Source organism: Oncorhynchus mykiss, chromosome 9 (genome assembly GCF_057628025.1).
Source record: "Oncorhynchus mykiss isolate SJ-2025 chromosome 9, ASM5762802v1, whole genome shotgun sequence".
Lineage (NCBI taxonomy): Eukaryota > Metazoa > Chordata > Actinopteri > Salmoniformes > Salmonidae > Oncorhynchus > Oncorhynchus mykiss.
This window is the reverse complement of record NC_143030.1, coordinates 22,307,193-22,368,140: the sequence shown is the minus strand read 5'-3', so window position 1 is coordinate 22,368,140 and position 60,948 is coordinate 22,307,193. Positions and strand designations below refer to the sequence as shown.

The 60,948-nt window shown below is 42.4% G+C and overlaps 3 protein-coding genes and 1 pseudogene across 3 annotated transcripts; all 4 read left to right on the top strand.

Moving 5' to 3' along the window:
• The first annotated feature begins 7,941 nt into the window (after positions 1–7,941).
• LOC110532954 (uncharacterized) lies at positions 7,942–9,047 on the top strand (annotated as a pseudogene).
• A 5,130-nt stretch (positions 9,048–14,177) lies between these two features.
• On the top strand, positions 14,178–20,783 carry LOC110531685 (V-set and immunoglobulin domain-containing protein 1-like). The gene is made up of 7 exons (XM_090185779.1): positions 14,178–14,226; positions 18,986–19,330; positions 19,446–19,787; positions 19,911–20,042; positions 20,214–20,263; positions 20,382–20,501; positions 20,754–20,783. Exons 1-7 carry the CDS (start codon positions 14,178–14,180, stop codon positions 20,781–20,783), a joined length of 1,068 nt encoding a protein of 355 aa, XP_090041905.1.
• A 4,681-nt stretch (positions 20,784–25,464) lies between these two features.
• On the top strand, positions 25,465–27,254 carry LOC110532953 (uncharacterized). The gene is made up of 6 exons (XM_090183737.1): positions 25,465–25,525; positions 25,637–25,978; positions 26,198–26,542; positions 26,692–26,820; positions 26,964–27,013; positions 27,120–27,254. Exons 1-6 carry the CDS (start codon positions 25,465–25,467, stop codon positions 27,252–27,254), a joined length of 1,062 nt encoding a protein of 353 aa, XP_090039863.1.
• A 15,872-nt stretch (positions 27,255–43,126) lies between these two features.
• LOC149980836 (uncharacterized) lies at positions 43,127–45,455 on the top strand. The gene is made up of 2 exons (XM_090185778.1): positions 43,127–43,487; positions 44,847–45,455. The coding sequence occupies exons 1-2, from the start codon at positions 43,127–43,129 to the stop codon at positions 45,203–45,205; spliced, it is 720 nt and encodes a 239-aa protein (XP_090041904.1). The 3' UTR covers positions 45,206–45,455.
• Positions 45,456–60,948: the final 15,493 nt, after the last annotated feature.

The window sequence follows — 60,948 nt, the reverse complement described above, 5'->3', positions numbered from 1 at the left end:
AACTAATGCACTGTGAATATGCATCTATTGACTGGTGTTTTAGTTTGTCTGAAACTCTTATTTAGCTGTTGATAGGTGAGAATTGTCTGTTAATTGAATGACTAGAATATTCCGCCCTGAAACATATAATTGTATGGAATTGATTAGAATGTATAAAATCATAATCAATAAATGTGTAGTCCTAGTCAGAATTAGGGTAAAACAATATGTCTTTATGGTATTTTAAACACAGACTGTCTGAGCTTGGTGCTGACCTGACAAGAGATTTGGGAGAGAATGGGGAGTACGTCTCAAGGACAAGGTCACTATCTCTGTCGGCTGGGTAGTGAGACAGACAGTGTGTGCGTGTGTGTGTGTGTGTGTGTGTGTGTGTGTGTGTGTGTGTGTGTGTGTGTGTGTGTGTGTGTGTGTGTGTGTGTGTGTGTGTGTGTGTGTGTGTGTGTGTGTGTGTGTGTGTGTGTGTGTGAATGTGTGGGCGTGAGAAGTCAGTATAAAATTACTTGTTTTGTATTCTTGACTTTAGAACGTTCCGTGAATAAATCTTCACTCGACCATGATCTTACAAATTCTGGTTTGCAGACAGAGTAATATAATTCAATTGGGTGATGTACCTGGAGAACACAATTCTCTTATCAGCTGTATCCCGAAAACATCTCTATGGTGTTCTGAATACCCTAAATAGATTTAACACTCAGCTCAATTCATCTCTAACCCCCAGCAATGACTGTCAGTCCTCACCACGTGCTCTCCACACACACATCAGTGCATCTAAACCACAAACAACCATGTCACTAAGAGTACAACTCTTCATGAGAAAAACCTGAACTAAAAATACAAATATTATAATTTGAACAGTATATTGTTGAGAGACTGATTTAAGTATGAAGTACACATTGTGATTGGTCCGTCTTCAGAAACTATTGACAAAAATCTTAATTTATAATTCCATTTTGCAGGATTGCAATTCATTTATCTTTCAACAGGGCGCAGTAGTGTTTATGGAAGTCCCCTGTGGCAGCTACACCAGTAGAGTAACAGCAACTTTTAGAAGTCAAGAAATGTTCAAATTGTTCACTACTTTTATGAAGAATCGTTGATAAAACACTTTCCTTTGATAGTTCATGTGTGTAGTCATAATATCTGTCAGCAAAGGCCCAACAAAGACACTGTGTGGCTGTTAAGAATCTATAACAAGGTAATATATACATTTATTACATACATATTACACATCTGTATCATGTTATAAATCCATTTCAGAATCATAGAGTCACATGCATCAAACAGGCTAGGTAGTCATCATCACTGGATGGATCATTACTACTAACATAAACTAAGTTACTATAAAGTGTAGCTTAGTTACCAGAAGGAGCAACACAATCACTCAAAATGAAATTGGCAAAAATGTCTGTATATGACGATGACAATGACTCATGTTGACATGTAATTTTGTATTGACTTCCAGGGAGGAGTTGAATAAGTATGGGAGTCAACCTATTTATTCATGCCATCTCTCCTCTGTAATGTGTTGACCTCGCTTAGTTGTGTTGTTAGCATTTCAATCACACCCACCCCAACACAACAAGTTCACAGGTACTCTGCAGTCTTCTGTAAGCCCAAGACGAGGCCATATCTACGCTTTGGTCAGGTGGGCCTGCTGACTTTGTGCACACAGGACCCTCCTACCTGCTCTCTGTGTCTCTGTGTCTCTATGTGGTTTTCAGCAGGATGTCTATGTGTTGTCACTGTTGTTCTCACTATCTTTACTGGTTGTTCATGTTTCCCATGATAGCTTACAGCCACAACAAAACAGTTATTTATTTAACTGACTATAATACATATTTAGTTGAAATCAGTTACAAACCACAAATAACTACTAATGAACCCTATCTGAACCCTCTGAGTTCAGCACCTCATGTGTCATACAGCACCATCTATTCTAACTTGTGGTCCGGGGGGGAGGGGCCATTTTGTGACGATGTCATGCGAGAACTTTCAGTACATTCTCAAATAGGCATATCTTGTGAAGCACAAAGTCAACTGCAGGTTCCTCGGTCAGAATGAGACCAAAAAAGTAAGATCCTCCTTCTGATAGATTGCTTCCTTTCAGAACCACACTAACCACAGAGTAAAACAGACTAGATACAGTGTGTCACATTAGCTGAGTGGCTGTGGTATCCAATCAGGCATGAACGCTCAGGTGCTACACTAAGTGAATGTTTCTGTGAATAATATTTAAGGAATGGAGGACTGACATGTACTTGTTTCATTGTGTAGGTGTTTACACTTCTCATGTTCACTCTTGTACATACACTATATATACAAATGTATGTGGACAGTATGGTGGAACAACTTCAAAATTATGTTATAATACTTCATTGCATCAAATGGTTGTGTTATGAATAGACTATTCTGTTAACTATTGTGTGTGTGTTCTACTGAGGATGGGCTTCTGGGAGATAACACGGACTGGAGATTTATGATGTTTGATCGTGAATCGTCGACATGCCATGACCAGCCATCATTATCGTAGAGCGATTCACTCTATATGTGTGGGTTGTTTTGACCTGCTCCCTTATTAATAAGTGATTCAAGATTTAGTTTAAGTATAACTCTGACTTGTGTGATAAGTTTGTCTCTCCTCATTTGATAGTAAAGAAATTAACCACCAGAACAGCCCTTCAAATTAATGGATTCGGCTATTTCAGCCACTGAGCCTTACTGAAGGGCTCAGTGACTTCCAACGTGGCACCGATACTGGATGCCACCTTTCCAACAAGTCAGTTAGTCAAATTTATCTCCTGATAGAGTATCCCCGATCAACTAAGTGCTGTTATTGTGAAGTGGAAATATCTAGGAGCAACAATGCTCAGCCGCTGTGTGGAAGGCCACACAAGCTCACAGAATGGGACCGCCAGGTGCTGATGCGCATAGCGCTTAAAAATCGGGAGTCAACCTATTTATTCATGTCATCTCTCCTCTGTAATGTGTTGACCTCGCTTAGTTGTGTTGTTAGCATTTCAATCACACCCACCCCAACACAACAAGTTCACAGGTACTCTGCAGTCTTCTGTAAGCCCAAGACGAGGCCATATCTACGCTTTGGTCAGGTGGGCCTGCTGACTTTGTGCACACAGGACCCTCCTACCTGCTCTCTGTGTCTCTGTGTCTCTATGTAGTTTTCTGCAGGATGTCTATGTGTTGTCACTGTTGTTCTCACTATCTTTACTGGTTGTTCATGTTTCCCATGATAGCTTACAGCCACAACAAAACAGTTATTTATTTAACTGACTGTAATACATATTTAGTTGAAATCAGTTACAAACCACAAATAACTACTAATGAACCCTATCTGAACCCTCTGAGTTCAGCACCTCATGTGTCATACAGCACCATCTATTCTAACTTGTGGTCCGGGGGGGAGGGGCCATTTTGTGACGATGTCATGCGAGAACTTTCAGTACATTCTCAAATAGGCATATCTTGTGAAGCACAAAGTCAACTGCAGGTTCCTCGGTCAGAATGAGACCAAAATAGTAGGATCCTCCTTCTGATAGATTGCTTCCTTTCAGAACCACACTAACCACAGAGTAAAACAGACTAGATACAGTGTGTCACATTAGCTGAGTGGCTGTGGTATCCAATCAGGCATGCACGCTCAGGTGCTACACTAAGTGAATGTTTCTGTGAATAATATACAAGGAATGGAGGACTGACATGTACTTGTTTCATTGTGTAGGTGTTTACACTTCTCATGTTCACTCTTGTACATACACTATATATACAAAAGTATGTGGACAGTATGGTGGAACAACTGCAAGATTATGTTATAATACTTCATTGCATCAAATGGTTGTGTTATGAATAGACTATTCTGTTAACTATTGTGTGTGTGTTTTACTGAGGATGGGCTTCTGGGAGATAACACGGACAGGAGATTTATGATGTTTGATCGTGAATCGTCGACCTGCCATGACCAGCCATGATTATTGTAGAGCGATTCACTCTATATGTGTGGGTTGTTTTGACCTGCTCCCTTATTAATAAGTGATTAAAGATTTAGTTTAAGTATAACTCTGACTTGTGTGATAAGTTTGTCTCTCCTCATTTGATAGTAAAGAAATTAACCACCAGAACAGCCCTTCAAATTAATGGATTCGGCTATTTCAGCCACTGAGCCTTACTGAAGAGCTCAGTGACTTCCAACGTGGCACCGATACTGGATGCCACCTTTCCAACAAGTCAGTTAGTCAAATTTATCTCCTGATAGAGTATCCCCGATCAACTAAGTGCTGTTATTGTGAAGTGGAAATATCTAGGAGCAACAATGCTCAGCCGCTGTGTGGAAGGCCACACAAGCTCACAGAATGGGACCGCCAGGTGCTGATGCGCATAGCGCTTAAAAATTGTCTGTCCTCAGTTGCAACACTCACTAGTTCCAAACTGCCTCTGGAAGTAGTCAGCACCCGACGTCAGCCCAAGAACTGATCGTCAGGAGCCTCATGAAATGGATTTTCATGGATGAGCAGACGTATACAAGCCTAAGATCCCCATGCGCAATGCCACGCGTCGGCTGGAGTTGTGTGAAGCTTGCCGCCATTGGACTCTGGAACAGTGGAAACGAGTTCTCTGTAGTGATTAACCACGCTTCACCATCTGGCATTCCGACGGACTAATCTGCATTTGGCGGATGCCAGGAGAACGCTAAATGCCCCAATTTATAGTGCCAACTGTAAAGTTTGGTGGATGAGGAACAATGGTCCGGGGCTGTTTTTCATGGTTCGGGCTAGGCCCTTTAGTTCCAGGGAAGGGAAATCTTAACGCTACAGCATACAATAACATTCTAGATCATTCAGTGCTTCCAACTTTGTGGCAAGAGTTTGGGGAAGGCCTTTTCCTGTTTCAGCATGGCAATGCCAATGTACACAAAAGAGGTCCATGCAGAAATTGTTTTTCAAGATAGTTGTGTGGAAGAACTTGACTGGCCTGCACAGAGCCCTGATCGCAACCTCATCAAACACCTTTGAGAGGAATTGAAACGTCGACTGCGAGCCAGGTTTAATCGCCCAACATCAGATTACCAAACGTCAATAATGCTCTTGTGGCTGAATGGAAGTAAGTCCCCGCAACAATGTTCCAACATCTAGGGGAGCGCCTTCCCAGAAATGTGGAAGCTGTTATAGCATCAAAGGGATCACCAACTACAAAATAATGGCCATGATTTTGGAATGAGATATTTGACGAACAGGTGTCCACATACTTTTGGCATGGCAGTGCAATTATTGATTTGCGGTATCGTCTACTGCCCATAGCAATATAGTGGAGTGATACAATATACACTGAGTATACCAAATCTTAGGAACACCTTTCTAATATTTAGATGCACCCCCACTCCCCCGCCCCTTTTGTCCTCAGAACAGCCTCAATTGTTCTCTGCGTGGACTCAAGGTGTCGAAGGCCTTCCACAGGGATGCTGGCCCATTAACAAGTGACATCAGTAAGGAATCATAGCTTTCACCTGGTCAGTCTAAGTCATTTAAAGAGCAATTGTATTATTTCATATTGTGACGTTGATCCCCAGATGAGAATCCTGGTCCTTCTCTCCATCATGAGAACTGGAATTATCCTCTGCTGTCTGATCATCTTAATCATTGTCTACACCACCAGGAAATAGATAAAGGTAAGGCTAATAAGTGTTAATAGACTAGAGATGGGTTTTGGAAAAAAGAAGGAGATACTGTATCATCGCTATGCATTACAAATGATGATTAATTGAGATTGCTTAGTTGCTCGTATTGCATTTGAAAAATATTAGCCTGCGACTTCTAATTCAATTGAGCATCATCATGCTTCCTTATGCTGTATGTGTTAATTGATTGAACTGCTCTCCTGAAATCCCTGTGTTCAGAATGTGCCATCTTTTTGCATGAATAAATATCTATTTAAACAACTGACATGGACAGAAATAGACTCCTTCCATCTCTTGGGTGCTGTACATAAAGTGAGTCTATATGAATGTCTGTCCACAGGGCTTGTGCAGAGACAACCTTGAGCTGTGAGCTCAAGACAAGACCGTCTCTTTGCTTTGTATAGGCCTGGTTGACCATTCACTCACTATGTGGTTCTAGAAGGATGTCTATGTGGTGTCAGTCAGTTACTCTCTTCAGTCGTTATTCACCCCCATCACTATTAGAAACACAGATCCACTGACATACTGCATGACATGTAGACTAACACAGTATCTTATCACTTACAATATCATAGGTTTTTATCAATTATTGAACTGTAATCATTAGTTTAGTGTAGAGTAGATGGTGTATCCAGACTACAGCCAAGAGCGCTACCCACCCAGGTACACCTCTGACCTCTGCTAAACTATCAGGTGTTACACTTAATGTTTCTGTGAATGATAGTGAAAGTAGCATAAAATCAGTGGTGTAAAGTACTTAAGTAAAAATACTTTAAAGTACTAATGACTTAATTCGTTTTTTGGGATATCTGCACTTTACTTCCCATTTCATATATTTGAAAACTTTTACTTTTACTTAACTACATTCCTAAAGAAAATATTATACTTTTTACTCCATTAATTTTCCCTGACACCCAAAAGTACTTGTTACATGATGAATGCTTAGTAGGACAGGTAAAATGGTCCAATTCACGCGCATATCAAGAGAACACGTGGTCATCCCTACCGCCTCTCATCTGGCAGATTCACTAAACATAAATGCAGTGTTTGTAAATGATGTCTGAGCGTTGGAGTGCACCCCTGACTATCTGTAAATGGAGTGCACCCCTGACTATCTGTAAATGGAGTGCACCCCTGACTATCCGTAAATGTAAAAAAAAGAAAAAGAATATGGTGCCGTCTGGTTGGCTTAATATAAGGAATTTGAAATGATTTATACTTTTACTTTTACTTATTTACTTTGAAACGTACATATATTTAGAACCAAATACTCTTAGACTTTTACTGAAGTCGTATTTTACTGGGTGACTTTCACTTTTACTTGAGTCATTTTCTATTTAGGTATCTGTACGTTTACTCAAGTATGACAATTGGGTACTTTTCCCACCACTTCTTAAAATAGAGTAGCTTCATCCTGTAGGTGTTTCCCCCTTATACACTCATAATGCTCCAGCCGTGTTCAACCTGTACGTACAGTATCAAGTCAGGTTCTATGTATATCTGTCCCCCTATAGGTCATCAGCGGAAATGTAACTGCTGCATGTGGTGAGGCCAAAGATATTTCATACAACTGATTTTGATACCAAGAGCATAAAGGTACATATAATGTGTGCTTCAAATGCTTTAAAAAAAAGTTAAACCTATGATTGTAATTCAGGTGGTAAAGTATGAGCGGCAGGGTAGCCTAGTGGTTAGAGTGTTGGACTAGTAACCGGAAGGTTGCGAGTTCAAACCCCCGAGCTGACAAGGTACAAATCTGTCGTTCTGCCCCTGAACAGGCAGTTAACCCACTGTTCCCAGGCCGTCATTGAAAATAAGAATTTGTTCTTAACTGACTTGCCTGGTTAAATAAAGGTAAAAAAAAAAAAAAAAAAAATTGTTAATAAGGGAAAAAAGTTGATGATATTTGAATTGTTCTTACACAGACTATCCATCCAGATAAGAGTTTTAACAGAGTATTAGACAGCATTCATCCAGCCAGTTTTGCAAATTACTAGCATTGGTCCACTTTTAGCATTGATTATTTACAGTAAGTGATTCTCAGTTTACCTGTGAAGACCATGGTGGGCTGGATAAGGCATCAACAAAAATGACAGTTCAACCAATCACCAAATAGCCCACTGTAGAAGTGTGGCCTACTTGGGTAGACTTCTCCACTCAAGACACAGTTAGTAAAGAGGATGACATCTTCAAAGATGATCATCACACTGCCTGATATTTCCACTTCTCAGGGAGATGGGTAGGTTCAACTTTTATACTACTGTGCTTAGAGGGGGTACACCTTAAATTTGAAGACACCAAAGAACTTTATTGATGCTATTCATGTTTGTCTTTGTGTGTATTCTAGCTGCGGTACAATCCTCAGCCATGCGCCTAGTGTCAGCCAACAAAGGAGACACAGTGACTTTGCACTGCTTCCATGAAGGCAACTTGACACTACACTTCTTGTGGTTCAAGCAAAGCTTGGGTGACTATCCTCATGACAACTTTTTACAAGTATGACAATAATGCTACATTCTACAATGCATTTAAAGGAAACCCTTGCTTTTCAGTGCAAAGTAGCAAAGGAATAAAACAGCTATGGATCTCAGACATGCAGCTCTCAGATTCATTAACATATCACTGTGGGAATTATATTTCCAACAAGGTGGAATTTTGAAAAGGAACCATTCTAATTGTTAAAGGTACAAAATCTGATTTTAGAGAGAAAATAACTAGAATCTATTTTTCTGCAACTACGTATATTCTTGATAATTTTTGCACTTTCGTTTTGGATATACAATGTCTTCATTAAATGTGAGGTATTCTCAAAATCAGACATTACTGTAGTTTTCAACAAATGTTGAGTTAGGACACAAAAAAGGAAACACATTTACTGACGTGAAAACCTTTTTGTCAGGATCGGCATCCAGAAACACCATCGTTGTACAGCAGCCTGTGTCTGAGTCAGTCCAGCCAGGAGACTCTGACTCTGAACTGTACAATACACACTGAGACCTGTGCAGGAGAACACAGTGTCTATTGGTTCAGACATGGCTTAGGAGAATCCCGTCCAGGAATCCTTTACACCAATAGAGACAGGATTGATCAGTGTGAGAAGAGCCCTGAGGCTGGGTCTCCTACACAGAGCTGTGTCTACAACCTCCCCAAGAGGAACCTCAGCCTCTCTGATGCTGGGACTTACTACTGCGCTGTGGCCTCATGTGGGGAGATACTGTTTGGGAACGGGACCAAGCTGTACATTGAATTTGATGACTATTATCCACAGATGAAAATCCAGGTCCTTCTCTCCATCATAAGAACTGGAGTTCTCCTCTGCTGTCTGACCATCTTCATCATCATCTACCTCATCAGGAAATAGATCAACCTAAAACCATACTTGAGATAGGTTTTGCGGTAACTTCAGGAGATCATCACTTAAGCATTGTATTTTATGATATTTATTGAGATTGCTGAGTTGATCATATTGTGTTTTTAATATTAATGGTCTGTGACCTTGCCTAAAAAGTTTTATGTTAATTGATTGAATTGCTCCCTGTGTATGTACCTTTTTTTATAAATATGAATTTAAACATCTGATACCATCTGAAATTGACTTCTTCCTCCTCTTGTTTTCTGTACATGCAGTATGCCTGTATGAATGCTTGTCAAGAGTGCTTCTGCAGAGACAACCTACTATTACCATGCCAAACACAAGCACTCATCATGCACTAAGCTGTTCACAGGTATCTGGACATTTTGGTCTACTGTCAGCATAAGACGAGAAAATATCTACGCTTAGGACAGGCCTGCTGAACTTCTACACACCCTGTGGTTTTCAGCAGGATGTCTATGTGGTGTCAGTCAGTTACTCTCTTCAGTTGTTGTTCTCCCCCATCACAATTAGAAACACAGACCTACTGACATACTGCATGCCATGTAGTATCTTATCACTTACAAGATCATAGGTTTTATCCATTCTTGAACTGTAATCATTAATTTACAGAGTGTAGAATAGAAGGTGTATCCAGACTACAGCCAAGAGCCCTACCCACCCAGTTACACCTCTGACCCCTACTCAGATGTTACATTTCAGTTAGTGCTTTTTTTCTGTGAATGATAGTGAAAGCAAGACTGACATAAAATACACTTGTTTCATCCTGTAGGTGTTACCCCCTTATACACTCATGATGCTCCACCCCTATTCATCCTGTACGTACAGTATCAAATAACGTTCTATGAATAACAGTCCTCCTATAGGTCATCAGGAGAACTGTAACTGCTGCAAGTGATGGAACCAAAGATATCTAAGGCACACAACTGATATTGATACCAAGAGCATAAAGGTACATATAATGTATGCTTCAAAAAAGAAACAAACTACATGAAAAACACATTTTAAAATGAACCTGTGATGGTAAATTGGTTCTTAAAGTATGATTGCCAAGATGGAAAAAAAGGTTGTTGGATATTTGAATTGTTGTTACACAGACTATCTATCCAGATAAGAGTTATAACAGAGTATTAGACAGCTTTCATCCAGCCATGTGTTGCAAAATGACTAGCATTAGTCCACTTTTAGCATTGATCATATACAGTAAGTGATTTTCAGTTTACCTGTAAAGAGCATGGTGGGCTGTATAAATAAATACAAATAAATACATAAAAAATCCTATGTGATTTTCTGGATTTTTTTCTTCTCATTTTGTCTGTCATAGTTGAAGTGTACCTATGATGAAAATTACAGGCCTCTCTCATCTTTTTAAGTGGGAGAACTTGCACAATTGGTGGCTGACTAAATAGTTTTTTGCCCCACTGTAATTGGTAGATTTGGATAGAAACCACTCTAAAGTTTCCAAAACTGTTAAAATACTGTCTCTGTGTATAACAGAACTCATACGGCAGGCAAAAACCTGAGACAAATTCAACCAGGAAGTGGGAAAGCTGTAGTTGTAGTGATTGCCTATCCAATATCCTGTGTCTGTGGGCTCAGATTGCACTTCCCAAGGCTTCCAGTAGATGTCAACAGTCTTTAGAAGTTGTTTCAGGCTTGTATTGTGAAAGGGGATCGAATAAGAGCTGTTTCAACAAGTGGTCAAGCTGAAAGACATTAGTTTAGTCTCGCGCATGTCCGTGAGCGTGACGCTTGTTCTCTTTCCTTTCTAATTGCAACGGAATTGTCCGGTTGGAATATTATTGAAGATTTATGATAAAAACATCCTAAAGATTGATTATACATTGTTTGACATTTTTCTACTAGCCACTGACCTAACATAATCGCATGGTGTGCTTTCATCGTAAAGCCTTTTTGAAATCGTACATTGTGGCTGGATTAACAATAAGTTTATCTTTAAAATGGTGTATAACACTTGTATGTTTGAAGAATTTTAATTATGAGATTTCTGTTGTTTGAATTGTGTCAATAATGCTACATTCCACAATGAATTTCAAAGGCAACCCTCGCTTTTCAGTGCAAAGTGGCAAAGGAATAAACACCTACGGATCTCAGACATGCAGCTCTCAGATTCAGCAACATGTTACTGTCAGAATCTCAAGGCTCAGGAGAAGACCCAGATGCAGACTTTTTCGGAACAAAAGTTTATAACTCAAACAAGTGGCAGGCAAACAACAGGTCAAGGGCAGGCAGAGGTCAGTATTCCAGGGTGGTAAGGCAAGGTAAAGAATGACAGGCAGGCTCAGGGTTAGGGCAGGCAGAATGGTCAAAACCAGGAAAGCTAGAAAACAGGAACTAGAGACAGACAGGAGCACGGGGGAAAACGCTGGTAGGCTTGACGCCACCTGGTGTCCTACCTGGGCAGATACCTGGTTGACCAGGGTGCCGGCGTTGGAACTCAGCAATGAGGCCTGTGTCCAGGATGTCCCTGGCGGGGACCCAGCACCTCTCCTCCGGGCCATTGCCCTCCCAGTCAACCAGGTACTGGAATGCCCTGCCCCAAGGTTGAATCTTCAGGAGGCACCTCACTGCTCTCGCCGGTTGGCTGTCAATGAGAAGGGGAATAGGGGTGGGCCTAGAAACAGGAGACAAAGGGCTGTGAGATACGAAAAGTAAGATGATTGCGGAGGGTACGGGGCAACAGAAGACGAACAGCAGAGGGGCTAATAATCTTGGAAATAGGGAAAGGGACGATAAAGCGGGGGGAAAGGTTGCGGGACTCTACTCGGTGTGGCAGGTCTCTACTGGACAGCAATACCATCTGCTCGAGACAATGCCGGGGGGCCGGGGTCCGGTGGCGGTCCGCTTGTTGTCAATACCTGGAGGTGGTGCCGAAGAACATGGCTGACGTTTTACATTCTCCCAACGAATTGTGCTATTTTGTAAGGTTTTTAGCTTTTTGTGTAACTTATTTTTTAACTTATTGTGTACATAATGTTGCTGCTATCGTCTCTTATAACCAAAAATAACTTCTGGACATCAGAAAAGCGATTACTCACCGCAGACTGGAAGAAACCTTTTCCTTTAACGAGTCTGACGAGAAGAATATCCTGCTTTCACTGGAACAGGCCCAGATTCATGCCTTTTGCATGAAGAAAAGACGCTGGAAAAGAGGCCACAGATCGGGCACCCTTCTGAGAATTCGGAGACGAAAGAGTAAACTCCCATTGCCTTCCATTATTCTTGGTAACGTGCAATCATTGGAAAATAAAATTGATGTCCTACAATTAAGATTATCCTACCAAAGGGACATTAAATACTGTAACATCTTATGTTTCACAGAGACGTGGCTGAACAAAGATACAGACAATATAGAGCTAGAGGGATTTTCCATGCACCGGCAGAACAGAGACGTTACCTCTGGTAAGACGAGAGGTGGGGGTGTATGTCTTTTTGTCAATGACAGCTGGTGTGCGATGTCTAATATTAAAGAAGTCTTGAGGTGTTGCTCGCCTGAGGTGGAGTACCTTATGATAAGCTGTATACCACACTTTATACCAAGAGAGTTCTCAGCTGTATTATTCGTAGCTGTCTATTTACCACCACAAAGCGAAGCTGGCACTAAGACCGCTCTCAACCAACTCTATAAGGCCATAAGCAAAGAAGAAAATGCTCACCCAGAAGCAGCGCTCCTAGTGGCCGTGGACTTTAATGCAGGCAAACTTAAATAAGTTTTACGACAATTTTACCAGCATGTCACATGTGCAACCAGGGGAAAAAAATCCTAGACCTCCTTTACTCCACACAAGGAGATGCATACAAAGCGATCCCCTGCCCTCCATTTGGAAAATCTGACCATAATTCTATCCTCCTGATTCCTGCTTACAAGCAAAAACTAAAGCAGGAAGTACCAGTGACTCGCTCAGTACGGAAGTGGTCTGATGCTGCACTACAGGACTGTTTTGCTAGCGCAGACTGGAATATGTTCCGGGATTCATCCAATGTCATTGAGGAATACACCACCTCAGTAATCGGCTTCATCAATAAGTACATTGATGATATCATCCCCACAGTGACTGTACGAACATATCCCAACCAGAAGCCATGGATTACAGGCAACATACGCATCGAGCTAAACGCTAGAGCTTCCACTTTCAAGGAGCGGGAGACTAATCCAGACGCTTATAAGGAATCCTGCTATGCCCACAGAGGAACCATCAAACAAGCAAAGCGTCAATACATGCACGAGAGCACCAGCTGTTCTGGATGACTGTGTGATAAAGCTCTCGGTAGCCGATGTGAACAAAACCTTTAAACAGGTCAACATTCACAAAGACGCTGGGCAAGACAAATTACCAGGACGTGTACTCAAAACATGCACGGACCAACTGTCAAATGTCTTCACTGATATTTTCAACCTCTCCCTGACCAAGTCAGTAACACCTGTTTCAAGTAGACCACCATAGTTTCTGTGCCCAAGGAAGTGAAGTTTACCTGCCTAAATGATTACCGCCACGTGGCACTCACGTCAGTAGCCATGAAGTGCTTTGAAAGGATGGTCATGGCTCACATCAACAGCATCCTCCCGGACACCCAAGACCCACTCTTAGTCTCCTCCTGTATTCCCTGTTCACCCAAAACTGCGTGGCCAAACACGACTCCAACACCATCATTAAGTTTGCTGACGACACAACAGTGGTAGGCCTGATCACCGACAACGATGAGACTTCCTATAGGGAGGAGGTCAGAGAACTGGCAGTGTGGTGCCAGGACAACAACCTCTCCCTCAATGTGAGCAAGACTAAGGAGCTGATCGTGGACTACAGGAAAAGGCAGGCATTAACATTACGGGGAAGTAGTGGAGCGGGTCGAGAGTTTCAAGTTCCTTGGTGTCCATATCACCAACGATCTATCATGGTCCAAACATGCCAAGACAGTCGTGAAGAGGTCACAACATAACCTTTTCCCCCTCAGGAGACTGAAAAGATTTGGCATGGGACCCAGATCCTCAAAAGGTTCTACTGCTGCACCATCGAGAGCATCCTGACCGGTTGCATCACTGCCTGGTATGGTAACTGCTCGGCATCTGACCGTAAGGTACTACAGAGGGTTGCGCGAATGACCCAATACCTCACTGGGGCCAAGCCTCCTGCCATCCAGGACCTATGTAATAGGCGTGTCAGATGAAAGCCCATAAAATTGTCAGACTCCAGTCACCCAAGTTATAGACTGTTTTCTCTGCTACCGTACTGCAAGCAGTACCGGAGAGCCAAGTCTAAGACCAAAAGGCTCCCCAACAGCTTCTACCCCCAAGCCATAAAACTGCTGAACAATTCCTAAAATCGCCACCCGACAATTTACATTGACTCCCCCCCCCTCCTACCTTTTGTATGTTGCTGCTACTCGATGTTTGTTTGTTACCTATGCATAGTCACTTCACCCCCACCTACATGTACAGATTACCTCAACTGACTCGGTACCGGTGCCCCCAGAATAGCCTAGATATTGTTTTTCTTATTGTGTTACTTTTTATTATAACTTTTTATTTTAGTCTACTTGGTAAATATGTTCTTCTTCTTGAACTGCGCTGTTGGTTAAGATTTATCTGTGCTGCTTTGCATGGTTTTAAATGCCTATGTGCTTGTCTATGTAAACAGTAACCTTTCTCTCCTTTCTTATTTCACAGGCACTAGTACATGCTACTATTTCGACCTGTTGTGCCGAATAATTTATATGCAATGGCTCAGTGTCAGGCCCCTTTTGTCTCCACTCAGGAACAGTTATCTACCCATTCTGTGTCACTCCTATCTTCTCTCCTCATGCAATTCAAATTCATTCTGCTCTCTCTCTCTCTATCTTGCTCTTTTCCTAGCCCCCCCTCCTTCTCCTCTGCTCCCAAACCATCAAGGTCTCAGCAGTGCGGGGAGGGCTTCTCCGTCTGTCCTTTCTACTATCTGTGTGTCGCTCTGTCTCATAACAGTCAGTATCAAATATGGGGTTTTCCCAAATATTTACTAAATGTCTCACTGTCTGAACTCGTGGATTTTAGATAAATCACCTGTCTTTGGTGACCATCTCTAAAGTAATTTTGCATAGGTTGATTAAGGTTATCTCAATGCTCTCAATAATCCTGAATCCCCACAGATGTCATATATCCCTGTCATGTTGGCTTCGATTAGGTTCTAAATACTTAACATAAGTCTACCATTAATCCAAGGCTATGCCCTTTCTTTCTTCTCATTGGTTCAAATTACAACTATGTCGAAGAACTATAAACTCGTTCATAATTATCAATTACTCAATTTACCTTAAAATCAGTATCACAAATTACCTTATATTCATTAAGCTTCATTAAGCCATTATTAAATGGCCCTCCCATGACGCTGATCAGACCACAAAGGAAAGCCATGATAGAGGTCAAAGGTCATACCACCCTTTTACCTTCGTGTTCCATACTATATTATACAAATTAAAGAAAAAACATCAAACATTTTCTACATGTTGTACCCCAGGTTCCCAGAACATTCCCTTATCAAAATAATTCACGTGTTTAATTAAAACTCATAAAATAAAATGCATAATATTCCATATGTGTGTACCCTTTAAAGATATCGTGTCTCTAGGAAAATGGAAATCTCCTCAAACCAAAAGGCTAAAAACAAACCAAACATTTCCAGGCCTTTTCAATTTTGGTATAAACATGCCTCTACCTCCCTCACTCCCTTCAAGATTACAGCCCCCAGAAAACATTCAAAAAAAAAAAACAATGAAGCACTGTCCCTTTAAAATAAAATGAACTCAACCTGCAATCCACTTTGCGGACCTGTCATTGTTCCACGTAATGGAAACAGATTATAATGTTAGAATACCTTCACTTTCTGTTCAATTTCACTGGTGTTACCTAAACAGTCAAACCAAAAATCAATAACCAGAAAAACTCTTACGATTCAACTATTCAGACCTGAATCCCTTACAACCAAATATAGCCCAGCACGCACAAAAAAACAGCGATGCCCACCTAGCAATCTTGTTGCTAGATTTAGCAAATTTAGCTACATTTAAAAATGTATTTGGAACTTTTAGCAACTTTTGAAAAGTGACTCAAAGCTATAATGCACGCATTTTCCCTCTAAAAGACACAAACCATTTTCCCTGTCACATCCTCAGTCACAACATCATTGCCTGGCTGCAAAAATGCATTGTGAGTGACGTCAGCAGCAGGCGCTCAGCCCGTGCCCAGGCAGCAGCAATTTCAGCGAATTGCAAATCATTGTTGGCTGACTGCAGCAGCAGTAGTAAGGGTTCGACAAGCCAAACCCAATGAATATAGTTGGTCATGAATGTTTGACCTTGAACTTGAACTTTATTCTATCGTAAAAGTAAAACCAAACTTCCCACTTTCTCTTCTACAAAATGTCAAAGTACCATGTACTTCGCTCAGTTTATAACATATGTCAGTCAATCCATAGGAATGAAGAACATTTCGGTGGGCACCACTCTATCGCCATTATCTCTCCGCTATTATTTAGAATTTCTTTAGATTTAGGTAACTGTCTCTTCTATGATTCCGTAATTTAAATACGACTCCATTCTCAATTGGTTGTTCCAGCAGACCATTTAGGCAAGACAACGTATTACATCGAAATCGCCTCGCTATTATTTAGAATTAATTAGTCTTTCAATTTAACCTAAACAAGCTATTAAAACGTTCAGTTTATATCTTAAACAAAAACTAACAACCGTATCTCTCCTGGCAAAACATATCAATACTTGAATTACAATCAGAATACATTTTTGTCTATCGGTGCATAGGCTGCGATACAAACTCGAGTCTCCCACGTTGTAGGCAAGAGTTCTACCCCTGGACCACCAGCACTATTGAAAAGATGGAGACGCAAATAACCCTATTATTATAATTGTCTGTAGTCGTAAACTCCGGCACGTACTACCAAGACAATTCCCAGAAAATAGCCCCGATTTAAAGGTCCAAGCGTTTCCCCAGCGAGGATTCTCCTTTCTCTCTCTCTCTCTCTCTCTCTCTCTCTCTCTCTCTCTCTCTCTCTCTCTCTCTCTCTCTCTCTCTCTCTCTCTCTCTCTCTCTCGTTGTCTCTGCCTTATCTTCTCTTTTCCTTTCCTCTCTTGACTCTTGTCCACTTTTCTCGACTTTCTCCCTTTCTTTTACAAATCTTTCCTGCTGTTTCCCCAAGAGTAGCAATAAATATTCGACTCCTGTCTGTCCGCTCTCTCTCTCTCTGCTCTCTATCTACAGCCCACTGTAAAACCTCCGCTGCCCCCTGACCTGGGGTCACGTCTCCTTTTACAGCCGCCCAATCCTATTTCTGCCTCATCTTCTTCTATGTGTATGTGCTTTTTACCTTCTATGTGTGTTCTTTCTACCGCTATCCAATTACTATAGTTATGTTCTACAGTATATTCTCACAATCTATGTGTCTCACAATTGATGTATATGGCACTACTCCCTATGTGTGTGCTTCTCTCAACACATTCTATGGGTATTTTGCTATCTCGATCTGTGTTTCTCCTTTCTGGAATCCTTATCTATAGAGGTGCATTTATTGAACATTAATAAATCTTACCCGTACAACTATAAGCTATTTCCCAGGGGTCGTAAAATCCCAGTTCACAACCTATTTTCTGTTGTGTCAAAGGACTTTTAAAGTTAATATCTCAACGCTTACTCCGATATATTAGGCTTCCCTTCAATTTCTAAAATCTTTTTCAGCATTGTATTTTGAATTGGTTGGGTTATTGTAACGGTTGTCGTAGGTGGAAGAAGGTGAGGATCAAGGTGCAGCGTGGTACATGTTCATAATTATTTTAATAGAACACTGAAAAATGCAAAAACAACAACATGAACAAACGAAACCGAAACAGTTCTGTCTGGTACAGATACGAAATAGAAAACAACTACCCATACCCATAGTGGGAAAACAGGCTGCCTAAATATGGTTCTCAATCAGAGACAACGATAACCAGCTGCCTCTGATTGCCTCAACATAGAAACACAACACCTAGACATACAACATAGAATACCCACCCACATCACACCCTGACCAAACGAAAACAACTTTGGAAGTATGCTTGGGGTCATTGTCCATTTGGAAGACCCACTTGCGACCAAGCTTTAACTTCCTGACTGATGTCTTGCCTGTGTGATATTTCAATAAACGTGTTTTTTTCCTCTACGTTTAATGACTTGCCCAATTCTTACCACTTATTCGAATTTCTTCCACTTTGACATTGTTTTTTTTGTGTAGATCGTTGACGAAAAATTACAATTAAATCAATTTCAATCCCACTTTGTATCAAAAATGAATACTTAAGTGTTAGTGTAGACTTTCAATTGCCACTGACTTTAAACCACTTGAAGAAAAATAGCACTCCATTGTGGTAGCGTAAGCATTTTAGAGAGAATAGCATCATTGATTCATCTATGAATACATACTGTATGTATGTAAGGTGAGACATTTTTTTGACCTCACTTCCTCTTCAAACAACCAATGGAGCCAACCTAAAAGTTGTGCCTCCTGTGGTGCATGTAGATACATATTTCCGCTGATGCTGTCACTTCACTTTGTCTCTTGACCCTCATCTCAGTTGTTCTGCTACACCAGACCAGAGAGAGAGAAGTTGAAGGATGTTCAGGTTGTGTCTTGTCCTGGTTCTCATCCAAGCCTGTAAGTTCGTCTCATTATATGATCTATGTTATTGCAGTTTAACAACTTAAAATAATTTTGGTAAACCAATGATTCTAATATTTCATACTCCTGAATCAATGTTCAACCATGTTTGATTCACACACAAAGGGAAGCTAAACACTGTACACCACACCCAACCAGGATTTAGGATTAATGTATTTAAAGCAAGTAAATGTTCGAGTAATCTTCTCTGTATTTTATTTATAGTGGACACGGAGGACATTAGCCATCCAAGTCCTCTTCTGCACGCTCATCTTGGAGACAATGTGATTCTGCAATGCTTCTATCCGGACAGAAATTCTTATATCTCATGGTACAAGCTAGCAGTAGGACAGAAGCCTCAACTTGTATCAACAATTTACAAATATGATGGTGGTGCACAATTTCACACTGAGTTTAAAGATAACCCTCGGTTCACAGTGCAAAGTGGAAATGGATTTTTTCATCTACACATCTCCAACACTCAGCCATCTGACTCCGCCACATATGTCTGTGGGGGAATTAATGTTAATGTGATGGAATTCAAAAACGGGATAATACTCATTCTGAAAGGTGGGCTGTTGTTGTATTAACAGTAATATCGTAAAATATATCTTGTATGTTAATTCTTCAAATGTGCTAATCCATCATCTAAAATTAAAAATTAATTCATAACTTTTTATTTCAGGATCAAGCAAAACTGTTGTACAGCAACCTGTGTCTGAGTCAGTCCAGCCAGGAGACTCTGTGACTCTGAACTGTACAATACACACTGAGACCTGTGCAGGAGATCACAGTGTCTATTGGTTCAGACATGGCTCAGGAGAATCACCTCCAGAAATAATTTACACCAATGGAGACAGGAGTGACCAGTGTGAGAAGAGCCCTGAGGCTGGGTCTCATACACAGAGTTGTGTCTACAACCTCCCCAAGAGTAACCTCAGCCTCTCTGATGCTGGGACTTACTACTGTGCTGTGGCCTCATGTGGAGAAATACTATTTGGGAATGGGACCAAACTGGACATTGACCGCAAGTGATATTTCTGACATTTCTGAAAATGTCTAACATTTCTTCATATTGCTATGAATAAATGACATGCCTGGATGAACAAAATGTCCTGAATCTCCTCTATCACTGTCTGTTTTTCTACAGATGGTTGTAAGGAGCACCATGTTCTCTTGGTGTACTGTCTGGGTGTAGCGTTGGCTATTTGTGTCATCCTCATCATTATCCTTGGTTGTGTTTTGTATAAGATGACCAAGAAAACCTCTCTGCTGTGCGGTGGTAAGTTATCATTGTCTACAAAATATGCTAAAGCTGTAGGTGCAGTGTAGATTACAAGTTTTAGTCATGAAACTGGGTAAATTCATTTTATGAAGATGTTTATGATGATGTCGCTGTTGATGATGATGATTATGTTGATGATGATTATACCTCCATGTGTTTGTCTAACAGAAACGCACATTCAGTCAAGTGGTCCGGCAGTCCCCGGTTCTCATAACCAGGTATGCAGACCATAAAGTGATTTTTTTTGTACGAGTTTCATGAACTGTAAACAGATCCTTCTATCAAATTATCAGGTCATTTCATGATGTCTTTGGAATGTATTGCTATTTCTCTTAGGATCGAGAAGATGATGACACACTCACATCGGTCCATTACGCTGCTCTGAATGTCATCCACAAGAAGCCAAAGACCCAGAGACAGAGGAGCACCATGGAGAGAGACACTGTGTACTCTGGGGTGAGATGCCAAAACATGGACTGAAACATCAACTTTTGCTCTTTAATAATAACTCGCACCGATTTTGTGATTTCTACACTGCATGTGTAACTATGGCTTTTCATTGTGTGTTAAAATTGTATTCTGTCAATCTCCTTTTAACAATGATACTGTTGTGCATTTTAGATCCAATAAAACATTAAACTGATTTCATATAGAGATATTGTTTGGTTTGCATTCATATTTTTCTCTGTCCTTATATTTCTACCACAGATTCAGTTTGCAACAACCATATTAGGCTGATGCTCAATGTAACAAAGCTATTTTTGGTTGCATAATGCATCTATTGACTGGTGTTTTAGTTTGTCTCAAACTCTTTTTTTAGCTGTATCCTGAAAACATCTCTGTGGTGTTCTGAATGCTCTAAATAGATTTAACTCTCAGCTAAACTCATCTCTAACCACCAGCAATGACTGTCAGTCCACACCACGTGCACTCTACACACACCTCATTGCATCTAAACCACAAACAGCCATTTCACTAAGAGCATAAACTCACTCTCTTCATGAAAAAAGCCTGAATTAAAATAAACATCTTAGGTGAATATACTTTGAACATAATTTATATTGTTGAGACTGATTTCAGATATGACAATGTACATATTGTGACTGAGCAGTTTTCACAAACCATTGACAAAATTCCTTTATCTGTCGATAGGGAGCAGCAGTGTATATGGAAGTCCCTGTGAATGCTTCACCAGTAGAGTCACAGCAACTTTTAGAAGTTGTGAAAATTTTCAAATTGTTTACAAATTTGTCGAAGAATCATTGAAAATGTACTTTCCAGAGATAGTTCATGTGTGTAGTCATAATATCTGTCAACAATGCCCCAACAAAGACACTGTGTGTCTGTGAAGAATCTATAACAAGGTAATATATACATTTATTACATACATATTACACATCTGTATCATGTTATAAATCCATTTCAGAATCATAGAGTTACTTGCATCCAACAGTCTAGGTAGTCATCATCACTGGATCATTACTAACATTAACTAAGTTACTATAAAGTGTAGCTAAGTTATCAGGAGGAGACACACAATCATTCAAAATAAAATGGGTAGCAGGGTACTCTCTTTTGTATATGATGAAGACAATGACTCGTGTTTGTGTGTAGTTTTGTATTGAGTTCCAGGGAGTAGTTGAATAGGTATGGGAGACAACCTATTTATTCATGTCATCTCTCCTCTGTAATGTGTTGTCCTCTTTAAGTTGTGTCGATAGCATGTCACTCACACCCACCCCCCACACAGTGAACAAATTCACAGGTACTCTGCACTCTTCTGTAAGCACAAGATGAGGTCGTATATAATATGTTGGTGAGAGGGCCTGCTGTCTTTGTGCACACCCTCCTACCTGCTCTCTGTGTCTCTATGTGGTTTTCTGCAGGATGTCTATGTGGTGTCACTGTTGTTCTCACTATCTTTACTGGTTGTTCATGTTTCCCATTATAGCTTAGTCACAGCAAAACAAGTATATATAAAACTGACTGTAATATATATTTTGTTATCTGAAATCAGTTACAAACCACAAATAACTGCTAATGAACCCTATCTGAACCCTCTGAGTTAAGCACGTCATGTGTCATACAGCAGCACCATCTATTCTAACTTGTGGTCCGGGGGGGAGGGGCAATTTTGTGATGATGTCATGTGAGAACGTTCAGTACATTCTCAAACAGACATGTCTTTGAAGCAAAAAGTCAACTGCAGGTTCCTCTGTCAGAATGAGACCAATAGAGGAGGATCCTCCTTCTGATAGATTCCTTTTAGAACCACATTAACCACAGAGTAAAACAGACTAGATAAAGTGTGTCAAATTAGCTGGTTGGCTAAGAGAGCAGAGCCCTGACCTCAACCCCATCAAAAACCTTTGGGATGAATTGGAACACCTACTGCGAACCAGGCCTAATCACCTAACATCAGTGCCCCACATCACTAATGCTCTTGGGGCTGAATGGAAGCAAGACCCCGCGGAAATGTTCCAACATGTAGTGGGAAGCCTTCCCAGAAGAGTAGTGCTGTTATAGCAGCAAAGGGGGGACAAACTCCATATTAACACCCATGATTTGTGAAAGTGATGTTTGACAAGCAGAAGTCCACCCCCCCCCCCCCCCCCTCAGTGAGGTTGGATGGAGAGCATTTGTGAACAGCAGTTTTCAGTTCTTTCCACAGATTCTCGATTGGATTCAGGTCTGGACTTTGACTTGGCCATTCTAACACCTGGATATGTTTATTTTTGAACCATTCCATTGTAGATTTTACTTTATGTTTTGGATCATTGTCTTGTTGGAAGACAAATCTCCGTCCCAGTCTCAGGTCTTTTGCAGACTCCATCAGGTTTTCTTCCAGAATGGTCCTGTATTTGGCTCCATCCATCTTCCCATCAATTTTAACCATCTTCCCTGTCCCTGCTGAAGAAAAGCAGGCCCAAACCATGATGCTGCCACCACCATGTTTGACAGTGGGGATGGTGTGTTCAGCTGTGTTGCTTTTACGCCAAACATAACGTTTTGCATTGTTGCCAAAAAGTTAAATTTTGGTTTCATCTGACCAGAGCACCTTCTTCCACATGTTTGGTGTGTCTCCCAGGTGGCTTGTGGCAAACTTTAAAAGACACTTTTTATGGATAACTTTAAGAAATGGCTTTCTTCTTGCCACTCTTCCATAAAGGCCAGATTTGTGCAATATACGACTGATTGTTGTCCTATGGACAGAGTCTCCCACCTCAGTTGTAGATCTCTGCAGTTCATCCAGAGTGATCATGGGCCTCTTGGCTGCATCTCTGATCAGTCTTCTCCTTGTATGAGCTGAAAGTTTAGAGGGACGGCCAGCTCTTGGTAGATTTGCAGTGGTCTGATACTCCTTCCATTTCAATATTATCGCTTGCACAGTGCTCCTTGGGATGTTTAAAGCTTGGGAAATCTTTTTGTACCCAAATCCGGCTTTAAACTTCTTCACAACAGTATCTCGGACCTGCCTGGTGTGTTCCTTGTTCTTCATGATGCTCTCTGCGCTTTTAACGGACCTCTGAGACTATCACAGTGCAGGTGCATTTATACGGAGACTTGATTACACACAGGTGGATTGTATTTATCATCATTAGTCATTTAGGTCAACATTGGATCATTCAGAGATCCTCACTGGACTTCTGGAGAGTTTGCTGCACTGAAAGTAAAGGGGCTGAATAATTTTGCACGCCCAATTTTTCAGTTTTTGATTTGATAAAAAAGTTTGAAATATCCAATAAATGTCGTTCCACTTCATGATTGTGTCCCACTTGTTGTTGATTCTTCACAAAAAAATACAGTTTTATATCTTTATGTTTGAAGCCTGTAATGTGGCAAAAGGTCGCAAAGTTCAAGGGGGCCGAATACTTTCGCAAGGCACTGTATATATTTAAACAACTGATAGGGACTAAACCAGACTTCTTCCTTCTCTTGTGTTCTGTACATACAGTATGCCTGTATGAATGTTTGTACAGCGGGCTTCTACAGAGACAACCTACTGTTACCATTGTAAGAATATTTTAAGATAAATACACAACGCAGATGACTAGAGGCCAAGAGGACTACAGGTCAAGAGGGCTAGAGAGCAATTGAACTAGTGTTTTTTAGAAATTCCAGTCCGGGACTCATAGCTACATGTGGCAAGTTCTCATTGGTCCAAATTGTCTATACATTGACTCTGAAACGGGATACCTGGTATTTGGTCATTGGCCCAATTTAACTGCAAGGCATTTTAATCGGTCAACCACAGGCTAGGCTTGGGTATTAACATCTGCCATCTACTTTCCAGCATAAGAACTATGATTTGTTATTTTTTAATAAATATATTTTTCTCCCCCTGATTTGCTTTTTGGTCTGTGTTATTGAAGAATAACATCAAGACAAGGCCATCTCTTTGCTTTGGACAGGCCTGGTTGGCCTTTCACTCACTACGTAGTTTCAGCAGGATGTCTATGTGGTGTCAGTGTGTTTTCTCTCATGTTTACATTGTTGATCACGAACATGACAATTAGAAACACAGTCCACTGACATACTTCATGCTATATAGCCTCTATCTATCACATGGGCCAGATTCCCAGACACAGATTATGACTAGTCCTGGACTAAAAAGCATGTTCATGTTCATTCTTGAACTATGATAGTTGATTTACAGTTTAAAGTAGAAGTTGTATTAATGTATACTAGGCTACAGATAAGAGCCCTACCGACCCAGGTGCACCCCTGACCCCTACTAAACTGTCAGGTGTTACACTTCAGATAGATCCTGATTCTGTGAATGATAGGTCATCAGACTGACATTATAAAGACTTGTTTCATCCTGTAAGTGATTCCCCCATATACACTCATGATACTCCTCCACTCTTCCCCCTGATACATATCAAGTTATGTTCTATCTATAACAGACCTCCTATGTCATCAGGAGAACTGTAACTGTTGCATGGGGTGGGGCCAAAGATATCTCAGGCACAAAACTGAGTTTGATACCAAAAGCATATAAAGCTACATACTGCAATGTGTGCTTGAAAATGTATTGCATGCTTACCAGACAACAGTATTACTTTAAACCCATTTTACTGATGGACATTTATATTTCTCGTTCCACACTGCAACCTCAGGATTGGACATCTTTGTCCACTCAGTGCCTGCAAAGTACACAATGTAAAAAAAAATATATATATATATAGATCATCATCAAGACACCCACCCTGCACAAAATATCCAATAAAGTAAGCATTGGTCCACTTTAAACGTTGATTATATGAGTAGTTTTCAGTTATGAAGACCAGGGTTGGCTGAAAAAGGCATTTACGAAAATGATGCACGTGTCCAGAACGACCAATCACCAATAAGCCCATTGTAGAAGTGTTGTCTACATAGTAGACTTTTTCCACTTAAGACACAGTTAGTAAAGAGGATGACAACATCAAAGATGATCATGGCACTGTGTATGATACTTCCACTTTTCAGAGTGATGGGTAAGTCACACATATATATTTCTCTGCTTATAGGATGTACACCTTTATTGATACAATTCATACATATATATTGAGGTATATAATGAAGTTCTGTACTTTTGTGTATTCTAGATGTGGCACAATCCTTAGCCATCCGTCTCATGTCAGCCAATGTTGGAGACACAGTGACTTTGCACTGCTTTCATGAAGGGAATTTGGCAATGCACTTCTTGTGGTACAACCAACCCTTCGGATATAATCCTCAGCTCATGTCAACCTTTTATGAGTATGAAAAGAATGCTATATTTTACCATGACTTTAAGGGTAACCCTCGTGTCTCAGTGGAAAGCGGCAATGGAATAAACCACCTAAAGATCTCAGACGTACAGCTTTCTGATTCAGCAGAATATTATTGTGGAAGTTCCTACTCCAATATGGTGGAATTTGCAGAAGGATACATTCTTATTGTAAAAGGTACAAAATACAAATTTAGAGAGAAAATAACTAGTTACTTATGGACTGCAACTAGGGGAACACCTTGAGCACTTTTTCCACTTTACCGTCTGGATACAATGATACTGAAAACAAAATTATGTATTCCCATAATCAAATATTATTTTATGTATTCAACATATGTTTAGTTAAGACCCAAACATATACTTACTGACATAATAACCTTCTTATCAGGTTCAGGATCCAGAAACACCACCGTTGTACAGCAGCCTGTGTCTGAGTCAGACCAGCCTGGAGACTCTGTGACTCTGAACTGTACAATACACACTGAGACCTGTGCAGGAGAACACAGTGTCTATTGGTTCAGACATGGCTCAGGAGAATCCCGTCCAGGAATCATTTACACCCATGGAGACAGGAGTGATCAGTGTGAGAAGAGCCCTGAGGCTGGGTCTCCTACACAGAGCTGTGTCTACAACCTCCCCAAGAGGAACCTCAGCCTCTCTGATGCTGGGACTTACTACTGTGCTGTGGCCTCATGTGGGGAGATTCTGTTTGGAAATGGGACCAAACTGGACATCAAGGGTAGGTGATACATCTTACATTTTTGTTTATATCTATTGAATAATCTACGGTGTAAAACTGCATACAGTACTAGTTATTTAGAACACATGAGAAAACATGCAATCATCCAAATAGTTACTATTCTTCTAGCACAATATTTATATTCACAGACAATGGCGCAGAACCTCTTCTGTTGGTGTATTGCCTGAGCACATCATTGAGTCTCTCATTTATCCTGATTACTGTCCTTGGCTTCATCATGTACAATATGAACAAGAGAAAGTGTCTGCAGTGTAGAGGTAAGTGAAGTCCATACCTAATAAATGAATGATGTATGTAGCAGGTTAATTCCTTCATAGAAGTTGCTCGTCTTTGATATCAGCAGATGTGTCTGTAATGGAAGAAGGAGTTGTATCATTATCGCTTCTGTGTATCTTTTCAGGACCCGTCTCTCAGACAAGAGGACCAGCAGTCTCTTCTTCAGATGCAGGGGTAAGCAGAATTCCAAATGTTGTATTACAATAAAAATATCAGTTGCTATAAATTACTATATAGCATATGGCAATATTCTCCCACCATTTTACATTGTTCTTCACAGGCCCAAGATGCAGACAGTCTCCATTATGTAGCTCTGAATCTAAAAACAACAAATCTGAGCAACAAGAAGAATAGGTCTAGAAGACAGAGAAGCAACATGGAGGAAGAGACGGTGTACTCTGGGATCAGACAGTAGAACAATAAAAGAGATTCATGAGCGCTAAGTTATTGTATTAGCTTTGTTATTGTAACTGTAGCTACTAATAAATTAAATGTATTGCTTCTCTGCCATGTGATCAGATGAATAAAACATTTAACAATAATCAAGACAAAGGAAGTTGAATGTATTTATTTGGGCCATACTCAGGCATCTTTAAGTTGTAGTGAAGAAAAGTGTTTTCCATTCTCATGCGACTAACACCGCCTCACACACACACAGCAACCTATTCACAGGTACTCTGTGGTGTGTGATGAACACAAGATGAGGAAGTCGCCAAGGCTTTGTTAGGGCCTGCTGATCTATTGTACACAAGACACATGTCTCTCTTTCTCTCTGCTCTTTACTCCCTCTCTCTCTTTTTCTCTCTTTCTGTGGTTTTCAGCCGGATGTCTCAGAACTCTTACTTCTCTCATACTGTAGGCTATACTACCTACACTTCAAGATGACCATTTCAGCAACAGTAAACCAACTGTTTTCATAAGGAAGCTTATCTATACATAGTCGATGGAAATGTATGAAAAAACAAAATTAGCTATATATTAGTAGAGATCAGTAGAGTATTCTCAATCAGTGTGATGTTAGGCCACTAGAACCATGGACCTACTAAATTACAATATCATGGGAGGGCATACTATCCATCTATTTTACTGAGTGTAAATCCTGAATGAGAGATCACTAAAAGAAGACTACTGTATTGTTGTAATGAACACGATGGCGATTGAGAGCTGGTTTCAAGCGCAGAGCGCAGCAGGAGTTTAATGTAAAGGACCACAGGACGAGGCAGGTAGCTGGGTCCAGGGACAGGAAGCAGGTCATACACAGGGCGTCCAAAAGGCAACAGTACAGGCAGGGAACAGGCTAGAAACGTCACCCGAGAGATCAGGCAGTAGGTGAATAACAGGAAATCAGATACAGGCAGGGAATAGGCAAAAGGTGTCGTTAGTGAGGCAGGCAAAAACTATCATACACGGAATGAGTAGATGATGGGAAAAACAGAGCTTCGAAGAGAAGTGTCAAAAACAAACAATACCTCACAAAGATGGGGTGCAAAGAACTGAACTAAATAGTGTGTAATAATGACATACAGGTGTGTGAACAAGTGATCAGAATTCAGGTGATTGGCATCAGGTGTATGAGAGTGTGAATTGGAAGCAGACGTTACAATTGTGTTTGCTATGTTTTCCCGATATACAGTGGGGAGAACAAGTATTTGATAACCTGCAAAATCGGCAGTGTTTCCTACTTACAAAGCATGTAGAGGTCTGTCATTTTTATCATAGGTACACTTCAACTGTGAGAGACGGAATCTAAAACAAAAATCCAGAAAATCACATTGTATGATTTTAAGTAATTAATTTGCATTTTATTGCATGACATAAGTATTTGATATATCAGAAAAGCAGAACTTAATATTTTGTACAGAAACCTTTGTTAGAAATAACAGAGATCATACGTTTCCTGCAGTTCTTGACCAGGTTTGCACACACTGCAGCAGGGTTTTTGGCCCACTCCTCCCTACAGACCTTCTCCAGATCCTTCAGGTTTCGGGGCTGTCGCTGGGCAAAATGGACTTTCACCTCCCTCCAAACATTTTCTATTGGGTTCAGGTCTGGAGACTGGCTCTGCCACTCCAGGACCTTGAGATGCTTCTTACGTAGCCACTCCTTAGTTGCCCTGGCTGTGTATTACGGGTCGTTGTCATGCTGGAAGACCCAGCCACGACCCATCTTCAATGCTCTTACTGAGGGAAGGAGGTTGTTGGCCAAGATCTCGCGATACATGGCCCCATCCATCCTCCCCTCAATACGGTGCAGTCGTCCTGTCCCCTTTGCAGAAAAGCATCCCCAAAGAATGATGTTTCCACCTCCATGCTTCACGGTTGGGATGGTGTTCTTGGGGTTGTACTCATCCTTCTTCTTCCTCCAAACACGGCGAGTGGAGTTTAGACCCACAAGCTCTATTTTTGTATCATCAGACCACATGACCTTCTCCCATTCCTCCTCTGGATCATCCAGATTGTCATTGGCAAACTTCAGACGGGCCTGGACATGCGCTGGCTTGAGCAGGGGGACCTTGCATGCGCTGCAGGATTTTAATCCATGACGGCGTAGTGTGTTACTAATGGTCCTTACACAGGTCTTGGTCATTGTGGAGAGGTTGGAGTCTGTTTGATTGAGTGTGTGGACAGGTGTCTTTTATACAGGTAACGAGTTCAAACAGGTGCAGTTAATACAGGTAATGAGTGGAGAACAGGAGGGCTTCTTAAAGAAAAACTAACAGGTCTGTGAGAGCCGGAATTCTTACTGGTTGGTAGGTGATCAAATACTTATGTAATGCAATAAAATGCAAATTAATTACTTAAAAATCATACAGTGTGATTTTCTGGATTTTTCTTTCCGTATCTCACAGTTGAAGTGTACCAATGATAAAAAATTACAGACCTCTACATGCTTTGTAAGTAGGGAAATCTGCAAAATCGGCAGTGTGTCAAATAATTGTTCTCCCCACTGTATGTTTTTGGTGAGGTGAAGTGACTGTGTGGTGATAGAAGCCCTGTGGAGGACAGTGTCATAGCATTCATGTTCCAAAAAGGCCACAATCTAAGAGTCTCTTAGACAACTGTAGCTGCAGAGATAAAGATTGAGGGAAACCCTGATTAAAACAATTGTGCTGATTTTATACAACTCAAAACGATGAGATTCTGTAGAACAATTCTGTGACGCTGAACTGTGCAAGATACACGTTAAGACCACAATTGTGCCTGAATGAGTCGTCAACAAAAATGACCTGGTCCAGTTTGACCAATCACCTGTAACTCCATTGTTGAAGTGTTGTCTACATGGGTGGACTCTTTCCACTCAAGACCCAAGTTGTGAAGAGCTGACGACTTTAAAGATGATCGCACTGTGTCTGTCACGTTCTGACCTTAGTTCCTTTGTTATGTCTTTGTTTTAGTTTGGTCAGGGCGAGAGCTGGGGTGGGTAGTCTATGTTTGTTTTTCTATGTTAAGTTTATGTGTTTGGCCTGGTATGGTTCTCAATCAGAGGCAGGTGTCGTTTGTTGTCTCTGATTGAGAATCATACTTAGGTAGCCTTTTCCCACCTGTGTTTTATGGGTGATTATTTCCTGTTTAGTGTTTTTTTCATTCGCCTCACGGGACTGTTCGTTTGTCGTTTGTTGTTTTGTTCAGTGTTCAGTTATTTTATAAAAAATATGAACACTTACCACGCTGCTTCTTGGTCTTCTCCTTCTCCCGACAACAGCCGTTACAGAATCACCCACCAACCAAGGACCAAGAAGCGTGGTATCGGGCAGCAGCGATCTCTGGACTCTTGGACGGTAAAGGACCCTGGGCACAGGTTGGGGAACATCGGCGCCCCAAGGCAGAGCTGGAGCAAAAGCTGAGCGGCGGCGATATGAGGAGGCAGCACGGCAGCCCGACAGGCACGAGAGGCAGCCCCAAAAAAACGTTTTTGGGGGGGGCACACTGGGAGTGTGGCAGAGTCAGGTTGGAGACCTGAGCTCGTTCCTCGTGCTTACCAAAAGAAGCGCCGTAATGGTCAGGCACCGTGTTATGCGGTCAAGCGCACGGTGTCGCCAGTACCGGTGGGCTGTAGGCCAGCAAGTGCCAAGCGAGAGTGGGCATCCATTGTGCCAGCCCAGCGTGTTTGGTCTCCGGTACGCCGTTTCGGCCCAGGGTATCCTGCGCCGGCTCTGCGTGCTGTGTCTCCGAGGCGCTGGGAGGGGGCAGTGCGTTCTATGCCTGCGCTCCGCCCGTGCCCGGGCGAATGTGGGTATTGAGCCGAAGGGAGAGGTGCGAGTGGTATGCACCAGGGCTCCAGTGCTCACCCACAGCCCGGTTCAGCCTGTGCCTGCACTCTGGATGGTCCGGGCTAAAGTGGTCATCCAGCCTGGAGGAGTGGTGCCAAGGCTACGCACCAGGGCTCCAGTGTTCCTCCACAGCCCGGTCCATCCGGTGCCTCCTCCAAACACCAGGCCTCCTGTACGTGTCCCCAGCCTGGTGGGTCCTGTGGCAGCCCCACGCACCAGGCTGTCTTTCCGTCTCCTCCCTCCAGGTCTGCCCGTCTGTCCTGAGCTGCCAGTGCCGCCCGTCAGTCAGGAGCAGCCAGTGCCGCCCGTCAGTCAGGAGCAGCCCGAGCCGTCCGTCAGTCAGGAGCTGCCAGGGCCGTCCGTCAGTCAGGAGCTGCCAGGGCCGTCCGTCAGTCAGGAGCTGCCAGGGCCGTCCGTCAGTCAGGAGCTGCCAGAGCCGCCCGTCAGTCAGGAGCTGCCAGAGCCGTCCTTCCCTCCGGTGTTGCCGGAATCTCAACTTACCATGCTGCGCCTTGGTCTTCTCCTTCTCCCGACAACAGCCGTTACAGTGTCTGATATTTCCACCATTTCCATGGTTAAGTATATATTTTATATTTCTCTGCTTATGTGATGATTTGGAGACATAAGGTATCCATTATTGTTCCACAGACACTTTGACAAAACATAGTTGTATTTGAGCTAATATATTTACATGTTCTCTAATTCACGTACTAGCCGAGTTGCCATCCATACGTCGGGATAGTAGTCTCATGTCAGCGAACGTTGAAGACTTTCCGTTGCTTTTATGCAGGAGACATGGACTTACATTTCTCCTGGTACAGCTATTCTCAACTGTGTTTTAAGTTTGACAGGAACAAAACATTATACCAAGAGTTTAAGGATAACCTTCACTTCTCAGTGGAAAATGGCCAAAACAAGAGTCACCTAAGGATCTCAACATGCATCTCTCTGCTTCAGGCACTTGCTGAAATGAGGTGGAGTTTGGAGGAGCCGTTCTCATTGTAAAAGGTAAGGAGACAGATTTTGTTTTGTTTGTGTAAATCAGAATTGACATATATACAGTGTAAATAAGAAAGTATTCTCTTATTGGTCAGATAATTAAGGATTTTTTTAATTTTTTTAATTACGGGAGAATACTTGCTACAGTAATATTCTAGAGATGCAATGTGTTTATTGGCCTTCTTGTCAAAGGATCCAGAAGCATTTCTGTGCATCAACAGCCTGTGTCTGAGTCAGTCCAGCCAGGAGACTCTGACTCTGAACTGTACATTACAGTGTCTAATGGTTCAGACATGGTTCAGGAGAATCCCATCCAGGAATAATTTACACCCATGGAGACAGGAGTGATTGGTATGAGAAGAGTCCAGAGGCTGGGTCTCCTACACAGAGCTGTGCCTCTAACCTCCCCAAGAGGAACCCCAGCTGCTGTGTGTGTGTGTGTGTGTGTCAATGTTTGTGTTGCTTCACAGTCCCCGCTGTTCCATAAGGTGTATTTTATCTGTTTTTTTTTTAAATCTAATTTTACTGCTTGCTTCAGTTACTTGATGTGGAATGTAGTCATGGCTCTGTCGTACTGTGTGACTTCTATAGTCTGTTCTGGACTTGGGGACTGTGAAGAGACCTCTTGTGGCATGTCTTGTGGGGTATGCATGGGTGTCCGACAGCTCGGTGCATTCAACATGTCCTTTCATAAATAAACGTAGTGAGGAAGTCAATGAAGTCAATCTCTCCTCTACTTTCAGCCAGGAGAGATTGATATTATTAATATTAGCTCTCTGTGTACATCCAAGTGCTGCCCTGTTCTGAGCCAATTGCAATTTTCTTAAGTCCTTTTTTGTGGCCCCTGACCACACGTCAGAACAGTAGTCAAGGTGTGACAACTAGGGCCTGTAGGACCTGCCTTGTTTATAATGTTGTTATGAAGGTAGAGCATCGCTTTATTATAGACAGATTTCTCCCTGTCTTAGCTACTACTGCATCAATATGTTTTGACCATGACAGTTTACAATCTAGGGTTACTGCAAGCAGTTTAGTCATCTCAACTTGCTATATTTCCACATTATTTATTACAAGATTTACTTTAGGTTTTAGTGAGTGTTTTGTTCCATATACAATGCTTTTAGTTTTAGACATATTTAGGGCTAACTTATTCCTTGCCACCCACTCTGAAACTAACTGCAGCTCTTTGTTGAGTGTTGCAGTCATTTCAGTCGCTGTAGTAGCTGACTTGTATAGTGTTGAGTCATCCGCATACATAGACACTCTGGCTTTACTCAAAGTCAGTGGCATGTCATTAGTAAAAAATTTAAAAAGCAAGGGGTATCTGACTACCATCATATTCCTGACTCTAACTGGATTATATTTGAGTCTTCCATTAAAGAACACCATCTTTGTTCTGTTAGACAAGTAACTCTTTATCAACATTATAGCAGATGATGTAAAGCCATAACACATACGTTTTTCCAGCAGCAGACTGTGATCGATAATGTCAAAAGATTCACTGAAGTCTAACAAGACAGACCCCACAATCATTTTATCATCAATTTCTCTCAACCAATCATCGGTCATTTGTGTAAATGCTGCGCTTGTTGAGTGTCCTTCCCTATAAACATACTGAAATTATTTTGTCAATTTGTTTATTGTGAAATAGCGTTGTATCTGGTCAAACACAATTTTTTCCAGAAGTTTACTAAGGGATGGTAACAGGCTGATTGGTCGGCTATTTGAGCCAGTAAAGGGGGCTTTACTATTCTTGGGTAGCGGAATGACTTTAGCTTCCCTCCAGGCCTGAGGGCACACACTCTCTAGTAGGCTTAAATTGAAGATGTGGCAAATAGGACTGGCAATATCGCCTGCTATTATCCTCGGTCATTTTCCATCCAGATTGTCAGACCCCGGTGGCTTGTCATTGATGATAGACAACAATACTTTTTTCACCTCTTCCACACTGACTTTACGGAATTCAAAAGTACAATTCTTGTCTTTCATAATTTGGTCCGATACACTTGGATGTGTAGTGTCAGCGTTTGATGCTGGCATGTCATCCCTAAGTTTGCTTATCTTGCCAATGAAAAAGTCATTAAAGAAGATTTCATTATCAGTGGGCTTTGTGATGAACGAGCCATCTGATTCAATGAATGAAGGAGCCGAGTTGGCTTTTTTTCCAAACTTTTCATTTAAATTGCCCCAAAATTGCCTTTGTACTATCATTCTTTATATAATTTATCTTTGTTTCATAGTGTAGTTTATTTGTATTTAGTTTAGTCACAGTCTTAATTTGCAGTATGTTTGCCAATCAGTTGGGCTGCCAGACTTAATTGCCACACTCTTTGCCTCATTCCTCTCAACCATACAATTGTTCAATTCCTCATCAATCCAAGGGGATTGAACAGTTTTTACAGTAATTTTCTTAATGGGTGCGTGCTTATTAGTAACTGGAATAAGTAGTTTCATAAATGCATCAAGTGCAGCGTCTGGTTGTTCCTCATTACACATCACAGACCAGCAAATATTCTTCACATCATCAACATATGATTCACTACAAAACCTCTTAAACCTCTTAAACACTATATTAGGCCCAGCCTTTGGAAATGTGGTTTTCCTAGATATGGCTATTATATTGTGATCACTACATCCTATGGATTTGGATACTGCTTTAAAGCAAATATCTGCAGCATTAGTAAAGATGTGATAAATACATGTTGATGATTCAATACTTGTGTTGTTTGTAAACACCCTGGTAGGTTTACTGACAACCTGATCCAGGTTGCAGGCACTAGTTACAGTTTGACGTTTTTTATTATTGAGTGGGCAGCTTGATGAGAGCCAGTCAATATTTAAATCACCCAGAAAATATACTTCTCTGATTTCACATACATTATAAAGCATTTCACATATATTTTCCAGATACTGACTGTTAGCACTTGGTAGTCTATAGCAGCTTCCCACAAGAAAGGGTTTTAGGTGAGGTAGATGAACCTGTAGCCATATTACTTACCAGTACATATTACAGTATTTAACATTAGATTGTCTCTACGCTTTACAGGAATGTGGTTCTGAATATAGACCGCAACACTGCCTCCGTTGGCATTTCTGTCTTTTCGGTGGATGTTATAACCATGTATCATCAATGGTATTTTCTAAGTGAGTTTCAGAGTCAGAATATGAATGTCATCTGTTACAAGCAGGCTATTGACTTTGTGGACCTTGTTTTACAGGCTACATATGTTAATATGGGTTCTTTTTTAGCACTTCTGTCTTGCTTGAATATTTTTTTATGCTTTACTGGGAAGCTTATCAGAGGTAGACTTACTCATGTTATTTACATTGGAGCTGATAGTGCAGGGTGAGCTGCATAAAGTGGTTTTCCTACTATTGCACACCGCCTCAGTGCTAACAGTGTAACACTGGTTTATAGGCTCATGATTACTGCTTACAATAGCTGTAGGATAAACAGATGTATTCGGTGTAATTAGGGGTACATACATTAAATTACTTACATTACAATATTAATGTTACACTGTATTTCTGATCAATTTTATGTTATTTTAATGGACAAAAAAGTTGCTTTTCTTTCAAAAACAAGGAAATTTCTAAGTGGCCCCAAATGTTTAGAACGGTAGTGTATGTATGTATGTAGCATAATGTATTTACAGTTCTGTAAAGTACTGGTGACAAAATAAGCATTCTGATTATTGCATAGATTGTGATGGACACCTATGATGTGTGTAAAACAATGTTTTATGTTGTACTGACTATAATGAGCTAATGCTAAGCTATTTGCCAGCTATGTGTGGTGCTATGTTTGTTGACATTATCTTCTTGTAACTAGGCGGCAGTATTTTCATTTTTGGAAAAATAACGTTCCCAAAGTAAACGGGCTATTTTGTCAGGACAAGATGCTAGAATATGCATATATTTGACAGCTTAGGATAGAAAACACTAAAGTTTCCAAAACTGTAAAAATATTGTCTGAGTATAACAGAACTGATATTGCAGGCAAAAGCCTGAAAAATCCAATCCGGAAGTGACTCATGTTTTGAAAGCTCTGCGTTCCAATGCGTCCCTATTGAGCAGTGAATGGGCTATCAACCGGATTCCTTTTTCTACGTATTCCCCAAGGTGTCTACAACATTTGACGTAGTTTCATGCCTTTATGTTGAAGAATGAGCGTAAGCGACAACATTGCGTAAGTGGCCACCTGATGGCTCTCAGAGTGATTCTTGCATAAAAAACAGAGGTAGCCATTTTTCCTCTCGGTCCTACTGAAAAGCCAATTGTCCCGGTGGATATATTTTCAAATAGATATTTGAAAAACATTTGAGGATTGATTATAAACAACTTTAGCCATGTTTCTGTCTATTTTGGAGCTAATTTTGAATATTTTTCGGCCAAACGTGAAGAACAAATTTTGCCTACAAAAATAATATTTTTTGAAAAAAGGAACATTTGCTATCTAACTGGGAGTCTCGTGAGTGAAAACATCCGACGCTCATCAAAGGTAAACAATTTAATTTGATTGCTTTTCTGATTTTTGTTGTCTGCTGCTAGCTAGGCATAATGCTATCTATACACAAATGCTTGTCTTGCTTTGGCTGTAAAGCATATTTTCAAAATCTGAGATGACAGGGTGATTAACAAAATGCTAAGCTGTGTTTCAAAATATTTCACTTGTGATTTCATGAATATGAATATTTTCTTGTCATATTTATGTCCGTTGCGTTATGCTAATTAGTGTCAGTCGATGATTACGCTCCCGGATCCGGGATGGGTAGTTACAACAATGCATTCTGGGTGTCACGTAAACGTCTGTCAGACCAAAGATGTTATAATGAGGTGAAGGAATTTTTCACTCATCTTTCAGGTAAAATTCCGGAAGTGAATGAAGGGAAGTTAATGATCGTAGATGACACACCCCCTTCAACATGCATACTATAAACAGATAAAACTCATCTTATCTCCTCTTATTATCATAAACTACCCATCTCGGATTACTTTTGATTTCTAGAAAGTGTTTTACTCAATTATTTAGATCAATGGTGAGCTCACCCAAAACATGATTCATTATTAATAGTAATTGCCATTAGCTAATTCATATTGTAGTTTCGGTCAGCCGAGAGCTATAAAAATATGACCACTTGTGTTATGTCAATCTTTCCTCAGTTAGCGCTAGGACAAATGTAGCCTACATTGTCCTGTTTCGATGATTGTGTTATGCTGTAGCTACTTCTGTGAATGTTTGAACATTGCATCCACAATAAAATGGTCACATTCTGTATATAACTTTGTAAGGACTGTTTGCGCAAAATGTTTCTGTGAAAAAAACAGTGTGGCCAGCTCAAATGCTGATTGTTGCGTCAATCGAAACTGGACGTTCTAAATAATCGTGCTAATCACACTGGTTTAAGCGTACGCTGCTGAGACCACTGTAGAATGATCACACCCATATGTTGGTTTGTTAGTACGTATGAAAAGTGTAACAGCTTCTAACCCCAAGTCATAAGACTGCTGAACAACTAAACTAACCAAATGGCCACCCGGACTATTTACATTGAACCCCCCCCACCAATGAACTCGCTGTTTATAATCTATGCATAGTCACTTTACAAATGACGTCGATTAACCTGTCCCCCCGCACATTGTCATGGTACCCCCTGTATATAGCCTCGTTATTGTTATGTACATTTCTTGTGTTGCCTTGTGAATGATTAGATTTTATTTTACTTTAGTTTATTTAGTAAATATTTTATTAACTCTATTTCTTGAACAGCATTTTTGGTTAAGGGCTTGTATGTAAGTTAGCACTTCACGGTAAGGTTCACAACTGTATTCGGTGCATGTGACAAATAACATTTTGCTTTGATTTATGTACAGTATGCCTGTATGAATGTTTGTCCAGAGGGCTTCTGCAGAGACAACCTACTGTTACCATGCTAAACCCACCCACTCAACATGCATTCAGTGAGCTTTTCACAGTTATCTGAACACTTTGGTCTGCTGTGAGCTCAAGACGAGGCCATATCTACACTTTCTACTGTCACGACTTCTGCCGAAGTCGTTGCCTCCTTGTTCGGGCGGTGCTCGGCGTTCGACGTCACCGGTCTTCTAGCCATCATTGATTATTTTTATTTTTTTCCATTGGTTTTGTCTTGTCTTCCCACACACCTGTTTTCAATCCCATTCATTAACTGTTGTGTATTTAACCCTCTGTTTCCCCTCATGTCTTTGTCAGAGTGTTTTATTGTCAGTGTTGTTTATTTGTTGTATTGGTGCGCGACGGGTCCTCGTACCATGTTTTTTCATGTCTGTACTATTTAGTGTTATGGAGCATGTTCTGTGGACAGTTATTAAAAGACTTCATTTACACTCTATTTCGACTCTCCTGCGCCTGACTTCCTTGCCACCTATACCCACGGCGCTGACACCTACTACACACTCTGTGGTTTTCAGCAGGATGTCTATGTGGTGTCAGTCAGTTGGTCTCATTCTTTGTTGTTCTCCCCCATCACAATTAGAAACACAGCTCTACTGAAGTACTGCATGCCATGTAGCGGAACACAGTATCTTATCACTTACAAGATCATAGGTTTTATACATTGTTGAACAGCAATCATTAGTTTACAGAGTGTAGAGATGAAGGTGTATCCAGGAAACAGCTAAGACCCCTACCCACCAGTGGAGGCTCCTCAGACGAGGAAGGGGAGGACCATCATCAGTGAATTTCATTTTAAAAAAAGTTAAACATTTAAAGTCATCCTTTTTAGATAAAACTATATGAAATATATCCACGTCACCAAATAGTTGATTAAAACACACTGTTTTGAAATGAAGGTCTACAGTAGCTTCAACATCACTCTAAGGTATTGTAGCTCCATAGTGTAGCCGGAGGACAGCTAGCTTCCGTTCTCCTCTGGGTACATTGACTTCAATACAAAACCTAGGAGGGTCATAGTTCTCACCCTCTTCCATAGACTTACACAATAATGACAACATACCTGCATTTTCCAATAGAAACACGTGTTTGCAACTGTTGGACTAATGATTACACCCTATATCAGCTAGATGCAGGCTAGAGTGTGCAAGGCGGTATTGAATGTGTCGCTGTCTGTCCATGCATCACTGTCTAATTTTTCTCTCGACCTGCGTGTCCCTATGTTGTAAACTTTCATTCATGGGCCAGGTTGTAGCAACATGACGGGTATAGGGAAATTTGAGGATCATGTAGTAGCCTAAACACATTGTTACATTGAACTGGGTTAATGGTGTTTAACTTATTATTATTATTTTTTTTTTCATGCCACTAAAATCCCCTGACATACACAGCAATCTATGAACACATGAATATGTGTTCCTGCTTTGTTAGTGCCTCCTGGCCTTTTGCACACACAGGGCACTCTACTCTCGCTTTCTTCCTATCTCTCTGTTTCTCTATTTCTGTGTTTTTTAGCCAGATGTCTAAGAGCTGTTACCTCTCTCATACTGAACTTAGTCTATACTAGACTTGCCCTTCACGTTGACCATTTTTGTAACCAACAGTAAACCAACTCTTTTAATGAGGCAGCTTATCTATACCAAGTCAACTGAAATCGGTGAAAAAACACAATTAGGTTTTTAGTAGGTCAATTGACCTAGGATCAGTAGTTCTTAGTCAAATATCAAACCCTGATTTTAAGTGTGGTGTTAGGCCACTAGAACCATTGTCCTACTCAATAACAATATCATAGGAGGGCATTCTATCCATCTATTCTACTGAGTGTAAATCCTGAATGAGAGATCACTAAAGGAAGACTAATGCATTGTGTTTGCTGTGTTTTTTCTATATGTTTTTGGTGAGGTGAAGTAGCTGTGTGGTGATAGAAGCCCTAGAGGATGAAAATGGCATAGCATGTGTGTGCCTCTAGAAAGTCACACACAACTACGAGTCTCTTAGACCAAAGAAGCTGCAGTGATGAAGAAGGGATGTCGAACTTTAATGATTAGTGATCAATTTGAAAGATCAATCTATAAGGATCAGAATCTACCTATAAAACATATTCTGAGGCAGTCCAGCCAGGAAACTCTGAGACTGAGCTGAACAAGACACATGAGAAGTCCATGAGCGCACCCTGAATGAGGCGTCAACAAAAATTATGCGTCCAGTTCAACCAATCACCAATATCCACATTGTTGAAGTGATGTCTACACGGGTAGACTCTTGCCACCCAAGACACAGTAAGGAAAGAGTATGACAAATTCAAAAATGATCGCACTGTGTCTGATATTTCCACTTATCGTAGAGAGGGGTAAGTCAATCAATCAATCAATCAAATTTATTTTATATAGCCCTTCGTACATCAGCTGATATCTCAAAGTGCTGTACAGAAACCCAGCCTAAAACCCCAAACAGCAAGCAATGCAGGTGAAGAAGCACGGTGGCTAGGAAAAACTCCCTAGAAAGGCCAAAACCTAGGACGAAACCTAGAGAGGAACCAGGCTATGTGGGGTGGCCAGTCCTCTTCTGGCTGTGCCGGGTGGAGATTATAACAAAACATGGTCAAGATGTTCAAATGTTCATAAATGACCAGCATGGTCGAATAATAATAAGGCAGAATAGTTGAAACTGGAGCAGCAGCACAGTCAGGTGGACTGGGGACAGCAAGGAGTCATCATGTCAGGTATTCCTGGGGCATGGTCCTAGGGCTCAGGTCCTCCGAGAGAGAGAAAGAAAGAGAGAATTAGAGAGAGCATATGTGGGATGGCCAGTCCTCTTCTGGCTGTGCCGGGTGGAGATTATAACAGAACATGGCCAAGATGTTCAAATGTTCATAAATGATCAGCATGGTCGAATAATAATAAGGCAGAACAGTTGAAACTGGAGCAGCAGCACAGCCAGGTGGACTGGGGACAGCAAGGAGTCATCATGTCAGGTAGTCCTGGGGCATGGTCCTAGGGCTCAGGTCCTCCGAGAGAGAGAAAGAGAGAAGGAGAGAATTAGAGAACGCACACTTAGATTCACACAGGACACCGAATAGGACAGGAGAAGTACTCCAGATATAACAAACTGACCCTAGCCCCCCGACACATAAACTACTGCAGCATAAATACTGGAGGCTGAGACAGGAGGGGTCAGGAGACACTGTGGCCCACTCCGAGGACACACCCGGACAGGGCCAAACAGGAAGGATATAACCCCACCCACTTTGCCAAAGCACAGCCCCCACACCACTAGAGGGATATCTTCAACCACCAACTTACCATCCTGAGACAAGGCTGAGTATAGCCCACAAAGACCTCCGCCACGGCACAACTTAAGGGGGGGGCGCCAACCCAGACAGGATGACCACATCAGTGACTCAACCCACTCAGGTGACGCACCTCCTCCAGGGACGGCATGAGAGAGCCCCAGTAAAGCCAGTGACTCAGCCCCTGTAATAGGGTTAGAGGCAGAGAATCCCAGTGGAAAGAGGGGAACCGGCCAGGCAGAGACAGCAAGGGTGGTTCGTTGCTCCAGAGCCTTTCCGTTCACCCTCCCACTCCTGGGCCAGACTACACTCAATCATATGACCCACTGAAGAGATGAGTCTTCAGTAGAGACTTAAAGGTTGAGACCGAGTTTGCGTCTCTGACATGGGTAGGCAGACCGTTCCATAAAAATGGAGCTCTATAGGAGAAAGCCCTGCCTCCAGCTGTTTGCTTAAAAATTCTAGGGACAATTAGGAGGCCTGCGTCTTGTGACCGTAGCGTACGTGTAGGTATGTACGGCAGGACCAAATCAGAGAGATAGATAGGAGCAAGCCCATGTAATGCTTTGTAGGTTAGCAGTAAAACCTTGAAATCAGCCCTTGCTTTGACAGGAAGCCAGTGTAGAGAGGCTAGCACTGGAGTAATATGATCAAATTTGTTGGTTCTAGTCAGGATTCTAGCAGCCGTATTTAGCACTAACTGAAGTTTATTTAGTGCTTTATCCGGGTAGCCGGAAAGTAGAGCATTGCAGTAGTCTAACCTGGAAGTGACAAAAGCATGGATTAATTTTTCTGCATCATTTTTGGACAGAAAGTTCCTGATTTTTGCAATGTTACGTAGATGGAAAAAAGCTGTCCTTGAAATGGTCTTGATATGTTCTTCAAAAGAGAGATCAGGGTCCAGAGTAACGCCGAGGTCCTTCACAGTTTTATTTGAGACGACTGTACAACCATTAAGATTAATTGTCAGATTCAACAGAAGATCTCTTTGTTTCTTGGGACCTAGAACAAGCATCTCTGTTTTGTCCGAGTTTAAAAGTAGAAAGTTTGCAGCCATCCACTTCCTTATGTCTGAAACACATTCTTCTAGCAAGGGCAATTTTGGGGCTTCACCATGTTTAATTGAAATGTACAGCTGTGTGTCATCCGCATAGCAGTGAAAGTTAACATTATGTTTTCGAATAACATCCCCAAGAGGTAAAATATATAGTGAAAACAATAGTGGTCCTAAAACGGAACCTTGAGGAACACCGAAATTTACAGTTGATTTGTCAGAGGACAGACCATTCACAGAGACAAACTGATATCTTTCCGACAGATAAGATCTAAACCAGGCCAGAACTTGTCCGTGTAGACCAATTTGGGTTTCCAATCTCTCCAAAAGAATGTGGTGATCGATGGTATCAAAAGCAGCACTAAGGTCTAGGAGCACGAGGACAGATGCAGAGCCTCGGTCCGATGCCATTAAAATGTCATTTACCACCTTCACAAGTGCCGTCTCAGTGCTATGATGGGGTCTAAAACCAGACTGAAGCATTTCGTATACATTGTTTGTCTTCAGGAAGGCAGTGAGTTGTTGCGCAACAGCCTTTTCTAAAATTTTTGAGAGGAATGGAAGATTCGATATAGGCCGATAGTCAATATTTTATATTTCACTGTTTATGTGATGTCCACTCTTGATTTAGAGGCATGAGGCATCCCTTTTTAATGCTTTTGAACAGTTTGACAATCCAAAGTTGTATTTGGGGTTACCTATATTATATAGCAGACAATATACTTTTATGTTCTCTAGTTCATATGGTAGCTGGGATTAAGTCCTCATCCATACGTCAGGAGAATGATCTCATCTCTGCCAACGTTGGAGACACAGTGATTTTGCGTTGCTTCTATGAAGGCGACATGGTAGTAATTTCCTCCTGGTACAAGCAAACCTTAGGAGAAAAACTTCAGCTCTTCTCAACCTTCTATAACAATGAGAGTGATGCTACGTTTCACCATAAGTTTAAGGATAATCCTCGTTTCTCAGTGCGAAGCGGCAAAGAAGTGAATCACCTAAGGATCTCCGACATCGAACTCTCGGATTCAGCAACATACTACTGTGGGAGCACTTATAACAACATCATGGAATTTGGAAAAGGAACCATTGTCATTGTAAAAGGTAAAACATCTGAATTTATAAAGAACATTTGCGTTAACCTCTTGAATGATAATGCAACATTTTGATTTCCGCCTAAAGAGACATACTCAAAAGTAATTATTGTGCATGTTATGGCCATAAACAATAACCAGTGATGTTTAAGAAGTTCTAGAAAGCTCTAGAACTCACCTTTCTGGTAAAAAAAATAGTTACACATTGCTGAGGTGTACTCACTTTTAAGGACACAAGCTCAAGTACATATTACAAATATTATGAATATGTACAAATATTTTTTTTCCTACTCTACAAAACTAGGGGAAAAGAGCTTGAAATCACTGAAATGCTTTCTAAATATAGTAACAATCAAATTATAAATATCTTACTTTAAGATTTCACCTTTCTTATAACTACAAAGTACTATAAATATGATCATATTTAGTGACAGTACAAATTTGGCTCCATTTCACGTGAGAACATTTTCTGCCAAGCCTCCTCTGAGCGGCGAAGAGACACCATTCAAATTGCTGCAGACTCGTTACAACTTCAGCTTTACTCACAAACTGATTTCGTCTTCTGTAACCAAGAGAAAGTGACCGTGTTTCAATCTCATTAAATTATTTAGTATTAGGTTGAGAGCTCTAAATCCGTCTGAGAATATCACCGTGAGATTAAAGCATGATTGCTGAAATCGCTAGACTGTCCAATAATATCTACCTGTGGACTGCAGTAACTACACGCTGCACCCACTACGTTCCTCACTCACTGCAATTGAGGGGACCTTCAACAGTACGATGCAATTAGCATTTTCGGTACATGCCGCGCCCACTAGCATTACGTCACTACAAGTTTAACGTCACTACATGAACACTAGCTAGCTAGTACACATGCCGTATCTGCTGGATCAGACCCTGTTGAACCCAACTCTTGCGTGGCACTACTTGATGGGCACAGTCTGCGGTCCACAGATAGATCCTACTCAGATTGTCCCCTTTCATATAGCAGCTCCATCACTCAGAGGGAGAGCAAATTGATTCTTTGTCTGGATAGGCCAGAAAAAGTGACACATCATTTACCTATGCAAATGTGGGTGGGAAACCTCAAACTTGTAGTCAGCTCCTCTGACAGAGTGGTAGCAGAGAGCAGACAGACTGGGCCATCTGGCACTATAAAGCACTGGACCCTAGGACGTTCACAGAGCGCTTTTTACACCAAAATGTCAACCTGAACCGGCCCACAGCCAATCAATGTCCCCTATATAGGGGACTTAACATCTACTAACAATTTATATCAGGTATTTACATATCAGATATCACTGTACGTATTCAACAAATGTTGAGTTCAAACATTGGAAACAGATTTTCTGACAATCTTTCTTATCAGGTTCAGGTTCTAGAAACACGACTGTGCTCCAGCAATTTATTTCTGGGTCAGTCCAGCCAGGAGACTCTGTGACTCTGAACTGTACAATACACACTGAGACCTGTGCAGGAGAACGCAGTGTCTATTGGTTCAGACATGGCTCAGGAGAATACCATCCAGGAATCATTTACACCCATGGAGACAGGAGTGATCAGTGTGAGAAGAGCCCTGGGGCTGGGTCTCCTACACAGAGCTGTGTCTACAACCTCCCCAAGAGGAACCTCAGCCTCTCTGATGCTGGGACTTACTACTGTGCTGTGGCCTCATGTGGGGAGATAGTGTTTGGCAATGGGACCAAGCTGGACATCAAGGGTAGGTGATACATCTTACATTTTTGTTTATATCTATTGAATAATCTACAGTGTAAAACTGCATACAGTACTAGTTATTTAGAACACATGAGAAAACATGCAATCCTCCATATAGTTACTATGCTTCTAGCACAATATTTATTTTCACAGACAATGGTGCAGAACCTTTTCTGTTGGTGTATTGCCTGAGCTCAGCATTGGGTCTCTCATTTATCCTGATTACTGTCCTTGGCTTCGTCATGTACAATATGAACAAGAGAAAGTGTCTGCAGTGTAGAGGTAAGTGAAGTCCATACCTAATAAATTAATGATGTATGTAGCAGGTTAATTACTTCATAGAAGTTGCTCTTCTTTGATATCACCAGATGTATCTCTTATGGAAAATGGAGTTGTATCTTTTTTTATCTATGTTTCTTTTCAGGACCCGTCTCTCAGACAAGAGGTCCAGCAGTCTCTTCTTCAGATGCAGGGGTAAGCAGAATTCCAAATGTTGTATTACCATGAAATGTTACAAATAACATATAATAACATTCTCCCTCCATTTTATATTGTTCTTCACAGGCTCAAGATGCAGACAGTCTCCATTATGTAGCTCTGAATCTAAAAACAAGAAGAATAGGTCTCGAAGACAGAGAAGCAACATGGTGTCACACCCTGACCTTAGTTTGCTTTGTATGTTCTATGTTTTGTTTGGTCAGGGTGTGATCTGAGTGGGCATTCTATGTTGGATGTCTTGTTTGTCTGTTTCTGTGTTTGGGCCTGATATTGTCCTCAATCAGAGGCAGGTGTTAGTCATTGTCTCTGATTGGGAGCCATATTTAGGTAGCCTGTTTTGTGTTGGGTTTGGCGGGTGATTGTTCCTGTCTTTGTGTTTGTTACACCAGATAGGGCTGTTTTCAGTTTTTCACATTTCTTGTTTTGTATATTGTTCATTTATCATCTTCATTAAAGATGTATCACAATAACCACGCTGCGTTTTGGTCCGCCTCTCCTTCAACAGAAGAATCCCGTGACAGAATCACCAAGCGGCGTGGTAACGGGCAACAGCAACAGCGATGTCAGGATTTCGGGACATGGGAGCAGAATCTGGACTACACAACTTGGGAGGAGATAGACAGATGGGCGGTCGACCCAGGGAGAGTGCCGGAGCCCGCCTGGGATTCGATGGAGCAGTGCGAGGAAGGTTACAGGAGAATGAGGTTGGCGAAGCGAACACGGCTGGCAAGGAAGCCCGAGAGGCAGCCCCAAAAATGTATTGGGGGGGAGCACACAGGAAGTATGGCGAAGCCAGGAGCTAGGAGACCTGAGCCAACTTCCTTTGCTTACCGGAGGGCGAGAGAGACCGGGCAGGCACCGTGTTATGCTGTGGAGCGCACGGTGTCCCCAGTGCCGGTGCCTAGCCCGGTGTGGTACATACCAGCTCATTCCAGAGGCGCCAGAGCTCCTCAGTCCAGCGCTGCCAGAGCCTTCCTCTCCAGCGTCGCCGGAGATACCCGTCTGCCCAGCGCCATCAGAGTCGCCCGTCTGCCCAGCGCCATCAGAGTCGCCCGTCTGCCCAGCGCCATCAGAGTCGCCCGTCTGCCCAGCGCCGCCTGAGCCGCCCGTCTGCCCAGCGCCGCCTGAGCCGCCCGTCTGCCCAGCGCCGCCTGAGCCGCCCGTCTGCCCAGCGCCGCCTGAGCCGCCCGTCTGCCCAGCGCCGCCTGAGCCGCCCGTCTGCCCAGCGCCGCCTGAGCCGCCCGTCTGCCCAGCGCCGCCTGAGCCGCCCGTCTGCCCAGCGCCGCCTGAGCCGCCCGTCTGCCCAGCGCCGCCTGAGCCGCCCGTCTGCCCAGCGCCGCCTGAGCCGCCCGTCTGCCCAGCGCCGCCTGAGCCGCCCGTCTGCCCAGCGCCGCCTGAGCCGCCCGTCTGCCCAGCGCCGCCTGAGCCGCCCGTCTGCCCAGCGCCGCCTGAGCCGCCCGTCTGCCCAGCGCCGCCAGTGCCGCCAGTCTGCAAGGAGCCGCCAGTGCCGCCAGTCTGCAAGGATCTGCCGGGGCCGCCAGTCTGCCAGGATCTGCCAGAGCCGCCAGTCAGCCAGGATCTGCCAGAGCCGCCATTCAGCCAGGATCTGCCAGAACCGCCATTCAGCCAGGATCTGCCAGAGCAGCCAGTCAGCCAGGTTCTGCCAGAGCCGCCAGCCAGTACCGAGCTGCCCCTCTGTCCTGAGCTGCCCCTCTGTCCCGAGCTGCCCCTCAGTCCAGTGGGTTCATTTAGAAGGGTCGCCGTGGTTAGGAGGCCACGGAAGCGGACAATGGGGTGGACTAAGACTATGGTGAAGTGGGGGCCACGTCCAGCACCAGAGCCGCCACCGCGGACAGATGCCCCCCTCCCAGACCCTCCCCAATAGGTTCAGGTTTTGCGGCCGGAGTCCGCACCTTGGGGGGGGGGGGGGGGGGCTTGTTTTGTATATTGTTCATTTATCATCTTCATTAAAGATGTATCACAATAACCATGCTGCGTTTTGGTCCGCCTCTCCTTCAACAGAAGAATCCCGTGACACATGGAGGAAGAGACGGTGTACTCTGGGATCAGACAGTAGAACTGGATAATTGAAAAAAAATAGCTTTTTATTAACTCTTTTATTTAAATTATTAGCAGTATTACTGTGACTAATAATTACTGTAGCTACTTAAAGGGGAAGTTCATCCATAACACTTCTGGGTACTTTATAACACTTTCCTGGTCATTTTGAGATGAGTTGCTTTAGTATATTTACCAATGTATTTAGTTATTTTCATATTGAAATCCAGGAGTAGATTAATGTCTGCCACGAATGCAAAATATAAAGAAAACAATCAGCAGGACAGGATAACGTCACCATTATAGTAGCAAGCCAAATACACCACGAGCTAGTTCAGCGAATGGCAAACAAATAGCGTTGTAAATGTAGTGACACTTTTGTAGTGACTGCAGGGGTTAGCAACTTTGCTTGCAATCTACCTCGAGTGGTTGGAGCTTTCTGGTCCATGGTGGAAAGACGGTGGGAACAGAACCCAGTTTCAACCAGTCCCAAAGTGATCAAAGCGATCACTGCACACAGATAACGCAGCTGGTGAATCACTTCAGGCTTTGTATCGACACCAAAATCAGAATGTCGGATGTCCTGTAGCCATAACTGAAACAACCCACTGGGAAAAAAATGAATCAACATTGTTTCCACATTAGTTCAACCAAAAAAATGTATCTAATCAAATCGAATCAAATGTTATTTGTCACATACACATGTTTAGCAGATGTTATTGCGAGTGTAGCGAAATGCTTGTGCTTCTTGTTCTGACAGTGCAGCAATATCTATAAAGTAATCTAACAATTCCACAACAACTACCTAATACACTCAAATCTAAGTAAAGGGATGGAATAAGAATATGTACATATAAATATATGAATGTGCAATGACCGAGCGGCGTATGGAAGATGCAATAGATTGTATAAAGTACAGTATATACATATGGGATAAGTAATGTAAGACATATAAACATCATTATTAAAGTGGCATTAATAAAGTGACTGGTGATCCATATCCATGTGTTAGAGTGGCCGATGATTTCATGTCTGTATGTAGGCAGCTTAATAAAGTGACTGGTGATCCATATCCATGTGTTAGAGTGGCCGATGATTTCATGTCTGTATGTAGGCAGCAGCCTCTCTGTGTCAGTGATGGCTGTTTAACAGTCCGATGGCTTTGAGATCGAAGCTATTTTTCAGTCTCTCGATCCCAGCTTTGATGCACCTGTACTGACCTCGCCTTCTGGATGGTAGCGGGGTAAACAGGCTAGGGGGGTTGTTGTCCTTCATGATCCTTTTGGCCTTCCTGTGACATCAGGTGGTGCAGGTGTCCTGATGTGTTGTGCAGACCACACCACCTTCTGGAGAGCCCTGCGTTTGTGGCTGGTGCAGTTGCCGTACCGGGCAGTGATACCGCCCGACAGGATGGTCTCAATTGTGCATCTGTAAAAGTTTGTGATGGTTTTAGGTGACAAGACACATTTCCTCAGCCTCCTGAGGTTGAAGAGGCGCTGTTGTTTTTTATTGAATTCACGTTAGCTGAAAACTTAACCAAATCAAAACTAGATGTTGAACTGACATCTGTACCAGTGGGAAAGCTCTATGTATGAAATATGAAAATATACAGGATATGTGTACCTGACGGACATTATTGCACACAGGTACAATGCACCTCGTTTTGAACAGATATTCTGCCTACTTACTTCCCTAAAGTTAATCAGCAACTATTCGCCTAATACTTTACTTTAGAGATTGGAAACCACTACTAACTGCTAGCCTACCTACTAGCTATCATCTTTTCGTTTTTGTTGCTGTCATCCTGACTTCCTTCCTTGAAGACCAATAGTAAGACGCTCCTTCGTTCCGCCTCCTGTAATTATCAATCTTAGAACCATAATAGTATCAACATATTACAGACAATATGGAATACCTTTACGCTAGCACAAAGTAGGTCTTTGTGTTGTTATACTTTTTAGAAAAAAGACACATTCATTTGGCAATTCAATGCCGAAACACCAATTCTTGTTTATGTAACGGTAAATACACATCGTTTTTCATGCATTTTAAGTAATTTCTGAAATGTATTATTTTGATTTAATAACACAGAAATATCAACACTCAAGCAATGGACCTACAAACTGTCTGGGGTACTGACAAACTTCCAGGAACATGTTAAATGACTCAGACCATTACTGATAAGTATTACGAATGATGCCTTGTGTCAGCCAATCATCAACACCATATATTTAAAAAAAAGTAATGACGACCACCACGTAGTTGTTTGAAGTCTCTAACAAGACCCGGATCCAGAATGTCCCAGGCTGGCACCCACGCTGGCTCCTCGGGACCGTAGCCCTCCCAGTCCACCAGGTACTGCAGGGTCCCGCAGACCCGACGAGCCTCCAACAGATGCAGGACCGTGTAGGCCGGGCGGCCATCCATCCAGTCAAGAAGGCGGAGGAGTACAGTGCCTTGCAAAAGTATTCACCCCCTTGCCATTTTTCCTATTTTGTTGCATTACAAATGGTAATTTAAATGGATTTTTATTTGGATTTCATGCAATGGACATACACAAAATAGCCCAAATTGATGAAGAAAAGAACGGAAAAGTGGTGCATGCATATGTATTCACCCTCTTTGCTATGAAGCCCCTAAATAAGATCTGGTGCAAACAATTACCTTTAGAAGTCACATAATTAGCTAAATAAAGTCCATCTGTGTGCAATCTAAGTTTCACATGATCTGTCACATGATCTCAGTATATATATACACCTGTTCTGAAAGGCCCCAGAGTCTGTAACTCCACTAAGCAAGGGGCACCACCAAGCAAGCGGCACTATGAAGACCAAGAAGCTCTCCAAACAGGTCGGCGACAAAGTTGTGGAGAAGTACCAATCAGGGTTGGGTTATAAAAAAATATCAGAAAGTTTTAACTTCCCATGGAGCACCATTAAATCCATTATTAAAAACTGGAAAGAATATGGCACCACAACAAACCTGCCAAGAGAGGACCGCCCACCAAAACTCACAGACCAGGCAAGGGGGGCATTAATCAGAGAGGCAACAAAGAAAACAAAGATAACCCTGAAGAAGCTGCAAAGCTCCACAGCGGAGATTGGAGTATCTGTCCATCGAACCACTTTAAGCCGTACAATCCACAGAGTTGGCCGAACAGTGGCCAGAAAAATATAAGTTAACATGTTTGGTGTTCACCAGAAGGCATGTGGAAGACTCCCTAAACATATGGAAGAAGTTACTCTGGTCAGATGAGACTAAAATTGAGAGCTTTTTGGCCATCAAGGAAAACACTATGTCTGGCACAAATACAACACATTTCATCACCCTGAGAACACCATCCCCACAGTGAAGTATGGTGGTGGCAGCATCATGCTGTGAGGATGTTTTTCATTTTTGAAGGGACTGGGAAACTGGGTTGGCACTAAATACAGGGAGATTCTTGAGGGAAATCTGTTTCAGTCTTCCAGAAATTTGAGACTGGGACCGAAGTTCACCTTCCAGCAGGACAATGACCCTAAGCATTCTGTTAAAGCAACACTTGAGTGGTTTAAGGGGAAACATTTAAATGTCTTGGAATGGCCAAGTCAAAGCCTGGTCTGAGGTCTGTCAATCCAATTGAGAATCTGTGGTATGACTTAAAGATTGCTGTACATAAGTGGAACACATCCAACTTGAAGGAGCTGGAGCAGTTTTGCCTTGAAGAATGGGCAAAAATCCCAGTGGCTAGATGTGCCAAGCGTATAGAGACATACCCCAAGAGACTTACAGCTATAATTGCTGCAAAACGTGTCTCTACAAAATGGACTGATCCTTACCAGCTTGAGATGGGAGACATGAAAGGACGAACAGACCTTCATGGACCTGGGAAGCTGGAGACGATAGGTGACCGGGTTGATGCAACTCAGGATCTTTTAGCGAGGAGCACCTTTAAGGGAAGATCACGGGTGTATTGCCATACCCGTTGACCCGGCCGGAGGAGCCGAAGAGGTCTTCTGTGCCGGTTTGCCTGATGTTGGTGTTGGGGAGAGGAGCGGAGCGGAGCATTGAACGTCTCGGCTGATGGCACCCCCGATTCAGCCTCTTGTTCAGGAAACGGGGGGGGACCCGAACTGACACTCACACGGCAACAGTCCAGTGGACGGGTTCGGCCCACTCAGTTTGCCGATTCGACTGAAGGTGGAACCTTGAGGACCGATGCCCCCAACAGGGAACAGAAGGCCTTCCAATACCATGCAACAAACTGGGACACGTGATCTGAGACAATTTCCTGGGGAAGTCTGTGTAGTCGAAAGACATTGATAATCATGAGATCAGTGGTCTCCATCGCTGAAGGCAACTTGGGTAAGGCGATGAAATGGGCTGCCTTAGAGAACTCATCGACGACCACCAGGATAGTGGTAAGACGTTGAGATGGAGGTAACCCTGTGATAAAGTTTACAGACAGATGAGACCAGGGCCAGCTGGGGATGGGCAGAGGTTGGAGCAACCCGGCAAGTCACTGACGTGAAGACTTGATTAGGACACAGATGGAACAAGCCGCAACAAAGGATCTCACATCATCATTTTGGGCACCAGAATTTCCGCCTCAAGAACTTCAGTGTCCGATTAACCCCCAAATGCCCAGTTAATTTAGAGGAGGGTCCCTATTGTAGTACTCGGGACCGGGCTGATCGCGGAACATAAAGTCTGTTAGTGGGTCCCACGCTGGGGTCAGGTTCTCGGGTCTGGGCTTTTCAGATTGTAGTCTCAATACTACATATCACAGGGGCCACGATGTGTGAGCTGGGGATGATGGGCTTGGAGTCCCTCTTCTCATTAGAGACATTGTGTTTTGGTGGGAAAGGGCATCTGCCTTCTGATTCTTGGATTCTGGGCGATAGGTTAGTGTGGAATCCAACCTGTTAATAAAACAGAGCCCACCTAGCCTGGAGAGCATTCAACCTCTTGGCTTCTTGAATAGAGACCAAGTTCTTTTGGTCCGTCCAGATCACGAAAGGATGAGGTTCCCCCTCCAACCAGTGTCTCCTCCCCTCAAAAGTCCACTTAACTGCCAAGAATTCCCGGTTGCCAATATCGTAGTTGCGTTCTGCTGGCGAGAACCGCTTGGAGAGAAAGGTGCATGGGTGTAGTTTTTTGACCTCTTTCCGCTGTGAAAGGAACGTCCCTGCTCCGGTGTCCAAGGTGTCCACCACTACCACAAAGGGACAAGTCAGATCAGGATAAATGAGGATGGGTTCAGAAGTGAATCATCCCTTGAGCTCCATGAATGCCCTGTCAGCCTCGGGAATCCAGCAAAGTTTAGGATAAAATGCCTGTAAAAATTGGCAAACCGGAGGTTCCCCTGGACTTTCTTGAGTGAGGCGGTAAGGGGCCTGTTGGGCCATCGCCTCAATTTTTACAGGGTCCATTCGGTGGGCTTGGGGTGCTCAGGAAACCGGAATAATGGAGAGGTGTCAAAAGGGCACTGTCTCACCTGTTCCCGGATCCGGTTGTCAACCCTGATTTCCAGCGTTATCAGGGACTCAAGGTCCTCTCCCAGTTCCAGAGCAACCAGTTCGTATTTGATGGAGTTAGACAGACCCTGGTGGAAAGAGGTAACCAGTGCCTCTGTATTCCACCCACACTTGGTGGCAAGGGTGCGGAGCTCAATGGCGAAGTCAGCCACTGGTCTGGCCTCTTGGCGGAGGTTGAACAGTCGGCCGGACTCTTCTCATCCTCCGACTGTGTGTTCGTAGACTCATCACAGCTCGGCAGTTAAGGCTACTATGGATCTGCAAGATTGGGGCTGCTGTTCCCACACCAACGTTGCACACCAGGGCCTTGCCTGAGAATAGAGAGATGATGTAGGCGATCATGGCCCAATCGGTGTGGAACGAGGAGGACTGTAGCTTGAACACAAGAGAACACTGAGTGAGGAACCCCTTGCATCCTCCCGTGTGCCGTCATACGCTCATTCCGGATCACATTCCGGATCTGGGTGATCTCTGCTGGGTCCATGTTGTGGCAGAATCTTGCTGTGACATGGTAAGGTAGGACCAGGTGTAGAGAAGAGACCAGACGGGGGATCGCTGGTTAAGGATAAACACAATACTTTACTGAGAAACGGTAGCCGTAGGATCACAGTACACTTGAAACACAATGAGTCTCAAACTCACTCAGGAAACGAGTGAGTTTGGTAAACAATTCAAGCTTCTGCAAAGGACCACAGAAAACACACCTCTTTTAACAGGGACACACCTGAGTCCAATAAAAGTCTCTAGAGCAGTCTCTGCCGCACTCTGGTGCCAGGAGGAACCGTGACATAATGTTAATTTGCTGAAGCATTATGACTCAGTGACACAATGTTAGGGATTAAGTGAGCTGGGCTTTGGTCATTGATAAGTAATTGTCACAACGCAGCCTTAAAACCCGGTGAAAGTAACCAGGAACCCAAATAAGATATCATATTTGGCAATAAATGTTACACCCACAGAGCTGCAATAATCTCACAGCCAGATATGGAGGGTTAAAGTCTGCTGAAACATGTAATACTATAATTTAGGGAGGGCAGAGGGGCAGATATTATGGGGAGTTTGTTGGTGTCAAGCAGTTACCCAATCAGTTCTTTAAAATCCTAATCTGCCCAATGAACTATGATAGATTCAATTTCCTGATGCTGGTTTAAAATGTTTGTGAGCAGCTTATGGATGTCTTGTACTCTGTACTCTGAGACAATTCTCACCATTGAACTGCCCAATACAATGGCTGGAGAAGGGAATGGAGAAATCCGTCCATTTCTACCCATCAAACAATTCGTTGACATGGGCCCACGGGAAGCAGGATAGCTTATGCCTGCTGCTCCCGGCGATAGGTCCAGATCTCCCACAGCAGTCAGATCCAGAGAGAGGAAAAGGAGCCAAACTTGACCACGAAGCCACTGCATTCAGCATAGTTGGAGTCAGCACCGCAGTCGCAGACAGAAGCAATCCCAGCGATGAAGGTGCTGGTAGATCAGGCACCAGTGCAGCGAAGCAATTCCTCATGTCAATCTCTCATAATAAACACAGCTTCTGCAGCGCTGGAAATGTGCTGGAAATGTTTGTTAGCTATTCCAGGAAAGAGCGGGCTCCAATGCAAACTGGCTAGCAACCTAGCTGGTTAGTTGGTAGCAGGTGTTGACACAAACACTTCTGAACTAAATAAAAATAAAACAAAGTAAAACAACAGGCCAAAGCAAGAGGTCGAGGCGCAGGAGGTATCTGAGTTTGTGACACCTACCCAAGATGCACCTGCACATTCAATTGCTCACTAAACCCTACACCACTATTCGTAACTGGTTGGTTTAAATAAACTGAATTACTCTACTGTTCTCTCGCCACTATTGACCACTGTTTGTAGCTGGTTGGTATTATTTTGTCTATTGCCTCAATTTACCAGTCACAGCTATCTGTAGCTGTTTGATTTCTTTAGACTCACACAGGTTGCCAGACTGTCACAGATCCCTCCGTAACATTCATTGCGCACACCTGGCCCCTATTCCCAGTGATTGGTAGTTGTATAAGTGTGTCCTTGGTTTACCATTGTCCTGTCGATTATTGTTACAATGTCCGTTGGTGTGTGTGAGTACCTGTGCTGTGAGTGTTGGGCTTTATTGCCCTTGTGTATTGCACAGATTATTATGGGTCTCGTCCCATGTATTAATCATTGTGCATGTGTGTTACTTATTCGAGGTACTCCTCGCTTTTTTGTTTTGGGTTTCTACCCTGTGTTTGTTATGTGTTTGTCTGGTCTTAGTTGAGTTGAGTTGAGTTGAGTTTATTTTTATTTTTACAGGGACAGTGCACATTAATCAACGTTTCAGTAAAAGTGCCGGTTTTAGCCAGCCGGCTAATTTTCAACCGCAGTCCCTGGGCAGGTTATTAAAAACAATTACAATATAGACAATAGCAGCATAGAACAAGCAAGACATAGCAACATAGGACAAGCAAGACATAGCATACAGAGCAACATAGGACAAGCAAGACGTAGCATACAGACAGAGCAACATAAAACAAAAAGCAGCAAGACAAAATTCATAAAAGCAACAAAGTGTTTCCACACCTCACAAGCTACAGACAACAGACAACATGGAAAGCGGCAACACACAGCTAGGGACCATGTTCACAAATCTGATTGACCTTTAGCCATGTCTTCAAGCATTTTGTGAAAGTGTGATATGTGGTGCAGTTATGTGTGTCTGATGGCAGTGTATTCCAGACATGGGAAGCTCTCACAGAGAATGCAGAAATACTAAAGGTGCTTTTCCTTAAGGGAACTATACAGTCACCTCTCATGGCAGACCTTGTGGATCTGCTGCCATATGTCTGGGTTTTCTGTTTAACAAAAATATTGAGTGGAGGGGGAGCCAGGCCATTAAGGATCTTGAATACAAGACATGCGTCGGTGTATTGCACAAGATTTTCCCAACTCAAGAGCTCATGCTTTCTAAGAATGTGACAATGATGATGGCTATTGGGCTTCCTATCAAGCACTTTGAGAGCCTGTTTGTAGACAGACTGAATAGGTTTTAATGTTGTACAGCAATCTTGGGCCCAACTAGTCAAGCAGTATGTTAAGTGGGGGAGTATCATAGTTTCGAAGTACAGTTTCGCTACCTCTGTAGTCAAACAATTTCGTATAAATCGGAAATTAGCTAGGTTGAATTTGGTTATTTGAATTACTTTTTTCACATGCTTTTTAAAAGAGAGGTTGGAATCAAGTATGATGCCAAGGTACTTAAAATCGGATACCACCTGGAGCTTCTCCCCTGACACATAGACATCTGGCTCAGTAGCATCTGTTGCCCTCTTTGTGAAGAACATGCAAACAGTTTTTTTCACATTGAGATGCAAACACGAGTCACTGAGCCACTTTGTAACCTGGACCATTACAGTAGTGAGTTCTTGTGCAGCTTGTTGTTTGCTCTTTGCATGCACATATATCACTGTATCATCTGCATACATTTGAACTTCAGACCCAGTACAGACAGAAGGCAGATCATTAATGTACAGGCTGAACAGGAGGGGCCCCAGTATTGACCCTTGGGGCATGCCCACATCATAGCTACGAGTGGGCGACAGCTCATTGCTCACTCTGACACACTGAGTTCTGCCTTCAAGGTATGATTTCATCCATCTCAAGGCATCAGGGGAAAAGTTGAACTTGGACAATTTTGTGATGAGAATCTCATGGTTAACAGTATCAAAAGCCTTCCTTAGGTCCAGAAACACAGCCCCCACAACACCCCCTTTGTCCATCTTGGACTTCACATTTTCCAGAAGAAAGCAGTTGGCCGTTTCTTTGGAGTGTTTCGCTCTGAAGCCAAACTGCATGGAGTGTAATGTGAAGGGGCTGTTGTTGAGGTGGGCAATCAGTTGTTCTGCTACACACTTTTCAACAACCTTTGACAACACAGGTAGTATACTAATGGGCCTGTAGTTACTCACGTCAGCAGGGTCGCCTGATTTAAAGATGGCCGTTATTATGGCCGACTTCCATACCCTTGGAAACACACCGAGACCAATAGATGTGTTGGTGACCTTAGTAATGCGGCCAATGAGTGACTCTTTGTAGTTTTTAAGAAAGGTAGAGTCCATCCCAAACACATCTTTGGCTTTAGAGTTCTTTAGTGAGCTAATCACCTTGTTCACCTTTGACTCAGAAACCTCCCTTATGATGAAGACAGGTTGAGTGTCATTCACTAGCACTGGGCCCAGGAAACAAGTGGAGGGGTTCTGTGTCAGTGCCCTGACAGAGTCAATAAAGTAGGAATTGAAGGCTATTGCTATTTCGACTGCATCCTGTGTTAGATTGTTATTCACCATGATTTCGAGTCTTTTTGCAGTGTTACTATGGTCTTTCCCTGTTAACTTTTTTAGATTCTCCCATATCAATTTAGAATTTCCCTTTGCTTCACCAATTATGTTAATAAAGAAGTTTGCCTTGGCCTGTCTAATTTCTTTCATCACCGTATTTCTCAACATGGTAAACCTACGTCTGTCATGCTCTAATTTAGATTTTAGGGCTATTTTTAGAGCATAATCTCGTTCTTTCATCAATTTCCAGATTTCTCCATTTAGCCAAGGAAGAGTGCTCTTTTGGCCAGGTTTGGATTTGATTTTCTTTAGGAAGCCATTTATTGTAGTCTGGATTGTGGATAGAAAAACCTGACTATCAGCTTCCACGTCTGTATAGGACAAGAGATCATTCCAGTTTATTCCCTTAATTGCTTTTTCAAAATAGTTTAATTCACTCTTAGGTATTCTGAGTTGATCCGGCTTTCTAACAGTAGAGAGGTTAAACCTGCTCTTAGACAGCTTTCTGGCTATAAGTGTCAGATTATGATCAGATAGCCCAGTAACCATATTGAATGATTTAGTCACTCTCTCTGGTTTATTACTGAACACCAAATCAATCTGTGTTTTAGAGCAACAAGTCACCCTGGTTGGCCCTTTAACTAGCTGTGTAAGGTCAAAGGTATTAGTGATTCGTTTGAGGGTTTTCCTACAACACCTGTCTTCATAATTAATGTTAAAATCTCCCATTAAGATGACCTCTTTCCCAAAATCACATTCCCTAAGCATGGTATTAAACTGATCAAAATACACACTTTTGGTGGAAGGTGGCCTATACATTCCAATGAGGGTAAAAGACATTTGGGGAGACAGTGTAACGTTCAGGCCGATACATTCTAGTTCATTATCACATGACCACTCAATTTGTTTACATCGGATATGTTCTTTAATGTAAATCATCACACCCCCTCCTCTTCCTTCAATCCTGTCTCTCCTGAAAACATTGTAGCCAGGCACAATCAAAGCAGCATATGGAGAGTGTTTATGGAGCCATGTCTCTGAGAGGCAGAGAAAGTCAAGGTTGGAGTCTGTGAGTAGATGTTGAATTTGATCACTTTTTGGAATGACACTACAAATGTTCAAGTGCCCCCCTAATAGTCCCTTGGGCTTAGCTCGTGGGTCCCAGATGACTCGAGAGTGATTGACACATTGAAAAAAGTTAAATTTTCTGTGTTTTCTGACGGCTGGGTTTAGGCCGTTTTGTTTCGTTTTGATTAGGAGCAGTTCGGTAGCGCAATTAACAATCCCTCCCGCCTGCACTGGATGCGGTCCCTGTGCCTTTACATGGCATGCCTTAAATTGGGTACAATAACACTTACGTATTCCTGCGTCTGTCTCCAGCATCCTTGATACCAATGTGACACAGACAGTTTTACCGTTTCTGCCAGGCGATGATCGATTCCTGTGATGCCACGGTGAGTGCCATTCCTGCCTGGGCAAAGCTCACCTCATGCAGGATATTGATAACACATGCAATGAGTGTTGGATATACCAAAGGAAGAGAGTATTAAACTGTCTAGGTTTGTTGAACAAACAGCCCAGGCTAATGCTACACAGCCCACCACCCCTTTCAGAGGCATAGAACGTGAACTTGTTCAGCAGCCACCGGTCAGAGCCTTGAGTTAGCCAAGAAACAAGCGCCCCCTCCTGAGGAGAAGAGCACTGATATTGTCACCCAACTGGTGCTGCTAGCTGCTGTACAATCTCTTACTAAGAGGATGGATGACTATGAATCCCGTCGCCCTGTTACTGATGTATCACTAGCTATAATGCTCCCCCGTCAGATTTGGAGGATGACGCATAGTGTGACCCTGACATGTTCTCTCTTCTTGCTCACAATTTCCTAACCCAACAGGATGAGCAAACCCACAGCATTGCAGACTCTGGCAATCGGCCATCTTCGGTTCCTAACCAGAATGTGGAGTCAAACGCAGAGGACAGCGATGCAGGTGACAGCTTCAGGTAGGGCTGTGGCGGTCATTCAATTGTGTCAGCCGGTTATTGTCATGAAAATGACTGCCGGTCTCACGGTAATTGACCATTAATTAACATAAGGTTTATCATCTGGTATGACGGCTGCATGGTCCCATGGTGTACTATTGCTTGTACAGATGAACATGGTACCTTCAGGCGTTTGGAAATTGCTCCAAAGGATGAACCAGACGTCTCTGATTTCTTTTGATTTTCCCATGATGTCAAGCAAAGAGGCACTGAGTTTCAAGGTAGGCCTTGAAATACATCCACAGGTACACCTCCAATTGACTCAAATGATGTAAATCAGAAGCTTCTAAAGCCATGACATCATTTTCTGGAATTTTCCAAGCTGTTTAAAGGCACAGTCAGCTTAGTGTATGTAAACGTCTGACCCACTGGAATTGTGATACAGTAAAATAATCTGTCTGTAAACAATTGTTGGAAAAATTACTTGTGTCATGCACTAAGTAGATGTCCTATCTGACTTGCCAAGACTACAGTTTGTTAACAAGAAATGTGTGGAGTGGTTGAAAAACTCATTTTTATGACTACAATCTAAGTGTAAACTTCCGACTTCAACTGTATTTCACCCCATGCATCCACCGCTGGTTGAGGAGCATGCTCATTCGTGCCCCTCTGCACGCTCAAGAAAGGAATAAAGGAGAGAGAGGAGGATATGGAAACACATGGTGGTTTTCTGTATAGATAAGTTAATGTTTCACACAATTAATTATGAAAATATTTAAAAAATCACTAATATACTAAAGACATCTTCAATAAATCAGTTTCGTTTGATGTTTTTCTGCAATGCGTAATATGCAGGGGGCTATGTATTGTATAACAGCACAATTATCCTTTTAATTCAGTTTTTTTCAGGCTTGCATAAACTCTAATATGTTTATTGGGGTTTTGACTTAATCTTCAACTTAGAAAGCGCTGTCCATTTCGTTGTGTTATGCTTTGAAACAACATCCACAACAACCATGTTTTGCACTGTTTCCTCAAATTGATCATCACATTGAGGTGTTTTAAAAGCATTATACAGTTTTGATGGGATTTTGTTTGATGGGATTTGATGTCAGAGTTGTAAGAGGGACAATAAAGCCATGAGTACCAGGCCGTTAGGACCTGAGTGCCAGGCCATTATGACTCATGACTGCCGGTGTGGCAGTAATATGGTCACCGCAACAGCCCAAGAGTAGGGTCCAGAGTAGTAGTAGGGCTACAAGATGTCATCAAGATGAATCAAGATGAATTACGTTCCCCAGACTGGATGGGTTACATGACTCCCGTTGAACAATACATGGCGGTCTTAAACCGGAGCACGTAACCCCCAAGCAGCGCTGCCTT

Excerpts from the sequence above, each read along its gene's own strand:
- LOC110531685 (XM_090185779.1), top strand. The coding sequence starts at position 14,178 with ATGACCCAATACCTCACTGGGGCCAAGCCTCCTGCCATCCAGGACCTA. Across the intron at positions 14,227-18,985 it reads TCCTGCCATCCAGGACCTAT|TGGACACGGAGGACATTAGC; the intron begins GTAATAGGCGTG and ends TTTTATTTATAG. Across the intron at positions 19,331-19,445 it reads GATAATACTCATTCTGAAAG|GATCAAGCAAAACTGTTGTA; the intron begins GTGGGCTGTTGT and ends TTTTTATTTCAG.
- LOC110532953 (XM_090183737.1), top strand. The coding sequence starts at position 25,465 with ATGACAACATCAAAGATGATCATGGCACTGTGTATGATACTTCCACTT. Across the intron at positions 25,979-26,197 it reads ATACATTCTTATTGTAAAAG|GATCCAGAAACACCACCGTT; the intron begins GTACAAAATACA and ends TATCAGGTTCAG. Across the intron at positions 26,821-26,963 it reads AAAGTGTCTGCAGTGTAGAG|GACCCGTCTCTCAGACAAGA; the intron begins GTAAGTGAAGTC and ends GTATCTTTTCAG.
- LOC149980836 (XM_090185778.1), top strand. The coding sequence starts at position 43,127 with ATGGTAGCTGGGATTAAGTCCTCATCCATACGTCAGGAGAATGATCTC. Across the intron at positions 43,488-44,846 it reads AACCATTGTCATTGTAAAAG|GTTCAGGTTCTAGAAACACG; the intron begins GTAAAACATCTG and ends CTTTCTTATCAG.